Genomic DNA, 63,066 nt, shown 5'->3' with positions numbered 1-63,066 from the left:
AGCGGGAGTGAGGGACCGTCTGCCGAATTGCCGCCGAATAGCTGGACCTGCCGCCCCTCTCCGGAGTGGCCACCCCAAGCACCTGCTTGCCAGGCTGGTGCCTGGAGCTGGCCCTGACTCCCACCCTCCAGAGTATCTTGGCACCCAGCACAAAGCAGGACCCTCTCACCTGTCTCTAGTCTTTCCAGGATGTTTTACCCAAACATGACAGACTGAAGTTATGGTCACAAGCACATTCAGGCAGTTCACTGGCCTGTTAGTTTCCCAACAGGTTTAGTAAAGTTTCATCACCCCCAAACTTCAAACTTAGCTGAACTTTTACCAAAATGCCTAGAGCTGTCACATGACAGAAAAGCAGAAAGGGCCTTGCCCCTTCAGCCATTTCCCGGTGCTCACCAACAGATGCCGGCAGAGCGTTCCCTCTCTGTGGAATTTCTGTCCAACTGGAGTTCTCAAGCAGCTCCAAGCTGCTTTTTACCCTGTTCACCTACAGGTGTCAATAGCGAGCTCCCTACTCTTTAGGCTTCAGGCCACAGGGTTTACATATATATTATATACATAAATTACCAAAAGAAAACATTCCACTGCACACATTTTTCCCACAGGGACAGTATGAGAAAGCAAACAGAATGTGACAGACATTAGTCGTGTCACTTAATGCACCACTGAAAGGCACTCAGATATTACCGTGGTAAGTGTGGCATAAAGAATCTATACAGACTAGAACAGAAAAATGCAGCCAGCCTCACCCTGACAACTCTGCACATCCCTATTTATCCACTCTTATATCTTACCTCCAATTGCTCTGCCAATGATACCATCTGTTTGTGCCTTTCAGCTCAAAGTTATTGTTGATTTCTTCCATGCTGTTCTACACGACTGAAACACCCTCCCTGAACCAGACCATAAAGCCATTAACACTATTCGCTTCCCAATCCTTCCTTAAGACCCTCTTCTGTCATATCACCTGTGAGACATTACCAGCTCATAACAACTAGGCTGATGGCCAGTAGGGATTGCCAAAATCTATTTCCTGACTGAGCGAAGCATGGTCTTATGTGCAACTCGATGGCATTTCTCTGTTTGTCTGAATTGAAATTTCTTTTGGATGCCACATCTGATCAATTCCAAGGAATATTCCAGCATCAATGGACAGTGATTTTATTGTGAACATAGCACAATGGGTATGTGATCTTGACTGGCGCTACTGTAATATAAATAGACAATACCTGCAGGTTGTTGAATCCAGAAACACAGCTTTGGCGCATGCCTTAACTACTCTGCATTAACTCCGCAAATTCAGCTGTTTTAGAAGACTTCGAGTTGCATGCAAAAGCAACAGATTCCTTCAGACTGCCTGGTTCTGCCAGTCTTTCACTTGTGCATGCTATCATAGGGGAAGATAAACAATTTCCTACATGAAAAAGTAAAGGTCATACAAGCTGTTTGGTCCAGAACCAGTCAAAGCTAATCTGTTTCATTTTCGCTCCTGATGATGATATTATAGTGTAGGTATAAGATGTACAAGATAAGGACTAAGGAACCATTTTGCAAGAACCTATGCATGTGAGTCACTTTTCCCTTGTGCGTAGTCCCAGTCCGATGGGACTGCACACATGTATAGTTATCATGCATATCAGTGAGGGCAGGCTGGGGCCTAAGATGGGTGAATCTCATAGAGTCAGACGTTTTGTGCATTTTGTGAATTATTTTCCAGAGTTCACAAGACAAATACTCTGACCTTGCAAGCCTTTTGCCTGCCATTCAAACACATGTTTTTTTGTTTAAGGATGATTAATATATTTTTAATGTTTTTTCTATCTTAAGGGAAGCCTGTGGTATATATTAGAGGCAGTAGAAACATCCCCCTACCCAAGCTGAGCTGGCGCAAGTGGGCGGCCTGTATATGATTGTTTTTAATTGTTTTTTTTTTCCTTAGAACTTCGCTGTCTCTCCCCACTGTTTTCCTACAGTGTCTCTTTGTATTTGTCTCTCTGTCCTCTTTTGGCTTTATTTTTCACCTATGCTTTCACTGGAATATTTTCTCACACCTCATCGTTGCTCCTCTTATTCCCCACAGTAAGTTCTAAGTAGAATTTGAACCGAACGACCTTTGAGTTTGAGTCAAAGTTTCAAAATCATGATGTTCAAGTAAGTCTGAACTTGGCCAGCAAGGCCCTAAACCTGAAAACACTAAAACACATGCTTAACTTTGCTCCCATGAGTAGTACCATTGAAATCAATAGGACTATACACAGCAGTAAAGTTAAGCACATGCATAAGTGTTTGCAGGATTAGGGCCTTGGTTTCTCCTCTCCCTAGTAGAGACACTTCTCAAAATGACAGACTGAACAAAAGGCGATGGCTGCAAGTGGATGTGGTCTGGAAAAAACAGAGGAAATGTCTACCAGCAAAAATTCCAATATGAAAAAAATATGTTTATCTGAATGCATATTACTTGGTAAACATGCTTAGGCTAGTGAAGGTATCAGGTATAGTAGGAATGGCTAAATTATCATGAGGTCGAAGTCAGAGGTCAAAGCCAAGAATAACCTCCTCTTCCATTGACACATGGTACAACCTTTAACTTCTAGTAAAAGAATCAAATAAATAGTATTCCAGGAGGCATTGACATTCATTCATTCATACCCTCACCATTTCCAAATTATAGATAAGACATGGGAATAATTAACTGTATTTTACTTTACATTCTCTGCATTTGCTGCTCTGAAATGCACTAATACAGAAAGAGAGCCTCCAAGCACTGTGCCCCTGTTTAATGCTCATCTGACAGTGTAGAGCTTTTGTTTTCAATAAAAGTTTATTTTAGTAAATGTTCTGCTATTCAAAAAGGAGGGGCCGAGTTTCAAGGCCAGATCATTTAAAAAGAAGCACACTACCCCAACTGGGTAGAGGAAAGGCAGATTACCTCCTACCAGCACATTTTAGAGCAGCTCAGTGGGGGAAGAAGGAGTCAAAGGAAGGATGTAGTGAATTTCCAGATGGGAAGGTAAAGGGAAAAAATACATGTCATCAGAAGAATACATTCTAAATGAATCCAAATTCTAATATGGAGATATGTGTAAAGTAGTCTATAGAGAAAAAGAGATTCTGTACTATCCTTGAAAATATATACAGTAGTATAGAAATATGATTGAGGTATACACTCTGTATTATTTATTTCCATATATAATATTTCTCTTTTATGCATCTATATTACCTATTTCTATATCTCTATTATATGTTCTTGAAAAGGATACAAGCACACATATACAGAATATGAAACATATTGCTACATCTGAATTATATATATATTAATACATACAAACATTTTTCTTCTGTTTGATATTAAAAACCTCTTCAGAAACAAAAAATGGTTGCTTGGGTCACATTTGACAAACATTACAATTTATATTAATATACACGTGCCTTTGATGGCTCTGTTTAAAATATTTTTACGTGTAGGTTACTTTTTTAAAATGCATTCAGGCATAAATAGTTCACAATAAAATGCAAATGAGATCTAACAGAATGAGAGGGAAAAGAATCAAGTAATGTTGACTGACACATAATATTAGGCTTTGTTAATGTTATACTCATTACCTTAGCAAATATTTTACAGGAAGTGTAGTAAATCCACCACAGATGTGATAAAAATTAAAACCTCTTTTAAAGTAAGACTATCTATTTAAAATAACCAAAAAGCATATGCAACATGGCACCATAATCTCGCTAATAGCTGATGAAACAATAGTTAACATTAAACTAAAGTGTTTTGTTAAGATTATACAAATGTTAATCTAGAGGAAACATGCAAAATCAACATTTTCTCTTCCTGTCTAAGGTATATAATAAAATTTCATTAGTTTTTTTTAAAATGGAGGTCCATTCACCATAGCACCATGTCATCTACCACATTAACACACAAAACCACTTGCAGTAGAAGATATGAGAGAATGTAAGGTCTGGATTTCCCTTAGACATCAGCTTGAATTTAGAACAAAGTTCTTAATATTCAAAGTATCTGCACAAGAATTAAGATCACATTGGGTGGAATCCTGGCCCACTGAAGTCAATGGCAAAACTCCTATTGACCTCAATGAGGGCAAGCTTTCACCCATTGTATTTTTTAAGCTTGGATTCTCTTTGCATGTAATACGATGAAATACTGATATTAGGAATACACATCGGTCATTCTGTTATGAGGTATATAACTCCTATGTACAGATAAATGTACACCCCACAACTGGCTGGCAAATTTATAATAGCTATATGCATGTTAAATCAGTACTTACAGAATTTAGCTTGACAGTGTGTGATACAATCTGGTATATTTAAACGAGGGCTTAAAAATATGAATGAAAACTAAAACAACGAGTCCAGTGGCACCTTAAAGACTAACAGATTTATTTGGGCATAAGCTTTCGTGGGTAAAAAAACCTCACTTCTTTTACCCATGAAAGCTTATCCCTAAATAAATCTGTTAGTCTTTAAGGTGCCACTGGACGCCTTGTTGTTTTTGTGGATACAAACTAACACGGCTACCCCCCGATGAATGAAAACTAAGGCGTTAGCATGATAATGTATTGTATGTCAAACTATTCCAATGAGTCAGTTGGAAATATTCTACACATCTTTTCACAATTATAATATACTATTTTACCATGCTTCCAAATACTCTAGCCAGTGCTTTTAAGACAGCAAATGAAAAAAATGTTTAGACTAGTGACAAACATCAAAAAGCACATGAAGAACCCAACTGACCAACAGAATCTCCTCTCCATGTCTTTTTGAGAACTAGTTACAACCTGCATATTACACACTAGTCATAAATGTGGCAAACACAGAGTATAAGAAAATAGGTGGCGATGGTAAGGCTTATGGGAAATATAGCCTTAGGCTCTGATCCTGCAGACATTTACACATGTATTTAACTGTATTACCATGAGTAGTCCCATTTAAATCACTGGGTCTACTCACAGCAATAAGTGTTTGCAGAATTGAGGCCTTTTATGTGGTCAGAGGAACTCTCTTCATACTGGAGTGCTATCCCTTGTCTTCCCTATCCTCACCTGTGTGAGCGCTAAGAGTAGGGTTACCAGATAGCAACTGTGAAAAAATGGGACAGGGGGTAATAGGTACCTATATAAGAAAAAGTCAGAAAAAACAGGTCTGTCCCTTTAAAAACGGGACATCTGGTCTCCCTAGCTAAGAATAACAGGAAAGGCTTCCTCAGGAACAAGGCCAGTCTATAGATGGGACTGAGCAAATTGACCTCTACAACTGCCATATATGAGATATTAGCTCAGATCTTTTGTTTGAAGTTTTGACTTTTTAAAAAAAAAAAACTCACTCATTCTTGCTCAACAAAAAGTATGAAAATATTCAGAAAAGAACCAATGCATGTGTGTTACATAACATATCTATATAGAACATTAAATATACTAACACATAACAATGAACGTATATGTGTTAGTATAAAAATTTGATTGGCAAAAACTAACTTTGCTATTCATGAGTAATCTTGGCGTGCCAAATTTATGCCAAGAAAACTTATTTACTACCACACACCAGCATGTTTTATGTCAGATACGTAAAATGTTCATGTGTACGTGTTTTAATAAATAATTGCAGTAAGTACGTAGACATTACGGCCTAAGAAAATTTCCCTGTGGATAGAATACAGAATTTGGTTTATTACATTTGTTTCCCATATATTTTATACATGTTCCTATAACTGAATTACATTATGTCTGAAAGCACTGTATTTAAATGGGAACCTCAGCTTCTGAGACAAATTCTGCACCTATTTACACCCCTAATTCCAATAGTTTTGCACAGATGCAACCAAGAGAAAATTTGTCCTCAAGTAATTCAGAAAAAAACTGGATCAAATTTTACCTTCATGTAAATATTCAATTCCCATTGAAGTTAATGGTAGGTACAGTTTCTAAGGATAAAATTTGACAAATAAAAAGAGCTGGAAACCTATTTGGAATCCATTTCGAGAATTGAAGGGTTTTAAATAAAACTATATATTGAGAAATGAGTTCCAGCCAAAGACATTTCTCTTCCCGAGAAGCAGAAGATGCACGGGGTGGTCATGTTCAGCCCTAAACACAAGAAGCGTTAGAATTTGTATGTCAGGTATTTATCCAAACCTCAACAGCATCTCAGCTTCATCCTCAGCCCAGCATAGGGGAATGCTCTGTTTGTGTAGGGCTGCCATAGCTGCTCCTCTCCAATCCCCCACCACTTGCCAGGGCCTAATATCCAAGGCATTCCAAAAGGAAAGGGGGCATAGCTGGAGCTTCTCTATGCCTCAATAATTACAGGCTGCTGGAATGGCCCCTCAGGTCAATGGGTGTAAGTTAGAGCAGCCACAAGGCTGCTCTGGGTTATGCTGGATGTCCAGCCAGGCCACAGCTGGCCCCAGGATCAGGCAAACACAAAGGTGGCTTGGAGCCGCCTTTGCCCCACTCCAACAGCATCAAGCATATCTTGGCTGTTCTGCTCCTTAGGATTTAGCCTCATGATTGTAAATGCTGCCATGAGTCATACAACCTACATCTGCTAGTAAAACTGATATGATTCTTTTTACATATACTCTTCAGGATTGCACTAAATTTCTTATCGTCCAAAAACCACATCAGTTATAAAAATGAATTTAATCCACACTATAAAAAAACATCAAAACACCCAGGTCAACACACAAGTTTGCCATATAGAGCACTCTGAGGACTCCTAACTAGCATGATAGATAGAAATGTCTATAAAATGTGGACAGCTGGTAATAATATCACAGCATAGATGTCAAGGTCTCTGCTTATTGTGCATTAAACTCCCTCCATTTCAATTTAAAAATGCTTAAACAAACCAGCATAAACTGAGAGCAAACAGCATTTCAGCTATTTACCTATTCACCCTTGGGTAAGAAAAACAATTAAAAGTACTTATAAAAATAAGATTTTAATGTTTGTTCATATAAGAAATACAGAGTACCAGTATTTATTAAAAAGTCCTTTAATTTTAAGATTCTATTTTAGAATGTGTCTTTATAATCTGCCTTCATACGTCTCTATAAAATATTTCTTTATAAACTAAGTTATAGGCAGAAATGGCGGGCCTGATTTTCAGAGGCACTGAGAAAGCACAGCTCCTATTAACTTCAGCTGAATGGCTCAGCACCTCTGAAAATCAGGCCCTGGCAAAATAGAAAAGACAAGTGTGCAAGATGACTGTGGTTATATGCCAAACTATGGCCTAAGCTACACATGTACAGCTCCTGTTGTCTTTGGTGGCCTGATTTTCAGACGTGCTGGGCTCTCTCAGCTCCCTTGACTATAGTTGGTCTCATGGGTGTTCAGTATTTCTGGCAGTCAGGTCCCAGGTGTGACTATCCAAAGGCAGAATGTTGCCCTAATTTTGTACCTGATTTGAGACTGAATGTCTAAACCGCTTTTTGTAAAAATAATGGCTCTCACAAAGATAAACACTGGGTCAAGGGAATTATAGCCTTCCTCTTGCCTTTCCAGGTGCAAGCCAACTACCATTTCAGCAGAAAAATGAACACCATTCACAAGATTCTCAGGGTTTATCTCAAGCCCGGGATGACAGCTACCAAAATGTAGTCAAAGTAACCATCAGCTGCTTCTATATTAGGCGCTTCAAAAAGCAGCATTTCAGTGCAAAAGCATCCATCCATTTAATCTAGGGTGTGTTTTTAACATAAAAGTAGTAGACCAGCTCCTGAGCTGTATTAGAGAGGATTTGTGCTGCTCCCCCAATGCAAAACAGCCCTAAAGCTGGTTTAATTAGCCACAGGAGAAGAGCCATCCAACACAGGGGTATCCTTGAATTCCAAAGCACTACACTAGCAGTTCCTATGCCATCTGGCAGCTGGTGGAGGGGTGTAGCCAGAGAAAAGAGAGCATGGCCCTGCCCATTCTACCCCGATCCCTGAGAGTCATAGCCCCTTAGGACCACTGGCACGTGATGCAGGTTTGATCACTTTGTTTTAATCCATGTCAGGAGGCTGGCCCAATGCCGCGCAGGCCTTGGACTGGGGCTTGCAAAAGGCACCTTTGCAACCTTCTCTTCAGCTCCCTTGAGCGCTCCTGGACTGCAGCTGAGGATCTGGTGCAGGATGCCTGCAAAAATTACGACCTGTAGTTGATCATTGGCTCCACTATTAGTAAATTTAAGACTGTGGAACCCAGGGCCGGCTCCAGGCACCAAGCACCCAAGCTGGTGCTTGGGGCGGCACCTGGAGGGGGGTGGCGCGGCGCTCCGGCCGCCGGGGAGAGCGGGGCCACAGCCGGGCTCGCCGCCCTCCCCCCGGCGCGCTGGCCGCCCTCCCCCTCGCGCCCTCCCCCCGGCCGCCGGGGGGAGAGTGGCGAGCCCCTGCCGGGGCTCGCTGCCCTGCGCTCTAGCCGCCGGGGGGAGAGCGGAGCCCCCGCTGGGGCTCGCCACCCTCCCCCAGGGGCTCCGGCCGCCCCCCCCCGCGGGGGCCGGAGGCTTTTTTGCCTTGGGCGGCAAAAAAGCCAGAGCCGGCCCTGGTGGAACCAATAAGATGAGCTGTCAGCATACTGCTCTAGCTCATGTACATGTCTGTTAATGTGGCCTTCATCTTTTACATACGACATGCTTTGTAGCGTTCGGGGATTTTACACCAACCAAAAGCTCAATTGGCAGCCAATAATCTCAATAATTTCTATAGTGAAAATTAACAAGATGTGAATTTCTGTTTGTGACTGTTGGCCCTATCAATCAAGACTTACAATTTTAGAAACATAGGAACTGCCATATTGGATTAGCCCAATGGTCCATTTATTCCGGTATCCTATCTCTGGCAGTATAGCCTGTAGCAGATGCCTCAGAGGATGATACAATAAATGCTGCAACAGGCAGTTATGGAATAACCTGCCTATAGAGAAAGATTCTTCTGAATCCCCCATCAGTAAGAGGTTGACTTATATCCACAAGCATCAGTGTTTACAGCTCTTCCAAACTTTTGATTTTATTTATGTTTAATATTGTAACCCCAGATATAATTTTGTATGATCTGTATATTGTCTGAATACATTGTACTCAAGGTCCCTACCAGTTCTTTACAGCTGGGTATTGGGAAATATGTATATGAAATCAAATAAATTAATGACTCTATAGGTGAGTGTCAATAAAGGGATGACCAGGCAGTAGCCTAAATCACTTCTGCTAATTAAGGAATTGGAGAGAGGGGAAAGTCAGCCAAACCTGATTTCAAACTGATGATTGACATATCTGAGTGGGCCATTAGAGCAAAAAAAAAAAACCACCCTGACTTTCTGATTAAGTTGGGAGCTGTTTCCCGGAATAGCAATGGACACACAAGTATACACAAGGCTGAGTATGTGAGCTGAACTAATTATGAAAAGACAATTTTAGAAAAGTAGCACAGAAAGCTTACATGATGAGCCAGTCTTTCAGCAGTGAGCCAACCCCACATACATAGTATCCTCAGCGCCAGTATGGGAAGCAGTTAATTGTTGAAATTTGATGGAACTTCTTTAACATATGATGCTCCATCCCAGCTGCTCCCAACGCCTAGAGTTTTGTTTATTTTTAAACACTGCTACAGAACAGTGGGATGGAAAGGGCTGATATTGTGAAAAACATTGGCCTTTGAAGTCTTGGTTCAAACAAAAGGTATGCAGCCATCTGCTAAAATAAAGTGAACATTGTTTAAAACAGCAGGCCTGATTCTACATAGCCTTGCACTTGTGTAGTTATACACATCTTGCCAAGTCGGTGTAAAACTATTGCCCAATCAGCACTATCCACTCACTTGCTCACACTGGAGTTAGAGTGTAACTATTCTGCACAAGTGTAAGTGACGACATAAGGAACAAGGAAGTGGAGAATCAGGCCCGATACGTTTTCCTAGACAAGGGCATTGAGGCCCCTGGCCTTTTCTCTCTCTTATTTTTGTTTTTAATTGGATGGCCCACTCCTATCTCACCCATCTACAGACACCCCAAGACCAATTTCCTCTCAGAGAGGGGGGAAAACATTTTGCTCAGACCAGTTTTCTGCCCGTCTGTTAAAGAACATGCTGGAATCCTGTCAATTCCAAATCATGCAATTAGCTTGAAGCTAGGAAAGTCTCCTCTCAGTGAAGCTGTCCCAGTTACCACATAAATATATACAAAAAAATCGCATACAGCTCAAAGATCAAATCCTTTCTAATGGTGTAGTTTTAGAAGGGAGATATAACCAGCAGCCACAACATGGCATGTGATTTGAATATCATCTGACCAGAAACATGTGATGCGAGATAATATTCAGAAGGACTCAACACTTTCAGACATCTCTAGCTTGGAAAACAAACACAAACCTCCCTACCCCTGCAATGCTATAAAAATGCTTCAGGGTGTGTTGGGATGTTCTCCTATCTTTTCCCATGCTCAGGACGAAGGCTAAATAATCCTCAGATTCCTCATACCAGAGCGAGAGGTTCAATATAGTTTTAAAAAATATTTTATGACATCTTAAAATATCCCCTTTTATCTTTTCTTCTCCCCCTATAGCATTTGTAGCTTATGAGTTGATTTTAAAAAAAACCCTTGGGTGCTACTTTTGGAGTCAAGAGGATGCATATGGTGTGCAGATTTCCCACTGAGTGATGACTTCCATGAGAAGTAATACGTGTAGGTGGCAAGTATTACATTTGAATGCAAAATTCAAATAAGGGCATGAATTTGCAATAAAAAGAAACAAATTTGATGGGAGAAATTTATTCACTGCCTTCAAAAGAAGAGCTTGGTATTGTCCCAAGGCTGCACAAAATGGCAACATGGCAAATCTTTCTCCAACAAAATCTGCATGGAACTTTGTCATAGGACTTTGTCATTATTTGTCATGATCCCGTGTATTGTTCCATGGCAAACATGGAATTGGTTGTATTTTGCCACGTGAACTAAGAACAGACATATTCTCATGCTCAGTTCTAATTAATTCAAAATTAGGGCTCATGCACATCTTTCTCCATCAGCAGAAACACCTTTAGATACAGGTGGTGTAAGTACCTACCCAGATTAAGTTTTATGAGGCCTCTGCTTGCACATTCGGTTCCTTCCCTTAACTGTTTTACCATCACCCATGCCAGAAGCCAAACATTCTATTGTTAAATTACCTCACTTATTTCAGTTCCCATTTTTAAATATGATATACCCCTTTTAAAATGGAATGAAAGTTAAATTGAACAAAAGCATTTTCTTTTCAGCACATAATTGGCATAGTGATGCTATGGCTTTAATTATCTATAGCAGTGGTGTTGAGTTACATTTTCTGGAAGGCCAGATAAGGCAGTGTGCAAATCTTGGGAAGCCAAAGGGCTCTTCGGGTGTTTGCTCTCGCATGAGCCTCTGAGACCAAAAACACCCTATATTCACACCCTACATATTATTGTAATAAACTTTGTGCACAATATGCCTTGTGAAGTATAATTTAAAAATGAGTAACATGCTGATCATTAATATTCTTGTGTAATGTATGTACAAAATGTATATTAAGAATTATGAACATAAACTGAAATTAGGACTACAATGTGTTTAATCAGGCAAGTCGGGGAGGGGCTAAGACAAAGGACAAACTGATGGGTCTAGCCAGGTGTCATCAAAGTTGATTGGCAATCACCTGTCAAGTGGCCATTCTTTAACAAAGAAGCAGGGGCAGGAACAAATCAATTTTCATTTTAGCAAACAACATCATGAAACCTCTTTCACCACGAGACTCCATGGCTCTGTCCTCACAGTAGGAATGAACTTTATCAAGGGGTAACCCTGAGGAAAATGCATTTCAAAGGATGACTGGACTATAAAAAGACTATAAAACACCCCCAAGCCAGCTCTCTCTCATCTAAGAAGACAAAAGAACCAGCCCTTTGACTTTGTGGGGAGCTCTTGACCTGAGAATTTGGTCAGCCCTGTTGCTGAGACCATATGGTAAGGACTTTATCTTGTTAAGTTTTCGCTATCAGAAAGCATGTTATCTTTATTTCTCTTGTAACATTTCTGACTTTAATACCTTATATTTCCATTCACTTAAAACCTCTCTCTTTGTTGTTAAATAAACTTGTTTTATTTTTTATCTGAACCAATCCAGTGCTGGGTTTAAACTAAATTGTTTTGTAGCTCCAGTTAAAGAAGCAAACTGTTGAATATTGACCCTTTACAGGGCAATGGACCTTTAATATCTGAACTGTCCAGAAAAGGGCTAGACAATGCACAACACATGTTCTGGGAAAATTTGGGACTGGGGGTGTGTGTTGAGGGTGACCCTGCAAGTAGTTAACAAGGTAACTGGAAGCCAGAGTTTGACTGTAGTGTTGCTGACGGGCTGCTGGGGTCAGAGTTGCTGGACAAGGACTGCAATTATACACAGACACTCAGGGTGTGACCTGCATGCTGTTAGACTGTTTGTGAGAAGCCCTAGTTGAAACTACAACAGCAAAGCATTATGAGGCACCAAAGGTTGCGGGGCAGGTGATAACACAGCCCATCATTGGGATGGATTGCACCCCAGAATGTAACAGCCTGCTACAGGATAGAGGTCGCTAGCTCTCAAGAGTGGTGTGCCAGATTGTATTTATTAATCTCAAATGACAAGGTTAAGCATGCTGATAGAAAATAGTCCAATGAAATTGTGCAAACACATAATTATACAAATACACTGTACTGCTGTTAAAACACCATGCTATCAAGTCTACAAAAACTACACTATGAACTTAAAATTTGAAGTGACATACACAAGAAATGAATGGACATCTGCTTTTCCTTTCTTATGGCCTGATATTTTGACATTCACTTGCACTGCCCAGCATCCTCCATCAGATCTGCCTCTAGCCCCTCCCCATCTGCCCAGTCCCCCAGTTCTACCGGCTAATCCTCCCATCTACCCCACCACTCAGCTCCCAGCCCACCATCAGCTGTGGTGGGCTCATCTCTGCTCCTTCTGGGGTTCTTCACCCCTCGCCTCCTTCCAAGGCTGGGTGTTACAGGGAGGGAAGGGGGAGGAGCCATCCCTGCTCACAGGAGGGGTGGGAGGAAAGAGGTAGTGAAGCCACCCTGAGATATAAGCCGCCCTGCAAGACTAGACTAGGCTCCTGAAGCCAAAGGGAGAGAGAGCCCTGCTGCTTCCTGAGCAGTTCTGATTGGCTGTTGCTTCCCATGAGGCATGAACAAACGGCTGATGGCCCTCCTGGCTGGTTCTGGCCAAGTAGCTGAAGAATAATACTGTACATTATGTCTGTTTTAGGGGGGGCTCAAAACCAAGACCCTAGGCTGTAGCTTCTAAAGCCTCTGCATTAATCCAGCCCTAGGACTCCTGATGATTCTGGGATGCCATGTTAGATAGCAGGCTCTTGAAGCTGGCCAGCCATCGTTCATTAGTGCATTATATTACCATGCTGGGGTGCACAGAGCAGGCACTTGCCCCAGCTTGTTTTTATTTTATTTTGGGGTTTTTTTTGGCCTGGACCATGAGTACCCCTGATCATCAGCACTAGAGAAGCAGTTGCATTATTTTGTAATATAGTGAGGACCATCAGTGTTCTCAACAGTGCACAGTACACTGATGAAACCTCTCCCCTTCTCTAAGGAGTTTAGGGCCCAACCATGGAGAAAAATGTACTGGGTTGGGGCGATCATGTTAGAACATGGTAATTTCCCAAATATATTATAACATGGTTTGCTCCTGTGTACACCATGTTACTGAATAGTGTTACAGCCCTGTTCTTTAAAGAAAATTTTGACAGGCCGTTCACTAGACTGACAGCACAGTAAACAGTATGAGAGGTGGCCACCAGAGAGTGGGAGGTCCAGTCTCAAACTGGAACAGATCTTTTTATAAAATGTTAATAACTTAATAATGAAAACTTCCAGGAAAGAAGTGTGTTTTAAGAAAGGATTTGAACACAGAGAAGGTGGTTGCCTGTTGCACAGGGGGTGACATGATCGCATGCCCAAAAACATAAGTGAGAGAAGGATACAAAGTTAAGTAGTCTTGGGAGGCAGGAAAAGAGTAAGAAGTCGTGTAGAAAAAATGATACGTGCAGAATGGAAACCACACACTGTACTATCCAGGGATCAAAACCCATTAGTATCTCATGCAATTAAGAAAATTGTTTTTCCCCATCAGATCTAAGACATATAACATAGGAGAAAAATGGTTTTTCACTTGGCCTATCATCAAAGTATTTTCGGAAGTCAAGGATATCCATACATCCCCACCCTAAACTGAGACTTTTGTGTAGAGGGAAAAATTACATTTTCTCCTAATTGGCTATTTCTACAGATTAAAATTAGAGTAGGTGGGAGGAGGGTTATATAGATGCCAGATCTTCCCATTCCATCTTAAATTGGAATTGAGCCAGGACACTACCCTTATGAAAAATACCATGGGATCCTTTAGTGGTCTCATCCAAAAGATGGCACCTCATGAAGGTCAGCTCTGTGCTGAAGTACTCATTGAGTATTGACTCAGAGAAGTCACCTACCTACTCGATCACACCTGAACGTTCTCTGGTAGTCTTCCAAGCAAGTACTGAATAGACCCAACCCCACTTAGCTTACAAGAGCTGATAGATTCTGACTCAGTGGGGGATGGTTGCAGACTTGAAAGACACACTGCTTAAAAGGCTGTCTCATGTTTCAGTTGACCATGTGTTTTCTCTTAGTAGCCTGAGAGTTCAAATACTCTGTATAACAAAAGTCAGATTGAAAAGGTATTGTGCATAAAATAATTCTTATCCAGGTTGGCACAAACTTTTTTCCTTTTTCAAAACAATATAAAAATTGATTGTGTGGTGTTAATTCTAATTTGTACCTATAATGGAGCTACTTTATATTAAAATGTTGGCACTATTGTGTCCTGTTAAATGCAATAAAGCTTGTAAAACATGCAGTCTTGGTTTAAAAAATATGATCTGCAACAGCACTTACCTTATAATGAATGATACCATTAAACTTTAGAAATAAGTTTTTTGAATCATCAAGCAAAATTTGAAAATATAAGATATTAAAAAGGAAACATCACTGAAAAGGTGGCTCCCACTTAAAATTAAATCCCAGCAAATCAGCAATTTGTACAATACATTCTAACTATAACACATTGCTATAGTAAATTGATGTGAAATGAAAGTCAACATGATCCTGAGTGAACATTAATAATTTCCCATGCCAAATGTTCAAAAATCATGAGTTGGGCCCCCAAAAATCACGAGATAGGGCTTAAAATAATAAGATAAACATGGGAGGTTCTTTTTATTTGCCTCTCTTAAAGGATTTAAGGTTCATGTGTTGAAGCATTTCTCCATAGTCATGAGGGCTAGAAACTTACTTTCACTTTAAATGAAAGCTGAGCTTCTCAGCCAGTAATCTGACTCCAGGAGCTGGTGATCTAAGAACAACAAATATCAGGAGGCTCACTATAAAACACTGAAGCTAGCATATTGGAGCATATTAATCTGTGTTGTAACTATTGATTTAAGTGGAGGGACAAAGCGAGTAAGATAATATATGGTATTTGACCAACTTCTGTTGATGAAAAGGAGAAGCTTTCGAGCTTGGGTCTTCAACACAGCAACAACAAAACTGCAAACAACAAAGGCAATTTCAATGGAGTTAATTAATGGACCAAAGTCATCTGTAGTGTATCTGTCAACTTCTTTTTTAATTTACTATTGTAGTAGTGTTAAGAGCTGCTCAGACAGAAAGTCATTAGCAGTGCAACAACAACATTATTGAATCAACATATTTATGAACAATACTAATATACCAGTTGATGACAATCTTTCCATATACTAACTTTTTACATATACATATATATAGAAATACTTCTTTTAATACAGAATTCTAGATGTAACTATTTATGCCAGGTCTGAATTTAGCCCACAAACTTGTTTTCCAATCCTTATGCTATTTATATTTAACTGTCTTCTGAGAAAGAACACGTTATTTCTATTCCTGATCTTGCACTTTTTACATATACCTCATTCCTGCTGAAGTCAATGCTATTATATCTGCTTAAGAACTGTAGGATCAGGCTCATAACAACAACAGACAACTGAAAAATAGCACCAATACCAAACTCAAGAGAAAGGTCCATCTCTTAGTAAACAAATGTGTGACCCATCCCATCAGAGCCATCCCAAATCACATAGCTCCATTGACTTTGCTACACCAGTTTCAAGTCACTGAGTATATGACCCACAAGGCTCAATATAAATACTTTCAGTAGAGACACATCATGTATTTGAGCCAGCAGCAGCCAGAAAAAAAAATCTCCTCTTGCCATAATGTCTTCACTGCAGAGTTGACTTAGTTTCTTTCTTGGGTGTTACTGCTAAACCTCCTCCCATCCTCACACAAAACCCTCTCACCCAAGTTTCATGATGCTTCACGCCCAGGCTAGCTGACCCAGATGGGGTAGAGGCTAGAGCTCAGATGCCACTTTCACTTGAGCTGGTAACCTGCCCACTTTGTAGTGAGGATATAGGGTAAACCAGTTCAGTGCTGGTAGTCCTCCAGTGGCTAAATGTTCTCCCATAATCATGGGGGGGAACATAAAGCAGCAGCTTACTGCAGTACACAGAACTATGGGATATGCCCTTAGAAGTCCTACCAAGACACAGTTAACATTGCAGTGAGGACATACCTTTAGAATAGTATACTCCTTGGGGGTGCCTGATACAAGAGACAAAAGTGTGGACTATTCCTGACTGCATTTTTCTCTCTCCTACAGTAAATTTCCTTTCATGTAAGTAATAAAAGTGGCCATGAGAATGATTTTCCTTTATTAAAGTAGAAAGGTCTTTCTACTATATGTAAGATGAACTTGGTATCTAAGTATAACGTTATGTATACCTTCCAAACCACAAAGAATAGGCTTTAGATGTCACCAGATTAGCAATAGTGAAGCTTTTCTCCCTTTTAGGAAATCTGCAGGACTCATGTTTTAATTCTGATTTCTAAATTACTTTAGAAAATTATGTATTCAGAGTTGCTATAATTAAACAAACATAGGTATTTTTGTAATACCTTAAATTAAGTAAAATTAATACCTTAAATCTCATAACTAACCACTGTATGTTTCATTGCTAACTATATAAACATTAAATTGATTAGAGTGGCCTTGTGTCTATTGGTTTAGAGCCAGGGTACTGGGAATCAGGACTCATTCTAATCTTGTTTCTGTCACTGATTCATTGTATGCAGATGGGCAAGACATTTAGGGTGAATCCTGGACCCACTGAAGTCTGATTGATTTCAATATGGCCAGGTAATTTTTCTGCACATTTTATCCATATATAAAATATGCATGATGATAATGATCTACCTACTAGTTGCTTTGTGAAGCCTATTTAACGTTTGCAAAGCAGGTTGAGCTCCTCAGATGAATATCATTATACAACTGCAAAATATAATCAAGATCTACAGTAGTTGCATAATCTAAATCTCACAACTTTTCATAACATGGGCAAAACTCTTCTGTTAGCAGCATTTCTACCATCCACCACTCTTGTACCCTGATCCTGCAAACATTTACATATGTGCTTAACTTAACAAATAAGAATAGTCTCATTAAACTCATGAGGCTACTTATGTGGTTAAGTGTGTGTAGGATTGGGGCCTAAATTATTACTGTTTGAAAATCTATAGAGAAGATGCCAGCAACGTCCCTTAGGCTCCTTTAATACTTTTTTATTAGCATCTGCAGAACTCAGAGCAAAATATTTTATATTAGAAGATTGTTCTGCTAAACAAGACAGTAGCATCAAGATATCTAAGGCATTAAATAGACCAAATCTGAAATAGTTGTACCAGAGCACTCAAGACATAACCAAATGGTACAAGGGAAACCTCTATAAGACATAAAACCAATTCAACGTATTCCATTATTTTGCTCATTCACAAGTGTCTCCAGTAGGACACTGTGACATCCCTACACTTCAGCGAAAAGCCAAAGGGGTTAGCTAATACGTGCAGTCAATGGTCTATTAGCAGCTTTGATTCCCAAGTCCTGCTGCAACTGAAGAGGGTATCAAGGCAACAATAATGATAAAGTAAAATCATAAGCAATCACTGAAAATGACATATTGCTTTCTTCTTCCAGATCTATCCAATGTTATGTTTAGCATTGGGACAGTTTAGAATTCTCATAAGACCAAAAAACCCACACACAAACAACATTTGAACAGTGGTTATATTGCACTTGAGTAACCCAATAATCATGCTTCAAGGGAGAAAAATGATTTCCTGTCAGAACTGCAGACTGAAACTGCCAAGACAGTCTCTCCAAAACTGCAAGCGTATTGCCATTCACCCATTAGTGTTGTGATGAAGAGAGACTCTCAACTCACTAAGCCAGCATATAAGCCATTGCCAGGCCATCACTAAAAGAGGGCGGGAAAGCAAACGGGACTAGAAGGGGAGGTGGATTGAATTCTGGTAAGCACTTCGGTTTCAAAAACTGAATTTATAGAAGTCTGTGGTGTAGATGGAAATATAACTACACTATGGTTTACACTTTAACATTTCTTGTAGAACACTGGCAGTGTTTCGTATTATTCATCAGGCCATTTATTAACAATTTACCAGATATCGCTCGCGAACGTCACCAGTTCTGATGCTGTATGTTAGTGGAAATATCATGTGTAATGGTATGTCTGCATTAGAAGGTCATCTGTCTACTAATGGGCATGTGTTTGGGGGCAAAAGATCAGGCAGCAAGTGCATGAATCTCCCGTGGCTAACTGCACCTCCCCACCCCCCGATTACAGTCTGTTAACTTTATTAAAGTCTGCCCCCTTTTAAAGATCACCACCTTTTAAAATTAATAAAATGATAGGTAAGTTTGCTTGACAGGTGAAATTTTTCCAAGCTCATTGAAATGCATTTCCCCATCTGTAGCAGGGACCATGCTCCCAGACATGGGGGAGTTACACGTCTTTTCCTTTTTAGACCACCAACAATAGGAGGAGACAAAAAATAAAACCCACACAATTGCATTTCCTGCTTGTGCTGACTTTAACCTTCTTGGCCTATTCTCATCCTCTTTTGTTATAGTTCCACTTGCTGAGCCTGAGGCAAGATCACTACCCAGAAATGGGTGACTGGTTTGTCACAACATTATCTCATGCATAGCTGAGATTCCCAAAATGGAGTAATGGCAATAAATGTGTCCATTCTTTTCACATTTGAGGCCGTAGCAGGATACAGCATCATCATTAATATCTTATCCAATGTATTATTTCAACCTCCCAGTGGGAAATGGGCTGCAAATACACTTATCTATCTCTACAAGCAACATGTACTATGTAATGAAAACCAAATCTAAAGTAGATTGAATTTTTTCATATGGTCCTAGAAGCCCAAAATTTATCAAGAAATGAGACCCACAGTAGGAGCTGAAGCTAATTGTGAATTCTGACACAACTTCCCTAATAATGATTAATGACCAAGGGGGGAAAAATGTGGCTACATGAGTAAATGCCAATGTAAACTGACACTAAGACATAAAGCTATTTTAAATATTTTCCTTTCTAATTAACTATTTCATTCTACTGTATAAAACTCAATATAAAAATGGACTGCATCTATTGTCTATCATGAAAACAGCAGGCAGCAAGTTAGTTAAAAGAAATTAATTTGAATGCCACAAGTAAAGAAACAGCAGTTTCTTCCCTTTCTAAGCCAGACATAGAAATAAAGGGCTTCGCTCTCTTCTCACACAAGTGTAACTCGGGACTAACACACTGAAGCCAAGGGAGATACACTGGGTGTAAACAAGAGGCAGAATTATAGCTCCCAGTTTTGCACCTGGAATTCACTGTGGGTGAAAGTAACGCTGGGCCAGCACCTGACCAATGCACCACATAAGTCTGATTAATGAGCACTGCACGAGTGCTCTAGAAAAGAGAAATCTGTATAGATGAAGATAGTTAATAAGTAGGGCTACGATTATGTCACGGAGGCCACAGAAGACATTTTCTGCCCTGGGACTGGAGCTCCCAGCCAGTGCACCCCCCCTACCCCGCAGCTCCCAGCCCCCACCAGCTGCGGCAGGGGGCTGGCAGACCTTGCTGCTGTCCAGCTGCTGCGGGGGATACCCCGCAGCTGTCCAGTTGCAGCAGGGGGACTCCCCTCAACTGTCCTGCTGCGGCGGACGGACTCCCCACAGCGGCCCAGCTATGGCCAGAGGCTGGGGGACCTTGCAGCTCCCAGCTGCCTTAGGGTCAAGGAGATCCCGCAACAGCCCAGCCCCAAGGGCAGGGGGACTCCAGAGCACCTACGCATCTCAGTGGTGGGGGACCCGGGAGCCCCAGCAGCAGTGGATGCTGAACCCGCCTACCCATTTTCTCAGGGATATTTTTAGTAAAAGTCAGGGACAGGTCATGGGCTTCCGTGAATTTTTGTTTATTTCCTGTGACCTGTCCCTGACTTTTACTAAAAATATCCATGGCAAAAATTAGCCTTATTAATAAGTAATGTGCCAGTAGATGGCACAGAAAATATTCAGCATTGTTCATAGGTTTTCTAGAACCAGTTAAAGTGGTTCTTGTGCACTCCACATGGCTTCCAGCATGCAGCTCTTTATATCATTGGTACATAGCCCTGGCCTGCAGCCCAGAGATGCATTGCACAATCCAGGTGCAAAAAATTGGGTTAATTGTTAACACTTAGCTGTCTAGCTATCTACTTCCCAGGTGAAAATGAGAGAGTTAGTTTCCAAATGTTCATTTCTACCCAGAGCCAACTGCGGGTGCAAAATTAGAGGCTGGTTTTATCAGCGAGGTCTCATGCTGTTTATTACTCCTCAAAGTGGGACAATGATTGATATTCAAATTATATTCCCAGTTCATGAACTGTGCGAAGCTATTGGGTGGTGAACATATGACAACACTGCAGGAAAGGGAGCCCCCAAATCAGTGATGGCAAGTCAACTATTCCTTTGGCAGGGGAGGGTGGGAACTCCAATCTCTGCCCAACCCAACAGGGACCTCATTCTGGTTTCCCTTTATCCCTCCCTCCTTCCCCAGGGACTGAGAGTATCCCTCAGTCAGGGCATCTGCCCCCATCTTACCACACAGCGCATGGGCTGGTGCTGCCAGTAGAGTTCTCGGTTAACTCCCCTGCACACTGATATACAGGAGCAGATTCCCCATGCATGACAACTCCACTTGGCTCAGACACCCCTCCATTTTGACCGAGAGGCAGCCAGGCCAAATTTCAGTGGTGTTGCGACCCCATGCACCAGGTTGCAATGCTACTCATTGAAATTTGGCCCAGCCAACCCTCCATATATATGGAGAGGTGGCTGGGTCACACTTCAGAGGTGTTGTGACAATGCAGCTGTAGTAGCCAGGGCCGGCTCCAGAGTTTTTGCCACCCCAAGCAGCAAAAATAAAATAAAAATATTAAAAAGGCGCGATCGCGATCTGCGGCAGCTCTACCACCACCGCCTCATTCTTCAGCAGCAATTTGGCGGCAGGTCCTTAGCTCTGAGACGGAGTGAGGGACCCGCTGCCGAATTGCCGCCGAAGAGCCGGACGTGCCACCCCTCTCCGTTGGTCGCTCCAAGCACCTGCTTGATGAGCTGGTGCCTGGAGCCAGCCCTGGTAGTAGCTATACTGATTTAGTACAGGACCACTTTGAGCAAGTGCAAAAACTTTTTGGGGGTGGGGGCATTATTGGCACCACTGCTCCAAATATGTCCATGATTGGTAACTTTTATTGTGCATTATATCCAGATACTTCTTTGCAGTGGAGTGGTCACAGATAGTTGTCGTCTGACGGAAATCTTTGCAGAAGTAGACATTTTAATACATATTGTGCAATTGTTTGGGAGAAGTAAATTTGACTCCCCCACAGTGCAGGTATTCAGTGATGGCCAGACTAGGAAAGTGCTGTGGACCCATAATTTCTATTGACACCAGTGGAAGTTGAAGCGGGTTAGCCCTAAGCAGAATATATCCAGCAGCACCTTGCAGAATTAAGGCCTACATGGGAATTCTTTAAACAAAGAAATAGTCACCAAACTTGATGCAGAACAGTTAGGTTGGGTCTGGCCCATTAGAGTAATCAGGCATCTCTCCTGAAAACATTTCTAGCTACCTAGAGCATGTATAAAAGGCTCCCCTTAGTACCATGTTGTCAGATAATACAAATAGCGTGCTTTCCTCAAGGAACTGATGAAGACTATGCCAAAACTATTATAACAACTAGTCTTCAATGATGTTTAAAATTGCAGAATATGTCCTCATAACAGGGCATGTAAAACAAAAGGAACGAGTAAAACAAATAAGCTATTTTACCAAAGCCCTCTTCCTACTGGACACAAATATAGGTATAAAGTGATAACACCATCAACACACTTTAGCCAGAACCCAGAGCAATGGTATAACTTCTCAGAAATCCTTCCTCCTCCACATACCTTCCACCAAGGGATTTGATGTTGAGTCATTCTCCCATCAGGCCCTGAGACTAGTTGAGGCCCACTTCTGTAGTATCTTCTTGCTGGAAAGGTAATTCTGTCAAGTCCTGATTTCTATAATGACCACACGGCACTTTTAAGTGGGGGGGGGAAGGGGGTATTTGGCTGGCTGGCCAAATGAGGGGAATAGTGCTTTATGGCTTGGGTGGGGAATGAAAACTGCTGCAAAAGGGTCAGCATGGTCACTGACTCATCCCCTGGGAATGCAGGGTTCAAAAGGGGCAGCTCTGCACCTGAAGCCTCCCTTCTACATGGAGCAGGCTGAGGCCCCCTTACCACCATATTGGCTTGGGTCCAGTTGGGTTTTTTTCACCTGCCTCACAGTGGGTTTCAGAAAGGGCTCTGTTCATGCATGGCATAACGGGCAGTAGGCCATATGTCGCAACTCATTATGTAAGTGTACGGAGGATGTCCACTACAGGTACTCCATAGGAAAGGTATACAGTGACCAGATAAATGGCTTGGAAAAGGACTTAAAAAGAGGTGTTCGTTAAAGGAAGGAACGGGGGGCAGTTGGAGATTCCTATGATTGGTATGGCAGGGAGCCAACTCCCCATTCTTATAGTCCACCTTAACCCTCCTACGAAGGGGTTGATGGTAAAGTCCTGGCAATGGATTTGCTGGAGGGACCTGGATGGAAAAAGAGGGAGAACTGATAAAAGCCCCCTGGGTAATTATGGAATAAACATGGGGTTACCTGCACTGTATACTTTTATCTGCCAAGTAGTCCCGGACATCTAATAATAAAGTTGTGGCCTGATTAAACCCATATCAAATGTCTCCTGTCCCTCTTTCGCTATAGCCAGACAAACCTTCACAACAGGGAATCTAGGGATAGGAGTAGAGAGAGGGCTCCCATCAGAGAGATGAAAATTTAAAAAACTAAATAAAAGTGATCATTCTGAAGCTTTTCACAAGGAAATCTCACCTTACTGTAGGGCAAGAAAAAAACAATAGTTCTCCCTCCACTCTGGTTACCGGCAGGGATGGGGCAGGGAGACACTTATATTTTAAAACATTTGCAGAGTTTGAGAAAAACGGTTTCTGTTTAACTGTAGCTGGTTTAGAACTGCCTTAGGCCTGGAGAAACACATTTTTGGACTGCTCTTAAAGAACAGCTTGAGCTTTGAAGTTTGGGTGTGTTTTTTCTTTCTTTTTCCCCCTCTAAGATTAAATGTTAAATTAATAAACATCAATAATGACAAATCTGCATGAGGTCTGCACACATTTTTAACAACTCATTAGCTAAAAACTTATTAGCATTGACAAAATGTATAATTTTGTTTCTTATTCTAACATTGTGCTAGATTCTGCATTTCAAATCCTGTGAATTATTTTGCATGATGTTTTTGTGGTAATGAAGCGTGCTCGAGCAACATTGCATACTTTCAGCTGTCCCCTGAAACTTCATGAAAATAAGATTGATGTGTGATAAGGTTATTGCAGGGTTATCTAATGAATCTTTACAAATGTGAGCCTCATATGTTAGTATCAGAACAATATATTCACCTTTACTTTCCTCATTACATATTTGGAAGCAATAATATGTCTTGTTCTGCTCATAGCTGATTGATTAAGCATTTTTCAGTAAAAATGTAACTCAACAGTGAATGATCATTAGCTGTTGATAAAAAAAAATTATAGTGCCTTGGAGCATCCTCTGAATTTTTGCCCATTCTTTCCAACTGAGGAGTTTTAACGTTTTAGTAATCCACAGTTGCTATCGGTGGGTTGGACCCAATTCACCTTTCATTAGCTGTCTGAAATGAAATTACTATTGGTTTACACCAGATTAAAGTGAAAAAAATAGGCCCACTGTTCCAGCAGCTACAAAAGTTTAACATGATCCATCCTAGTTGTACCGGAACATTCCTACAGTAAAATGGTATCTGAAGTAGGATTTTTGATTATTTTATCCTTGTATAATCCTATTTTGGAATCACTCACTCAAAATTGGCCCAGCTGTTCCCTCCATGAAGGGGGCCAGGTCAAACCAGAGCAGTGCTGTGACCCCAAGGGCTGTTACAATGCTTAGAGTGAGGAGCTGAACCCAGCTAGCCCCTTCGGACTGGAGCCACTGTTATGGGGTCAGTGCAGGGCGGGCTCGGTCTGCAACTTCTCCACTCTCTCCCCCTGCACAGCCCCCAACCTGGGGTGGGGGGGGTAGGACCCATTCCAATTTAGCCACTGCAAATGTTGGGAGGTAGAAACTAGTAGCATCTATGTGCCAAATCCTGAAGACCTCATTCAGTTCCTACAGAAGCAAAACTCCTATTGAAATCCATTCAAGTTTTTCTGCCTACATAAGGAGTAAGTAGGAAATGAGGGCCACATTCTGCTCTCACTTTATCATTGGCTTCAGTGGAGTTACTTTGGATTTACCCTGATGTAACAGAGAATTCAATCTTGGCTCTAGACTGCATGATTTGACCCAGGAGTAGAATAATTTGCATAAGAGGAGAGGGGCATGCAAAGGTGACACTGCTGGATCAAAACATGAGTCTACCAAAGCATGGATCATGCTCTCTAACTCCCAGGCCCCACTGTGCCATTCCAAAGCTCCTGTCTCACAAGGAGCCCCCCAAAATGGCCTGGTTACAGGATCCAAAGGAGGAGTGAAAAAACTTTCACTTGACACTCCTCATGCCATACACAGCGCTACTGGCAGCTACCCAGGCCAGAATTTTGCTTGGAGTTTTTGTTGTAGATGGTCATTGAGACGGCCTCTTACGTGTACCAGAGAGCTCAGGGCAAAGACTAAGACACCTTTTGTGATGCAAATCAAAATTAATTTATGATGTATATAAACAATAAAGAAAGAATTAACTTCACCCCATTTTTAGGTGTCAACATAGCATCATGAAGACTGAGGTTTGTAGGAATTCATAAGTAACCATCTTTCTGCAAAATGCATATAACCATCCAGGAACCACTCAAAGCCTATCATCATTAGCATTTGTCTAGTCTTATGTATTTAAATCAGACAGCTCTGCAGATTATTAGGAATATATTGTCTTTGACAGAAGTAACCAGTTGTCTGTTTGAGAGCAACAGGGACACTAATTCTTAAGAAAAGTATATTTGTCTGCCACATCTTGCATTGTTTATCTTCTTTATAGTGGCTTTTATCAGGCCTGTTTTTTGGTTATGGTTATACTTCCAGTTCATTAACTTCTCAGACTTGATTTACTTTCAGACTCTTTACCCATCAATGTACGATGTAAGAATATGAAAAGTAGTAATGGGGGAATTATTCTTTCCCTCTAAAAAGCAGAGCTGCAGAACTATACGTCTTCTCTGTTTTCCATGAATTTATAGGCAATTTTGACTGAGACAATTCCTTGCTTGGCATACTAAGTCACTATATTTGCATAACATAATTTGGACTCTACTTACCCACTGTCTTTATTCACTAGTTCTTATCTTCTCAAATCAGGGTCATCTCTCACTTGCTCAGTTTTATAGCCTGTAGCTTGGACAGTAAATTACAGTACTACTGAACGCTCCCTCCTTACTCCCAAGTAGTGGTCAGTTCAAATTTGCTCAAGCATTACTCTTTACTTTTGCAAGGCTGCCAATTTACAAAGTAAAGAGACATTGGAGGATTCCTAAAAAATGTTTGCTTACCAAGCAGGATCTCTGCTGAGATCAGTAGTTATTGAAAGCAAACCCCACCTTACTTGGGAAAAGAAACTGTGAGAACGTGCCATTCTCTTTAGGAATAAGAAAGGAAAAACTTACCAGGAGGTAGGAGTGCTTACCAGCTGGAAGAGAAGGAGACACAGGAAGTGGCAACCAGTAGCAAAATAGTCACTTCTGAGGAGCAGCTGCTTGGCTCTGCCAACTTTAAAGGGAAAGTCCACAAGACTGTGGTGGGCGGGGGGAAAGGTTCTAGAGGAGGGCAACCCTGCACAGAGGAGAATCATTAGGGACCAGGGAGACAAGAAGACAGGCTACTTTTGCACTGTGTGTACCACAACTATATCACAGGAACAGTCGCCAGTCATCCACACTATTCCTCTCTCATGAAAAGACTGTGAAAAATTATTCTAAATAAAGAAGCCCTTTTGGAATGGGATGCATCTTGTCTGAAACTGTTGAGCAGTGCTATAAACTTTACGCTTCCGTTTGCATATTTTAAAGTCCTTGAAAGTGGATCTGGAATAAATCAGCAATGGGTCAAACTGGTTCAGAAAATGTTTGAGTAACTCTGTCTACAGGAGCCTTCAGGGGTTCTCGATCAGCTGAACATTTTGACTACTGCCGTACAATCACTACTCAAGAAAGCAGAACTGCTGGGAGAGGCAACACCTCATAAAGCAACATTGATTGTAAATGATCCAGTACTTGTTACCTCAGGTCCCAAGTTTTGGCAACAGCATTAGCAGAAGCAACTTCACAACATCACACCACCCAACTTAGTCAAGCCCTAGCCAACATCACTCAAAAACAAAGTTAAGAGTTTTTAGAACGGACACATTGCCTAGATAACCGAACCTAAAATTTTCTCAATTATAAAAAAGAATCTGAAGTTGCATATGAGAAATAACTATTTTAAAAGTGAGAAGCATCATATAATCTTGCCAAACTTCCCCCTATGATAGGCAGGATCGGACATAACTAAGTGGGTGGTTTATGGTGAGGGAGAAATGTCACTATGAAAATACAACCATTCTGTATTATTGCTTCTCAGCTGCAGCCAAAGACTTTTTATAATTTAGTTACCTGTATGTGGTTTACACACACACACACACACACACACTTACTTTAGAGCAATATGGAAAGCCTCCTGCTCCCAACACAGTTAGGATCATGCAGTGCCACTGAAGTCAATAGCATGGGTCTCACTGAGCACAAAGTTTGGCTCAACAGCTATACAAACTGTCAGAGTAGTATAAACAAATGCACACAACCCTCATGTAACAGAAACGTGGATAAAGTGAAATAAATTAGAATTACAGGTTGTAATCACAATTTTTTTAAACTACATCTACCAAGTCACATGCTACCCTCGAGTATGGTTCTATATGGTTCTCCCCTATATTTTCATTTATTAGATTTTTCTTTGTTTTTAAATGCTGTTTCAAGAGAATTAAAGGAAGAGATTACTGAATGCTGGGACCGACCGCAGAGCTGGCTCAACAAAGTAAGTCAAAGTTTGCAGCTTTCAAAGGAGTTCATACATAAGTCATATGTCACTGCTGATACATAAGCCTTCCACTCTTTTTTCCCTGTGCCCAGAGATTATTCCAATTTGCACACACAATATTTTGTTTTAATACAAATAGTACATGACAATGAACAAAAACAGAGATTTAATTTTGTAGCTGGATCCAGTTGTCATTGATTTGTTTTACTAAATAATATCACAATCTAGAAACCTTTTGTTATATTTAAATATTAATAAAGTTTCCAGTCTAGTTTTAAATTCAAAGTGAAATTAATTTGGACTGTTGATAGAAGTGCTGAGAAAAAGAAAGATTTTATTAGATGGTGAAACGTTAGGATCATGTCTCTAAATTTGTTCAGAACTTGGGTTTTAATGCCAGCCTGTGTAACTTTTCCTATAGAAACAGCTTTGGGGTTTTTTGGGGTGTGTGTGTGTTTTTTCTCTTTAAAAAACAGACTATTTTTGTTTGTTTCACTGTTTCATACAAAAATGATCATTGAGAAATAATATGACCCACCCCCAATAAAAAGTTTTGTTTTATAGCGCACTTTTAGGCACTCTCTCTTAAGGAGTCTGAGCTAAAGTCCATTGAAGACATTGAAGTCCACTGGAAAGACTCTACACGCTTTGTATCAAACCCTTGTGTTGCATGTGTATGACATCATAGAACTGAAAGCTTCTCTATAGAGATGGAAACCTTTTGGATTTCCATTTCCATACACTGCCTGCCTCTGTTCCAGTTCACTCCTCTGAGTTTTCTCCCTGTTCCTGGTACACTTCTTGATAAAACCAATGGCTTGAATAATGTTTGGCAAAAGCAGATTGAAAATTGGTATTGGCAACATCACAATAAGAAAAAAGGTGTGAAAAGGTTTCTAAAAATATAGGGGTCCATCTAAAAGATAATAGCACTTTAAAGAATTGAACAGATAAACTTCACTGAAACTTAAAGCAATCTCCCTTGTGTCAGAGGCCATGACTATTTTGAACATGGCTGTTCGGTGCTGCCAATCAATTTTTTTTTTGTTAATTTTCCTGCTATTGGGAAGAGCTTGAACATAATCCAGTCCAAAAAATGCTGACTTTTCTAAATAGGGCCTGTGTTTTTGCAATAAAGAACACTGGTCAATATACAACTAAAGAAAAACTGAACCAGATGTGAGTAATAGGACCACAGAACTTTGCATTTGCCCAGAATCGCTATTTTAAAACACACAGATGTTGGTCTACTGTTTTTGTGGGATAATACATTCTTGGCAGCCAAGAAGGGGTTTCAGTATGTTAGAAGGTTATCCTGGAACGAAAAAAGAAAAAAAAAGAGGGGGTGCTAATTTATCAAGCTCTCCACTGTGGCAAAGATTTCAGAGGCACATTCAGGAAATCAGTTCAGAGGATGCTGGTCTCAGGACAGCTTTGCTTTTTACTTTTGTTTTCCTTTGCTAGTTTACTTCCTTGCTTGTGAAATTTCATTGTGCTCTTTTAAAAAAGGACACTTGCTATGTTTATACATACTCCAAACTTCAGGACAAGAAGTCTGGGCAGAACCGTTGATTTTTAATTGAAACTATAGAAAAATCGGCTTTTTAGACTAAAAATTTAGTCAGACAAAAAACAAAAATCCAGCTACAAGTCCCCAGGTCCTACAAACTCTTATTCCTGCATAAAGCCTTGATTCACACCAGTAGCTCAGTTGAAGCCAGTAGGGCTTCTCAGGTAAGAGCTATTCACGGGATTAAAAGGTTTCCAGGATCAGGCCCCCATGACTCCAAAACTGCTAAAAACAAAACAAACCGCTAAAACACTGAAAGCTACATGCATAACTGTTCAATAATTCAATTCTTTTGGCCACTTGTCAGCTAGGCTCCTAACCACCTACAGAATATTTTGTGGTGCACAGAGTCATAAGGTTTTTTTCCCAAAAAAGTTGTTACATCGGTAAGCGTTCTTAATATAGAAATAAAATTTCAAGCTATACTTTGTGTGTTTGGCATAGGGTCACTTCCTTGTTTTACCACAGAGTAAATTTTTTAAAAGTCAACCTTTTCATTGTTTTAACAAATCCTCCTCTGAAAGATAATTAAAACCACTTCCCAACATACGACCAGAGTTTTATTTTTATAGTCTATCTTCCATTATGGCGTAAAGCCTTTCAAAAAAAATTTTTAAACCAGTGAAATATACAAATCACGCAAGACAGAAATATGTACATTAAATGTACAGAACAAACAGAGGAAATGACATAGAAGATTTACATAATATCTGAATGACAAGTAAAATATTTTACATTAAATAGTATTTTAAAAGCTAGGATCATTAGACTCAGCTCTGCTCACAAACACGAGTCACTAAAAAAGGAACAAGATGTGATTCAGCAAATAAAAAAGGACTATGGTTTTTGTATAATAAAAACCAAAAGTGACATATTCAATGAAGTAGTGCCTTTTTTAATTTTAAGATACTTTGTTTGCAAACATCTGGAAGAGAGGGGTAAATATGTTCTTAATAAATTAAGAGCAATAAAGCATCATTTAAAAAGCTGATAAATGATCAAGATGAACTTAATGCAACAGCTTATAGGCTTGTGAGAAGTTAAGGCTTTAGTATGACTAAGCTAAAGCAGAGGATTTTACTTGTTTGATATTGAATGCCAATTTGTTTAATTTATGGGATGGAAATGATTTGGGGTGAGGTTTCTGAACCAATGACAAATGCTAACTGTGTTTTTGTAAATACACTGTATTGGGGAAAACGCAAGAAGTTGCTGTAGTAGGTACTGATTTCCATCTCAAAAAATTAAAAAAACCTTAAAACAAACGAAGGGCCAAATAGAGTTTGTGCTAGGGAATTTTAAGGTTTCTGTGTCAATGATAATCAATAATGCCCTTGTAGGAAAGTGGAAGAGAGAAGCAGTCTCCAAACCAGTGTGAATTCAAGTGCATGGTATCTGTTCTACCTGTAGCCCAAGAAGCCCCCTTAGGTTAAGAAAAGGCTTATTCTTTGTGATTAAAGTATTCTTAAAAACCTTTGTGTTATGACACCAAGAATGCTAGAATCAGTATAAAAAAAATCCTAAAAGTGATTTGTAAAAGGAAATGGGGGAATAATATGCTCCTAACTGATGAACTGCCTCTGTAACTTTAGCAGTTTTATAAAAATCACTGGCTGTATTGAAATATATATGTACAAAAAGCTCTGAAATATCAGACACCAGCAGACCACAGTTTTCCCGTATATATGTAACTGCTCAAGTATAGTCTGAACAGTTTTAGTGTATACCTGCAATATATTATCTAAAGCACGTGTACTGAAGACATCAGAAGATAAATTTGGCATTGCTGCAATATTTCATTGAACTAAAATAGCCACTTAACATCATTAAGAGATGAAACTATTGTCTCCTCAAGTCAAAGCTTTCCCAAAATCCACAATAAACCGACCATCTCAAGAATGATTGATGGTTAATTATTAATTTCCTTGGATAAGAGGGGTTATTTACTAAGCTGTGTTTTGAAAGTTGGCCAGCTATCACACGACTTCTTTTAAAAAAAGGCATTTCAAATTAGGGGAATTCTGTTTCCTAAAGGGCTTTCCAGAGAGTGGGACAGTGAAACAGCTGCAGTGGTGCAATTTCTATTGGGTCAGACCAGAGCACACTGTTCGGTGAGATTCAGAGGTCACTTGCTCCTGATATTCTTTATCAGTAAGGCATTGCTTGCTAAGATGGAATACTCACACTTCATACATAACTAGATGAAGAGCTGATAGGTCACATCCTGCTTTGATGTACACCTTTAGCGTCAATCAAGGCAGATTTTTTCTTGGTCTTGCTAGCTACTGGACCCAAGACTTTAGGTCCTAAATAGCACAGCTGAACCCTTTAGAAGTCTTATGCGCTCGTACTTTAATTACCTCACATTTAAATTAGCACCTTGCAGTCATGTGATTGACATCATAGTAACTTTGTGCTGAGCCCTCCTGTGGATATACCAACCCTCCTTTTATGGACCCCTGGATATATTGATCAACTTTGTATGTATCTATCAGACTACTTTTGGTCACTGAAGCTAAAATCATCCACAGGTTTGTGGGTTATTGTGTTCATAAGGATCATTCTCAGATCCCAAGCACCTCAGAATTCTTTGCCGGTTGCACATGTACTATGACTCATGGGACTAAGTTAGAATATGTTGGATTTCCCTTCAAACTACACTATTTTTTTTTAAAGTCTTTTTTTTTTGGGGTAAAATAAATATTTTCTTGGGTTCTCCCCCATTGTTGCCAAAAATATAAACCACACACAGTCCTAGGATGGGTGCAGAAAAGGTTCCAGTCACTTCTTTTTGTAACCTTTATAAAAAAAAAAAAAAAAATCATTGGACTCTATAAATAAAGTGGAGATTGTCCTGGGGGTAGCACCCCTGCTGGCAGGCGGAAGAAGCTCCTCCCACCTCATCACCCCCTATTTGCACACAAACTGGTCCACGATCTCTGTGCACTTCTTGCATTTCACATAGCAGCACCAATGGAACTTGCAGTGGCAGCGCTCTGTCTGCACTGTCTTGAACTGGTCATAACCCCGGCCACAGCACATGAGTTCGCAGCCGTCCATGCCCTCTGAGGTCTTATTGCACAGGCGGCCCTGGGTGCCCAGGGAGCCGGTGCTCTCATTGCGCACGCAATAGTCGGGGCTAGGGTCAATGTAGACCAGGTCATGGATGGTGGGCGTGTTGAAGCGGCTGTTCACTTGCACCAACTTGCCCCGGCTGTTGAGTTTCATGGCAGCAGCGCTATCATATTTCTCCTTCAGGGCATCGCCCACTTTGCGGAAATCAGCCAGCTGCAGCCAACAGGTCTTCAGGCTGCAAGAGCCAGACACCCCATGGCACTTACAGGCCACATCAGCCAAGTTATACACAGTCTAAGTGAGAGAAAAGAGGAAGAGGGAAAACAAAGGTGTCAATGTGGTTGTTACATAGCTTGCGCTCACCCCTCCCCCCTCGCTTAACATCCCCATCACCCCTACACACATGGGAAGAGAGCCCCTAACACACCCCTACTTTCCCTCCCCCACCCACACCAAAGGGAGTGAGCTCTCAACCCCCCTCTCACACACCACACACACCCCCCAAGTGTGCACACAAGTCCTCAGTAGAATCATTCATGTTGCATTCAATTTTAGGAATTTGCCCTATTGCAGGGGAAAGGATTTTGCTGTTTCATTGAGAAATTTCAAACAGCCCTTTATTTTATTTTTACTCTCTCAACTAATCTCAGTTTGAGGCTTGTACTGGAGAAAGGAGTTAAGATTTCTTCTATTACAGGCTGTGCGGCAGCTGATTGTCTGCTCTTGGCTCAGCAGTACCCTCCCATCCAAAATACTGCTGTGTAAGAGAGACTGCATCCAGAAGAAACCCCCAAACACCTTTGGGTGGGGGACTGACCTACGCAGCAATATCCGTTTTATAAAGCTTTGGCAGCAAGATCTCAGTCATTTACCCTGTATAAATAGAAATAAGAGTCAGTGTTGACACTGCCCCAAAAATCCTGGGGTCTGACACATTAGGTGGATACTTTATGCAACTTCCACCCAACATTTAAAAAGAGTTTCGATGCTGCCAGATGGCACTGCAAAGAGGAGGCTGGGAAGGGGGAAAAAAACTGCTGGAGTATCTGTAGACAACTGTGAAAGTTATTTTTCTTCTTTCTAGTAGTAAACTGACCTTTCCGTTGCTTTCATATTTCATACCCTCCTCTCACATTTAAATAATATTAATTTTCAATTATCTTTCATCTGTCCTCACCTTCAAACCCAAGAGTAGTCTCCAGCAGACTATTTCTGGCACCACAGGCTCTAGGAAAATAACGACTTTGGCTCTTTGAGTTCATAATATTGTAAAAAAAAAAAAAAAGTACACACCTATTCATTTAAGGCATTTTCAAGATAAATAAGCCACAAAAAACACTTTTCACCACAGAGGAGGGTTTTTTCTAATCATAAGCTTTTCACATCCTCAAAAGGGGTGGGGGAAATTATGTTAACTCTGCAAGAACGTTCCGCTCTGGGGAGTTTGGTGCTTCTCTTCTCCCTCCAAAGCAAATTGGATTGGTTGGAAATATAAACCAATAAAACTCTATTCTGCAGAAAACTCACAGTGAACTGTAGGGTTGTAACTAACAGAACATGGAGGAAGACAAGATATGCTGCTCTCCCACTGATTCTATGGGGTAGGGAACGGAAAACCCAATGGCAGTAATGTTGTCACTCAGGAATACTCATATACACACACTCTCTCTCCCCCTCCCCATACTTAAACCCAACTTCACACGCTTTCCCCCTGCATTTGAAGAAGGCCAAATATTAAAGGTTTTGATTTCTGAGCTCACCAGCAGATTTCACTGGGGACTAAGAAAGGGAAAGAAAATATTTCCTTGAAAAACCAACACGTGCATGAGCTAAGGACCTTCAGAGAAAGTTATCCATGCCACTGTTCTTTATCTCTCTGTCATTAATTAGGTGTGTCCCTTCCCAGGCAGGCTGCTTTGGGCAAGGGGAAGGAGCCACTCAGCCACTTACTCGTCTTCCAGCCTCGTTGTTATGTAGGTTCATCAAAATCCTAGCACTCTCGTAAGAGCCTTTCTGATAAATTCTCTCACGCTCCCGAGCATCCACAAACTCCTTGGCGAAGCGGTAGCCATATTCGATGTTATCCCCACAGCCACCCCACAGCCAGTCCCGGGGTAAATCTTTGGGCCTGGCCGCTCTGCTGCAGCCACAGGAGGAGAGCTCCCCCTCTCGGCAGGCGCGGCTCATTGCATTAACCACCCCGGCAGCGCTGACTGCGTAAGTAAAGGCAGTCTCCCTACTGCCTGCAAGGAAAGAGAAAGCAAGTGTTAAAGGCAAGTCTGCACATGTTCTATGACATTCAGTTCAGGGCATGGGGAAATGCTATATATGAAATTCATGGGGTTTTGAAGTGTGCTTTAGCCTAAGAGGTCTCCATGGAAATATTTTTATTCCTCCCCCCCGCAAAAGCAAACAAATCAATGACAGAAAGTGGAGGTTCAGTTATGAAGAGCAGGAGCTGGATTCTCCTCTCACACTGGTTTTCACCAGGGAACACTGTGGCGCAACAATGGTACAATTGAGAGGAGAATCAGGCCCTAGGAGTATGTTTAGCAATGGGTTCCAACAATAATTGTGTCCAGGGGTTAGAGAGCCTGGCTGCTTCCCATCTTCTCTTTTTAAAGATGCTAAATACAACTTTTAGAAGTCTGTTCCTTAAATTACTACTTCTTGAACATGATTTATCTACTTCACTCATTTATTCCAATTTATTTAAAGTTACAGCATTTCACAAAGCCTGCTGGTGTCAAAGAAAGTGCACACCAGAACGACACTTGTCAATACTCTGCCCTGCACATAAACTGGCCAGCAACTTTGAAGAGGGTTATTTAAAAATAAAGATATAATAACTCAACTAATAGGAAGATTTCATACAGCCAAAGAAGCCACTTCCAATCATTTCTATAAGTTGCAGGGAAGAGCGAGCCTGGGACAGGAGTGTATTAAATGTTTTAGCCAAGGACTGATTCCCTTACATTCAATTTTTTCCAACTTTCATTTTAAGATAAATAAGTTTCATTCAAGGTGATGACAGAAAAAGCTCTTTGTTCATATGTGCTTGTCACAGGATATCCTCACTGGAAGATAAATTCATTAACAGCTTCCTCAACAAGACATCATCCTGATCCATTTTTACCTAGAACCCAGCTACATCCATCTCAGGAATGGCAAGAGTTCTATTTTACAATAAATGTCTTTCATGAAAACAAGGCTAACATTATAGAGCCTTCTGGAAGTTTGCATTTCTTCTTATCAGGAAGTAGGGCCAAAACCGCTACTTTTCATCATAACAGGCTCAAGCCTGAAGTCCTTCTCCAGGAAAGACAACTAAAATGACTGTTGGATCAGGCTAAAACATAATTTGAAGTTGAAAATCAAAGTTAGCTAGCTATTGGTTTAACTGTTAGTTTTCCTTCTATTCTTTAGTCCAAAAATAGAGTTGGTCTAGGTAAACCTTGATTTTACCAAGCTTGCGGGAGAAACATTTTTGTAAAAATCATGGTTTTGTCAGATATGATTTTTGGATAACAGTTCTTTGAGGCAGGGACTGTTTGTACAGGGCCTGCCACCAAAGGCTCACTTCTGATTTAGGCCTGTTGGCACCACTGTATATTATGAACAGTACTCACAGTTAATCTGTATTTAACATAGATCTAACACTATGTTCAGAGCAGCGCTGTTAATGTAACAACTGTTGCCTTTTCAAATAATTTATGTTCTTTAAATGAAAAGAATCAGAGGTCATATACTGGGGAAGACCATTTCTAAAATAGTAGAATCAGAACCACCCTTCCCCTCAGTGCTAGGTCCATTCCAGCAGATACTCACTCATGAGACTACTTGCAAGGGTTATGGGTTACTCCTGAGTATAAAGGTTCACAAGAGTAGTCTATGGGGTTGTAATAATGTTGGTGTTATATGTTTTTGATTTTGCATTTACCATAAATTAACTGGAGGAACTGCTAGAACAGATTTTAAAGCTAAATTCTGGATTGTACTGTAATGCATGTTTTGGATTTATTCTGCAGTCCTTATTCAAGTTAATGGGATGTTTGCCTAGGCAAGGAATGCAGAATTTTTTCTTTTGTCTATGATCTTTTTTTGAAAAATGTATGGTTAGCTCAGGTTTACACATATTAATTATCTTGTGTACTCCATAAAGTTAAAAAAACCTGTGTTTTAAATCTAAGGTCTTGGTGCATTTTTAAGGAATCCTTAAGGAAGAAAGGATGTGATGGAAGAGTATGAAAAGGGGAACATGAGTGAGAGAAAATTGTCCCTAAAAGAGCAAGCTGCATATATTCAACTCCATTTTTTAGTTAAAGCAAAATTTGGCTAATCCACTGAAACGGATGTCAGGGCAGGCAGTTTTAGATTGCACAACCACTATTAATCCAACACATCACCCTATCTCTCATTGACTTTGGCAACATTATTGGAGTCACATTTCCACATGGATAAATTGCTCTGGAATAGTTTTTCCAGAGTATTTAGGCACAAACATGCTTTTCTCCAGCATCCAACATGTCTGTCTTTTCCCACATTTCTTCAACATCCATCTCTATTGTGGCCATTGCAAGAAAACACACCATCTAAACATGTTTGAGTTCCTCTATGTCCTGCATATGTAACATAAAAATAGGACATTGTTCCATGTACATATTACTGGTTAGAGAAGTGCCACAGAAAAATAAATTTAAAGAAACAAAATCTATCTAAATCTGGGCATAAGATACAAAACATTCTCTTTGTCCTGTATTTCAAGAGCATTCAAAACTATCTGCAGACGTGATTAGACTGCACCTCTCTCCCATGCAGTTGTTGAAAAGATCCATTTAGTTTGTTTTATGTTAATATTCCTTTCCTATGTTTAAAATAGGGTCCAAATATGCCTTAGTTCTAGGTCTACTAAGAAACTAAAGGACAGCACAATATATTGCATATAGCAGGATTTTAATAGTCTAATTAAGAAATGATCAACTGAGAGGAAGCTATGGTAACAGAATAAAAGCCCTGTAAATTTAATGTTCAGTAAACCATATATTCAGTTTCTATACTCAATGCTTGGTTTATTGGTACAGCTTTAGATAACTTTGCCTGATAAATCCTGGAAGAAAAAATATAAATGGACATAGTTGATCTGTGGTATTTATTACACTATCAAGTCAGTGCTTTTCTAAAAAGATTCCTCAATGCAGAATTACTTATGTTTCAGTCATTAGCATAAATGACAAAATCCTACAAAACTCTGCAGACTCAGGATCCAGTTATGATCATCTCACACCGGGGAGAATAAGGAGCAACTCTACTGACAATCAAATGATTCTACCAATGGAACACTGGTTTAAGTATAATCAGACTCAGACCTCAGACTTTTTTCTCCTATTCAAGAGGAACAACAGCCTGCCATGTACTTCACATCAAAATGTAAAATAATACAACTATAAAAGAACAATACTTTTCTTGTTCTTAATACACTTTTTAGGATCTTTATGTGTTGGATACACCCCGTTGTATCTGCAGTTACTAAAAGTGGCTTAATTACATGATAAATTGCTACATAGATATTAATTAATACAGTCATATAGTAGTGAAGAGGGCAAAGTTTTTCAACTTGTAATAAACCCTTGGGACCAGATGTGTGACACTTGACAGTGTGAACCTTTCATACTGGAAACACTGGCAACACAGATATGGGCCCAATCCTGCCATCTTAATTCACACCACTGAATCAGCTGAACATAACTGAGTAATAACGGTTGAAGTTTGGGGCCAGAAATTTAAACATTTCTTTACTGGTTTTAGTTGTAACCTCAAGAAGATTAAAGCTGAAAAGTCTCAAGGCTGTTACATTTGTTTTTCATGCTTATCTTGCTTTTTTGGATCTTGCTCAGCTTGAACAATGAGAGGTGAGTTTAGTTTTTAAGTTCTCAATGCTGGGGTTGCAAAAAAAGCCCGGGGAACGTCTATTTGTTTAAAAGACACTGTTCCTCGGATATTTTTAAACTCTGGCACTTTTCTATTCATTTCAGGTTTTATAAAAGCTTTATTTTTACAAAAAGTTAAGTTTAGGGCCAAATGTAATTGACAGTATTCCTTCAAGCTATGCGAGGGCTAAGCAATTTACAAATAAAGTTGTTTTTAATGTAATTTAAACCATTCTTTTTGAAACAGGATAGGAAAGCATTGGAAAAGGATTTAATTTAGATCTCAAATTAAAAAGCTACTGTGCACAAGCTATGAGCTAGAGCAATGTTGAGATTAAGTGCCAGTACAAATGCTATATAAAACACAGAAGACGACAGAAAGTAGATTCCTCTGGCTAGGGATTCAGTAGATAAAGACTGAAAAATTCAGAGGAAAGGTACATCTTTGGGCCTGATCCTGTACCATTGAAATCAATGAGAATTTTGCAATAAACTTCAATGGGAACAGGATCGGGCCCCTAAATTATAAGAACTATTTGTACTATGTGGGTTGCATGGAACAATTGAATTTTAGACGGATTTAACAGGAAAGAGGTTGGGACTCCAGCACACTGGGATAGGCAGATTCCTTTGCAATATCCTTTCCTAACAGCTATGTTATTATATGTAACATAAATTACAAGTACACTTTGTCCTGATAAAAATGATTTTGTATGGATTATAGAGCTGCTTTCTGTTATAAAGCCAACTTTCTTTAAACCATAGAAGGATTTTGCCACACCTGGCAGTAAATGAGAAGGCATTGTTTATAAACACTATGGAGAATGTCAGTTAACTGCTACATAAAATTAATTTATTACACAGCATGAGCAATTTTGGAACCCAGATATTTTTGCCACACACTACTACTTTTTAGTTAGTATTAAACATACCATTATTTTATTTCAGTTTTTTCCTTAAAGTTAGAGTATTTTAATGCCACTTTTTCTTTCCTACTGCATTCTTGTATTCAGATGGTTTTTTGCCTTCACTTTTTTGAGGGGTGGGAGCAAGCAGAAAATCAACTCTGACTAAAAATAGGGTTTTTTTGTCAGCTATAATTACACAGATTAAGGACTTGGCAACAGTGTCTAATACAGAACATTAAGTAAATATTACACACATTCTTAGGCAACAGTTTGATCAGAAAGTTTTTGCTTCCTACCTATCTGCATGACTCTGCCAAAAACAGAGTTGTTGTCCACAGTGCTGCAATTCCATCTTCTGTGTCTGAACTGATACTGGCATTCCTTAATGCCTGTCTTTGCCCCCTCTCCAATATACTGCATGTGGTCCTGATACAAGTGGCAGAGTTTCTTCTGTCCTTGGGAAAGTCCTGCTAGTTGACTACATAGTGGCTGTGCTCCTATTATATATACCTCTGACATCTGAACAGGGTTCATAGGATTCATATGATTCATACCTAAAGACCTGCATAAAGAAAGAATTAGATTAACATTGGGAGGACAAATACAATATTAGAGTATAAATCTACCCACTCCTGTTCTTGTGACCAAGAGGAAAACTTTTGAACAACAATGAAAATCATCCAACTCTTGTTTAAAGGCTGTACAGAAGACAGCTGGCCACATGTATAGAATGATGGCAGCAGGCTTTAGTGACTGTCTTTGCCAAGTCTTCAATGTACCTGAATGCCAGGATTCAAATTTCACCCCATCCCTACAAATTTCTGTGGGCATGGTAAAGTTACAAGAAGTCCCAAGCAACTGTCTGGCCATAGAAGTGCATAAAATAATAACAAAACAACTCCCAAGCATACCACACGATTTAGAATTTTCAACCTCAACTTTCAGTCTTCACAATTATGAGAAAATAAGGAAATCCTTAAGTACCAACTGCTAGATGCTGTTACAGACAACTACTAGCTTCTTCTAACTGATAGAAAAGATACAGAGGCACGTACAGACACTAACCAAAATTAATCATGTTTTCCCAATTCTTAAAAGAGGTCCATATGTACTTTCACATGATTAAAACAGGACTGCTAGTCAGAAAGTGTTCAACTGAGAGAGCAGAGGTTTTGCTTTAAAAAAAAATCCCCAAATAATAGAAACATTAAAAAAATCCAGATATTAACTAGAGTTCCCCCCCCCCCCCCCAACAGCTACAAGAAATATAAACTCAGCTCCTGGGTCTATTTAGAAAGTTGTTTAAATTAAAAAAAAAAATCTGTGGGTAAAATATTTTGTACATGGAATTCAGTGCTTTCCCTTACATTTGTTATTTCAGACCCTGTAGAATGAGATTTTAAGTGACCCATTTAGAAATTTAATTTTGCTACTTTAATGGTGGCGAAAATAAATTTCCTTTGGATTTACAGTTATCTCAGAAATTGAGTATTGCTAAAAATCTCCTATTCATACAGCACTTTCCCTAGGAAGAGATAAGATATATAAAAACCAAACAAATTAAATATATTCTTTTAAATAAAGTCAGTATATTTTAAGATGCTTACCACCAAGAGCTGGCTTCTATTACAACCTGGGCGAAAGAGGAGAAAATGGCCAGAACCACTATGAGGTACTTGGAAGCCATTGCACTGCCAACTGTCCCCAAAGCACCTCCTTGGACTAATATTCCAATGGATGTCTGGAGGAGAAATAAAAGGAACAGATTGTTTATTGTTTCTCAGATCATTTTCAAGCATACAAGTTTAAACAAGGGAGGTATCCTGGGTCCCTTTTAAGTTGACTCTTGACTGACTGCCCTTCTCTCAAGTGAGTTTTTGGTGGCAAAATGCAGGCAATTTCTAGTCCAAATTAGTCCACCCACGCAACCTGACAAGGAAATTTTATTCACTGCGATTCTGCTTATAGGGCTGCCCAGCGACTACAGACATGTCTCAGTGCCGTTGAATCAAAGCACAGTGCCAAACCCAATCTCTTAGAAAAATCCCTTATTCTCAGTCACACACTTTAACAGCAGCAAAAACAAAACAAAACAAAACAAAAACTTACTCCACTTTCATTCTTCTAGGAGCAGTCTACAGGGTGCCCGGACAGGGGAGAAGCAACAAGTGGAGCAAACACATCAAGGGCAAAGTGAAGATGATGCATCAAGTTGCGGGGGTGTTTTGGGAATGGGGAGGGCAGGGAGATTCAGCTGTTACATTAACTCCAAACTAACAATGGATGTTCCCCGGCCCCCAACCCCCACACACAAATGACACCTTTATGGGCCATTTTGGGAGCTGCTTCTAGATGAGAACCAACGAGGCAGTTCGTCCGAGCAAAGCTCATTCCGTTGTCAGGCGACGCGTGTTTCTCCTTCCCAGCTCGAAATGCCTCTCTCACCCGAAGGGGGGGGGTTCGATTCTCCTCATTTGGGAGACAGATATTTGGGCCCTCCAGGGATCCCCAATCTGATTGCGGCCGGAGGTGGGGCGGGGAGCTAAGAAAGGCACCAAGCAGCACGGGATAAGATGCCGGCGTGGGGGGCTCTCCCGCTTGATTTCACCATCCGGAGGGAAACAGGATCGCGTTGCGCCGTCACTACAAGTAGGGCGCATGGGAGCTGGAGGTCGGGGAGGGTTTGCCTCTTCTGCCAGGAGACGAAGCGCCCGTGGGTCGGGATTGTGTCTCCGCCTGCCCCGCGGACCTCATCCCAGCTTCGCCAGCGCGCCGGGACTGGGGAGTGACCACACGGCGCTGGGACTGGGGAGGTGGCGGCGCCGCGACAGGAGTCCATTCAGACCAGCCCCCTGCGGGAAGAGCCGGCAGATCCGCCCCCGGGGCAGAGGGAGCGCGGAGCTGGGACACAGGTTCGCCCGGCAGCAGCCCGGGGAGCGCACTCAGAGCGAGTGACCGGGCGCCCCGCAAGCCCAGTTCCGGCCGGCTCTCAGGAAAGGAGCCAACGATCCACTCCGGGGGGAGAGGCCGCTAACGGGACCCAGGGCCAGGGGAGCCCCCGTTCATCAGCGCCGACACTGGGGGCCCGAGCTCCCAGGGGAGTTGGGCGCTGAGCTCCGCGGCTAGTGGAGCCTGGGAACGGTTTGGTTCAGTGACGGGTGGGTTAGCTGGGGGTGAGGCTGGGACTGACCGGCGCGGAGCACCTGCAGTGCCAGGGGGCTGGCGGGGGCACGCAGCCCGGGAAGGAGCCTTCCCGTCTCCTGGGGCACCCACCGAGGGTGGGCGGAGTGGCGCGCCAGAGGCTCCCTCGGGGCGCGGGTTGCAGGACACTGCGCGCACTTGGAGACTGGATGCAGAGCGGCTGCGCGGGCTGGCGGAGCCCGTCCTGTTCCCGGCCCAGGCGAGGAGAAGAAAGCGGGCCGCTTTCCGGAGCTCAGCGCACTCCGATTGCCGATTGGAATCGCCGGCAGAGGCCTTGCTCCGGATGGGTATTATTAGCCCGGGATCTAATTGCTATTAAACACTCCCAGCTGCCTAATAGGGGGGTTAAGGTTTTCAGAAGGAGCTGAAGTGGGAACGAAGAGGAGAGCCTCATGCCCACAGATTAAGGGAATTTCTTTGTTACAGGAAAACCTTCAACTTTCCCCAACAGTATGAAGGGAGGAGAATCCGGATTGTCAGGCGCAGTCACGCACGGAGTTCGCTAGGGATCAGAATCCCCCCGACTGCTGCCTGCTCAGCATGACGGAGAAAAGCAAGGGCTCCCCTGATGGCTTTAAACACTTTGTGCCGAAGGGTTTCCATTGGATTTATCCAGTTTTTCCTACCTCGCCTGAATAGGCTGAAATAATCCTGAGTTACAAAAGGGCATTGCTCTGAAATCCATAAATCCAGCCCTGTGTTTTTGTTTTGTGTTTAAATAAACTCCCCTTCCACGAGCGCAGCCAACTCTCTGCCTTTACAAGGTTTCAGGGGAGAGCGGCCAATGCGCGCAGCAGAAAAGCCAATGGTAAACGGAAATGTACAAGCAGAAATTGGAGTGAGTTATTACATCCCAAGGTCTCTGCCCGCGCATAAAATATCGATGCCAATTAATAAGTTAAACACTTCCAGTAAATAGGTTACTCGATCGGGCTTTAGTTCATAAGGCAGGACTTGTAAGGAGAGTAATTTAATTTTTTTTAAAGGCAGTTCAACACTTGGGGGCTCCCTATTCATTCTCAAAAACGTTAGTAGTGAATTAAAGGTGCTTTTAATTCTTCCTGAATTTTTTTTTGGGGGGGGCCGTTGGGGAGGCATTTAGAGAGAGAGAAGAATTGTCATAGCAACACACAGGAAATCGATGATAACATAAAAGCTGCCCGGACACACAGCATTCAAGGGCACAGAAAGCTGGGATTAGTGTACAGCCCCATGCCCATGCCTGCGTGTGATGAGCTTTGTTACATCCACACTCTCTCTGTCACTTGGGATGCAGGGCTGTAGCACTAGGGACTTTAGATCCGCTTGCTATCTCTTCCTAGGTGTAAATGGGTTCCACCACCCACTTCGCGTTTCACACCAAGCAAGTCACTCAGTGCACTAAATACTGTACTAAGGTTTTAAAAATATGACAAAGAAAATATGTAAATTTAGAACTCGGATTGGCCTCTCCTAAATTACAAGAATTAAATCTGGGGAAATTAATGTGTGTATAAGTGACAGTTGCGGAGGGCACCGTAATGATTAAAGTCAAATGTGCTTTTTAGCAGCAGCTTAGAAAATCGTAAAATGATTTATGCACCATAAGCTAACTTCGCAAGATTGGCACTGGACTCAGACACCCGAAATAGGGGTTTGGACGAATTTGGATATTTCGATGCCCAGAAAGGGATACAAACTGAAACCTAATTAATTGATCGGCTCCTACTGACAGCAACTAATTAGACATTGCTCCAACTCAGTTACTAGTCACTTGTCTTCGCAAGCATCTGTAGCGCAGATGTGAAACGAGCGGGTGTGTATATCATTTCGGGTAGAAATGGAACTTTGTGGGGACAATGCGGGCGGTTATAAGAGGATTCAGCCCGTGGGCAGCAGTACACCCAGGAAACCGAAGTTGATCCTTACTGCCAGTGACACCCTCCCGAGCGTTTCTGCAGCAGGGAGATTAAGCGTCACAACTGCAAATTTTTGACAAGTCAACTGGTTCATGGAATCAAGAGCCCAGGCTCTGCATAGCCAGCAAAAGCAGCCAGTCCTCCGGCGTATAACGGGCCAGGCTCGCATGGGGGAGTGCGCACCTACAGGAGAACCACTGTGAGCAGAGCCAGGCCTTAGACGACTCTTAGAGGGGCGCTCAGAAAGGAGTTACAATCAAAACCCCGCAGAGCCAGAAAAATCCCAAAGAGTAAACATCTGGGGCAAGGTCAAGAAGGGAGTAGCAGCTCCCCCCTCCTGTAACAGTTCTCACTCCGAAGGGTCTCACGCACAATGGCCCTAGTGCAAGCAGCGCTGTCCCGTAGGTGTGTTGTTAAGGCTGGGTTTCAGGAATAAAAGAGAGGGAGGGTGTAAAAGGAAGGTTAGGACGCTGGAAACATTTTCTTCTGGCTCAAAACCCTCCGGCCTGTACTCCGACTGCGCGGCTGGGGAGTGTTTACATGGGGCGGTTATTACACTTTGCTGGTCAGACACTAGGTCATTCACACACAGCCCGGAACGATGTCGGAAGAGTGGAGTCAGGCGGGTTTTGTTAGGTGGAGTGGAACGAAGCGGGCCTCGCCTGGACCGGGCGGCACCCGTTCGGGGAGTCATACAGCCCTTCTCCCGACAGGGGGCAGCCTCAGCCGCCAGAACCCCCGCCAGGACTGACGCCTGGTTCGGCGAGGAGCTCCATCGCTAACTTTTTTTTTTTTTTTTTAATTTTAACCATTTATTAGGACTCCAGTCTGAGAAGTAAGCCCGAGAAAGAGAGAAGAGACACCTGCGATCGGTGAAGTTACGGTCAGTCTCCGCTGCTGCAGTCACTTCAGTATCACGCAGCTAACAAGTTGCCATCACCAAACTCCTGGAAGTACCAACTATCAGCCCCAAAGTCTTACACACCAGTTGAACTTTGTAAGGCGCTTTGTGGGGCAGGAGGGAGAGAAGGGGACTGAGCAGTATGCTCTTCGGTAAGATGAAAATGGACTCTTACAGATTCAGCACAGCCCTGGAATCGCCTGTGATCCTGTTTTTACACAGGGTGTCTGGAAAGCCTGTTCAGGCATCTGGTTTTATGGTAGCTTTTATGTGAGCACTGCCTTTGGTAAGTAGGCACCCAGAGAGCCATTCGGCGCTAGTGGGTTGTAAAATGCAGACACGATTGCTGTATACTGATTTGCTCTGTGGTTTCAAAGCAAACGATTTACAAAAGCGATGCCACCCCTTTTCCCTCCAGTGGTTTTCAATAAAAAGGGGTACGTGTATTGAAAGATTGTAGGGTTCAAGTTTATAGAAAAAGCCACTTACTCTGACTCAGACACCAATGTATACAGTTAATTCATGGAGAAAGGTTTTTTCCCTAGATTTTTTTAAAGTACATTCCAGTACTTTACATTGACAAAGTTGAATGAACTTAGAAAAGATTCGTTTCTCAGAGAAACTGAACTTTCCGTGACCCTCCGAGTGTAACTAATTTAGCATGCAATTGACAATTAAAAACAAACAAACTAACTAACAGACTTTCCAACATGGTGTCCTTAGAGCATCAAAGGGGCACCGAAAAACCTCGTTTCTCCTTTGCAGACCCCAGCAGCAGAATCCTTTACAGATGCCAAGTGACAATCTCCAAAATTTAGAATAAAACTAAAAGGGGGAAGGGGAAAAAAAGCCAGGTTCTAAACTGGCCTTGAGCCAGAGTTCCTTAAAGGTACAGGCCTCCATTACTGCCTGCTCTCACTCCTCCATGGCTATTCTCCCCAGAAATGAAGTCCGGAAAGAGGTCTTTAAAACTTCAGCTACTAGAGGCTGCAAGAAAGATGCACAGCGTTGGAGAGCTGAATTAAAACAAGAGTCTTAAAGACTCTTCGCTTACTTTAAAAGAAACTGGTTCACGATAGGCAGGGGGCAATTTGGCCGTAAGAAGTGGGGTATTTTAGACCCACAGATCTCCAGCAGGACTAGATGAGTGAAAAAGCTTAGAGTTTGGGAAGAGGGGGGAGACAGAGGGTCGCCAAGGCTGTCTGTGTGGGGGGTAGGGGGAGAACCCCACACATCTCACTACCAAAATCCATGTAAATTCTCCACCCCCCGGACTCACACAAGCGAGCTCAGCGTCTTAACAAGCAGCCCCTCATCCCAGCCTAGGACTCACCTCCATTGCAAGGGGAATCGCCGAGCGAGAGCAGCCAAGTAATCCAAGGGGGGACCGGGGGAGAAAGGGCGAGGAGGCGGCGAGAGTAAATCCGGGATCACAGGAGCTATGCGGTATCCTCCAAAGCAGCGGGCGGCGGCGGCTGCCAGGGGCCAGGAAGGGAGCGAGCCCGGAGAGGGGGAGCGCTGGGGCCCGGCGAGCTGACACCAGGCAGACGCAGACCTCTGTCCGGCGCGGGCGCTCCCAGTGCGGAGCAGGGCACCAGGGCAGGCTCCTTTCCAAGGTCCATCAGCAATCGCAGTAATTAGGGCTTTCCAGCGAAACACGCGCGCGCGCGGCGCCCCGTGGGCGTGATCGTGCGGAAACACTTGGGACACAAATACAATCTTCACGAGCTGCTGCAGCGAAAGCGCCCTGGGCTACGATCCTTTCCACCAGCCCAGCCCAGGTGGTGCAGCCGCCGCCGGAGCTGGGCTCGCCGCTCCCTCCCCAGCAGCCCCCCGAGGAGCTCGCTTCCTAGCTCGCTGGCTCGCTCTCGGCCGGCGCGGCCCCTGCCGAAACTCCGTGCGGGAGAGGGGCGTGAATGGAAGCGCAGGAATCCCCCCCGCACCCCTAAAGGCTGGGCGCCGCGCAGCTGGGTGTCCGGGGCTGCAGAGCCATCCGCGGGCTGCGTCCCTCCATTTTAAACCCAGGGGGAAGCCGGACTTGACTCTTCGGCGCAACTGGGGAGGGGGATGCGCGTCTTAGAGGGGGCGGCTTTTCCTGCAGCCCAGACGGGGACTCGGGCAAGAGGAGCTGGGGGAAGAAGGGGGGGGAGAAGGTCCCGGGCTCAGGGGTTGTAACTCTCCCAATCCATTGCAGGGCAAAGCCCCTCAGCGCCGGGCACAAGTTACACACAGGCGGGACCCGGAGCGGTGGCAAAGCGCTGGAGCGGCCGCGGCGTTTCCTTCCTGCGCCTCTCGGCTGGGTCCCCGCGCGCCGCAGACAGCCCGCTCCCCCCCTCCCCTAGGTCTCTATCGCTCGCGGCTCTCCTCGTCGCCCTGCCTCTGAACAGTGCACGGAAAAGTTATACGGCCAACGGCGGCCGAAAAACTTTAGGAGGTGCGCATGCGCCTTGCGCCGACCTATGGCAAACCAGACTGGGTTTTAAAGCTGTACCACAGACAGGACCCCAACGCAAACCTCTGCAATACAGAGATGCTCCACAGGACCTCCCCCACCCACCACCCTTCAAACTATTCGCAGTCAGTTGCATCCTTCGTAGGAAGGAGACGCATTCCTATAGATTACTTGCTGCCTGCTTTAGCTAGAGCCTCATTCATCATTGCAGGCAAGCTGCGCGGAAACTCCAATTAGACCAGCTTCCCCTAGGCTCGCTCGGAGAGCACCAGTTATGTGATTAAACCTTGTCTACATGCCCCCCCCCCCAAAGGAAACCGACCCTCAGTGAGACGTGATTATATGCGATAGTATAGACACAAAGACACGAGCCATACCCTGGGTAGTACAACTTTATATATAATTCCCCATGTGTACATTATCTCCATACATAAATACATACACTATATATCTTACGAGAAAGCTTCGCGCGTGCGTACAAATATATATACTTCATGTTTGTTGAATTTCTCATTTGACAAGTGATTTCTTGCATGCCCAAGGTTGTAGATGTGCTTCCACGTACCCTTGACAAATGCTGGGTTACTAAGCAGGCTTGATTATTTGATTTCCCCTCTTCTCCAGTGTTTATTTCCGCTGTAAATTTGGCAGGTTGTTGTCAAAACTGTTTAAGTTAAATAACGCAGGACCTAATGAAAGCCAAAGTCGAGGACAGTTTCCTGAAACCTTTGTACTTCACAATGGTTTCTCCACTCCAGTCCTCAGCCAAAGATTTTATTGAGTTTCTCGCATCTCACATGCACCCAAGTGAGGAAGTAGCAGCATTCCCTGAGCCATTTCATAATTCCGTATTATTTCCCTTTTATTCCTCTATAACTGCAGGTCCACTGGGGGGTGGGGGAAGGGGAGTCTATCAAAGCAGCGATGGGAAATCCAAACAGTGCGGAGAAAACAGCCTCAATATCAATAAATGCATTCACTCTTTCAAAGTCATTCCAGTGCAAATAAAATCCCTTCGGGAGTCCAACGGGGGAAACAACACATCTCGGTCTGATTCCACTACTGCGGTACACACTCTTTCAGGGCCAGACAGTCTCTCTCTCTCTCTCTCTCACACACACACACACACATATAAAATACCCCCCCCCCCAAGTAAGTGTGTATGCACACACAAACAGAGGTAAGTACAACTTTCCTTTGCGCGCACATACACACAGGTAAGTACAACTTTCCTTTGCGCGCGCGCGCGCACACACATACACGCACACACAGGTAAGTACAACTGTCCTTTGCTCTTTGACAACAGAATTTTCTTAGCACAGTTGAACAGCCTAAACAATGCAAACCATTTTCATTAAGACCAGAAAGAAGTGACTCTTCTGGGGGTAACTGTTTGTGCCAGGTCACAGTGTAAACATCGCTTTTTTTTTATTCCTTTCCTTCTCAGTTATTAACCATTTCTGTAAACAACCCTTCAGTTTGTCCAATCATTTCAAAACCTTTATGGCTCGTGTTGAGTTGTTTCTGTTGACAGCAGACATTCTATAGGATCAAAGTCGTTTGTAAAGCCCGTTTATTTCATACTTACTTTGGAAGATAGTGGCAAGGGAGTAGTGAAGATTTGTTTTGTAAACTTGCTGAATCTCCCTGTTCAACTTTTAGAACCCAAATACCAGATTGCAAATACTACAGGCTGCAATGAAAATTTCAGGATGCTGTCAGACACATAACCACGGATGCATGTGTAATGTACATAAGAACTGTACCAAACCTCATTCTGAGATGAAAGTTTATAGAGAGGCCTTATTTGCACTTGCCCCTGATTGAATGATCAAACGGACACTGTGTAAAACAGGACTGTAAAAAAAGCACAGATCCTTTATTCCGATAGATTTAGGTTTAAGGGACAATAAAGTACTTCAGATTACTGCTAACCACCTTGAATCTTATCTAAGCACCTGAAGCAGAGAGCGGTCTGTTATCAACACAATTTATTGTTCTTCTTGTTAGCTGTTCCTGTTATTTAGCAAACCTCGCCCTGGTTTTAGGTAGATCTTCAAAACCTTCAGTGGATGTGTAATCAGTTATTTGCAAGGATAGTCCGTGATAATCAATATCTAACAGAAAAGTGAGGAGTTCAAAGAATGTATCTATTCTCATCAGGCACAAGAGAACAGTCACTCCTCCCTTTTATCAATAGCAAGGACTAAACCTCAACAAATGAAGTAAAAGAGCCAAGTCCCCAGCTGGGGATATGCACCTAAGTGGGCACAGTACACAGCTTCCGACGCAATGAAATAGCAGCTCTTTTAAAAAATCAAACTTTTGTCGAGGCATTTTGATCTCTCTTTCAAACACAAACACACACACACCACTACAGGCGTAGTACCCGTGTAATACATTAATACGTTGATTTTATACTATTGAGTGAAAATACTTCATATATATTCTATGGTAAATAAATCACGCCTCACAACTTGAGATTTGGTTCCTTCAGCAGAAACTGTGATATGGAATTTATATATTACATGGATCACCAAACTTCCAATTCCAGGCGGGGGAGAAAATAAGGGGGTTTGGTTCGTTCCCTTTAGGAAGGCCAACCTTAGTTTTATGCCTAGTAAATAATATTTTATTGCCTTTGGTTTACTGTGGCATTTCTATTATCCCCTCCAGGAGTCTGCAAACTGCTTGGGTTAAAGGTCATTTCTCAAATCACTAGAATTAGTGAAGAATAGCAGAAAACTGTAAAAGGGGGAGGGGATGCGCAGTCAAACAAGCAGGATCGCCTGAAATGAACTAATAAAGAGCCCCGAGCTCTCCCGTTTGTATTTCAGAGTGATGTTTATCATCATGTAATTGAATAATGTTATCGGACAGAGGAAAACGCCTAGCGCAGGACGATCAATAGAGAAAGGCAAGCACGCAGCCGTATTAGCAGCAGTTTGGCAATAATCAAAGCAAACACGGAATCAGTTTCGTTGCTGGAATTCTTGGGGGGGGAGGCCAAAATCATATTTCTGAACAGGGAATTTATAAATTTCAGGCAAGTTTTCAAGTCATGGGGCATAGGAGTGGAAATAAGAGGCAGCAAGCCAAACATCCTGCAAGTCTTTAAGAATTTTAATTTCTTCTAGCTATTTAAAACAGCTGGGTGAGGCAAAGGGGCGGGAGAGAGAAGTATCAACAACATTATAGCCTCTCATGCTTCCTAAGCTTTTGTTTTCCAGTTTTAGTGGCAACAGAGATCTTAAGTTACTAGAGCCTTCATTCCTGTATGTCTTCCTGCTAACAATTACAGTGTTTTCATCAGAAAAAAATGCTAATTATAATTTATATTCAGAGAAAAACTATGGCTAAATATCCCAAATAGGCAAGTCCAGACACAGCAGTTATTGACTGCTTTTTTTCCAGTGCTTTAGTTCTTTTTAGGGCTGCTATAGAGCCTGTAATATGATTAAATATTTTTAACATGGAAAACACATTATTTCTTATCTTACAGATACACTTACATACTTTACTGCGCAGTGTAATTCATGTTAGCAGAATACCGGATACATTTGTGTGTTCATTTCAACATGAAACTCCATATGATTTATATTCTGACACCTTGGCCAGTGGCCATACACCAAAAGCAAGATCCATTCAGAGGTTGATAGAGATATCTCGCCTCCATCTACAAACTGTTTGGGGGAACAGGCAGGTGTTTTCTAGACGAGAAGGCAAGATTTTCTAAATTGCTCACACTTAAATATATATTATTAATGCATATTGAATATTATTTTAACTTGTGTGTATGTGTAATCACACAGGCCTCATCCTGCAAATACTTGCATATGCACTTAACTTTTACTGTCCTGCAGAGTCCCAGGAGCATATGTGTTTGCAGGATTGGGGGCCATAACTGGTCGTGGGAATGGCCATGTGATAAAAAAGCATTTATCATGTTACTTTGAGCTCTTCACCTGCACTCTCAGGGAGGCAGTGTAGCCTAGTAGATAGATCACTGAACTGCAATTCAGGAGAGGGCTGGGTTCTAGTCCCACCTTTGCCACTGACCTTGGGCAAGTCAATTTCCCACTCTCAGCCTCAGTTTCCCCATCTGCAAAATGGGGGTAATGATACTGACCTCCTTTGAAAAGCGCTTTGAGATCTACTGATGAAAGGTGTGATAAAATAGCTTCACCTGCACTCTGCTCACTAATTCATCTGCCCCAGGGACTACTTCTAACATTTCAAACTCCTAAGCACTTTCAAATAGCTGAAATTAAAAAAAAGCAAACAAACAAAACTTCTCCAAGAATATTTCCTTCCCATACCCCTATATGTGGAATTTCTCTCCTCTACCAATCATCCATCTCTACCCCACCCCCTAATAAAACTGAAAACTTGCCCTGAGGTAGAGAGGTTAGACTGTGTTGCCAACTCTCATGATTTTATCTCAAGTTTTGCAATAATTGGAGTTTGTCCTAAAGTCCCAGCTGCATGAAAGTTCAGCTTTCACTTTTTAAAAAGTAACTTTCTAGTCCTCACAACTGCAGAGTGAACTTTGAAAAGGAAAAGCAAATGCATCCTAAAACTTCAGAAACTAGAAGGCAAAGGAAGAGAATCCAACAGATAAGACAATGTAATATATTTTAAGTCAATCTCCTGATTTTTAAGCCAATCTCACGATTTTTTTTGTCAGGAAGGGGGCTTGATTCATGATTTTTGAACATCTAGGGTTGGCAATACTGGATACAGAAGGGGAAATATTGAGTCCTGGTTTAGAGACACATTTATATCTTATTTATATTTATGATTGTAATAAGGTCACACAACTACTCAGTTTTGGTATGTGCACATATTAATGGACCTGTTAAATGTATAACAATTTAAAAAAGATTGTGTGTGTATGTTGAATTAACTCATTTCTTGAATTGGGTCCCTCTAAGCTGTATAGACAGAATGCACAGGACCTGGTTCTCAGGGGTGGAGATGAACAGCTGAACTGCAATGAATGCTGGTCAGTGAAAAGATGTGCACAAGTGGCTTAAAGCTCAATTTTTATTCCACGGGGAAGGACACAACCCAGAATAGGAAAGGGGTAAATTAAAGAATATTTAGATAAGTTAGATGTTTTCCAGTCCGCAGGGCCTGATGAAATTCATCCTAGGGTACTTAAGGAACTAGCTGAAGCAATCTCGGAACCATTAGTAATTATCTTCCTGAACTCATGGAGGATGAGTGAGGCCACAGACAAGTGGAAAAGGGCAAACATAGTATCTATCTTTAAAAAGAGAAACAAAGACAACCTGGGGAATTATACTCAGACCAGTCAGCCTAATTTCAATACCGGGAAAGATACTGGAACACATTATTAAGTAATCAATTGGTAAGTACTTGGAGGATAATAGGGTTATCAGGAATAACTGGCATGGATTTGCCAAGAACAAATCATTCCAAACCAACCTAATTTTCTTCTTTGACGGGGTTACTGGCCTAGTGGATGGGGGGAAGCAGTAGACGTGATACATCTTGATTTTAGTAATGCTTTTGATACAATCCCACATGACATTCTCAAAAGCAAACTAGGGAAATGTGGTCTAGATAGAATTACTATAAAGGGGGGAGATGCATAACTGGCTGAAAGGCCACACCAAAATAATAGTTATCAATAGTTTGCTGCCAAACTGGGTCCCACAGGGGTCAGTCTTGGGTCCAGTATTACTTAATATTTTTATTAATGATTTGGATAATGGAGTAGAGAGTATGCTTATAAAATATGCAGATGACACCAAGCTACGAGGGGTCGCAAGCAGTTAGGGAACAGAATTAGAATGCAAAACAACCTTGACAAATAGGAGAATTGGTCTGAATTCAACAAGATGAAATTCAGTGACGACAAATACAAAGCAAAGTACTGTACTTAGAAAGGAAAAATCAAATGCACAAATACAAAATGGGGAATAACTGGCTAGGTGGTAGTACTGCTGAAAAGAATCTGGGGGTTATAGTGGATCACAAATTGAATATGAGCCAACAATGTGATGCAGTTATGAAAAAGCCTACTATGTCATAGGTAAGAACTGGGAGATAACTGTCCCACTCTACTCTGCACTGGTGTGGCCTCAGCTGGAGTATTGTGTCCAGTTCTGGGTAGCACACTCTAGGAAAGATGTGGACAAACTGGAGAGAGGCCAGAGGATAGCAACAAAAATGATAAAAGGTTTAGAAACACTGACCTATGAGAAAGACTAAAAAACTGGTCATGTTTAGTCTTGAGAAAAGAAAAACTGAGAGGGGACTCTGATAAGAGTCTTCCATTATGCTAAGAATTGTTATAAAGAGGATGGTGATCAATTGTTCTTTATTTCTACTGAAGGTAGGGCAAGAAGGAATGGGCTTAATTTGCAGCAAGTGAGATTTAGGTTAAATATTAGGAAAAAGTTTTTTACTATAAGAATAGTCAAGCTCTGGAACAGGTTTCCAAGGGAGTTGTGGAATCCCCGTCATTGGAGGTTTTTAACAACAGATTAGACAAATACCATTCAGGGATGGATAGGAATACTTGGGCCTGCCTCAGTGCAGGGGCTAGACTAGATGATCTCTTGAAGTCCCTTCCAACAGTGCATTTCTCTGATTCTCTGACTCTGTTGCAGCTGTCTGTAGAGTTGCTCTCCCTGTGCTTCATCAGAGCAGCCTGAAGGTTTCTCTAACTTGTGCGAGGGGACAAAAATCCAGCTGAGGATTGGCAGGGTGTGATTATAGCATCAGAAATGAGAGGGGCAGAGTGGGAGCCCCTGTGCTACTTGTATACCATTTGAGGATCAACCTTACACCGGGGGTGGGGGGGGGCGGGAATCTCTCTTGTCTGGGTAAAGAGGCATTAAGACCAAATTACACTGTCAGTGCTTTATAAACTGGCTGCCCCAACTCAGAGATTCTGACCCATAGTTTGGAAGTGTGATATTAGATTGCAAGCTCTTTGGAGCAGGGACTATAATTTTGTTCTGTGTTTGTATCCACGGAGCACAATGGGGTCCTGGTTATTGTCTGGGGCTCCTATGCAATACAATAATACAAATAATAATAATAATAATAATAATAATAGTATGAAAAATATTTTTGCTTCCAGGGCTGCTCTGCGATAAGATCTGCTTCTCAGTGCTGTTTAGACACAATGGGAGGTTACCGCTAACCTACGAAAAATATTTATCATATGGTATTTCACATCATGCTATCTGATTGGCTGGCCAAAGGGTGCAGCAGAAGCCCATTGGCTTCCACACATCTGAGAGGAGGGCATATAAGCCCTTTCCTCCTAGCTGTGCATCATTGCACACCCAGAACAGCACTGTATGAGTTATTGCTGAATAGTTACTGCAGAGCAGGGCATTGACACAAACTATATCAAACTATTAAAGGAAGCAAATTCTGACTGCACTACAGATATAACTTTATTTGATACCCCCCTTCGCATCCCAGTTAAGAAAGGTATTAAACAAAGAAATTTGATTTCACCGAAACTCTTCACAGCCTGCCTTGAAATGGTAATGAGGCAGATGAATTGGAAGAGTGGACTCAACATCAATGGAGACCAGTTAAACCATCTCAGATTCGCGGATGATATTGTGTTGATCGCCGAAAATACTATCGAACTACAGAAAGTGCTGTGAGAACTCAAACACAAAAAGCAGCCAAGTCAGACTGAAAATTAACTGCTCCAAAATGAAATGTATGTGGTCTGATACATTGGCAAAAGCCCAAATAACAGTCAAGGGAGAATAAATAGAAGAAGTCAAGCAATATGGCTATTTGGGACAAGAAATTAACATGCACCATGATCAGGAAGGTGAACTCTCGCGAATAAAGAAAGCAGGTTGGTGCACATTCAATTCTATCTAGAATGTCCTCCAAGGAAAAATCAACAAGGCAACATGCGCCAGCCTCTTCAGCCCAACAGTACTGCCAGCAATGTTGTACTGCAGCGAAACATGGGCACCGACAAAGACAGAGGAGCAGCAACTGTCTGTCACGGAGAGAGCGATGGAAAGAAGAATTCTGGGAATTTCAATCCGCAACCAAGTCCCCAATGAAGTGATCAGACAGCAGAGTGGAGTGCAGGACGTCATTGTTGAGAGCAGGCATAGTAAAATGCGATGGGCCGGGCATATAGCAAGGCTCACTGACAATCGATGGACTGCAGCTGTCCCCGAGTGGTACCCACAGGAACTGAAATGACCTCTTGGCCGACCTCCAAAGAGATGGGAAGATTTTATCATGAAAAGACATGACTGCACATGGAGAAGGAAGGCCAGAATATGAAAAGAATGGAAGATGTGTTGTGGATCGGCACAATCTATAGGAGGGCTGATGGACCGATCGATCAAGGTGTCCAAGTTACTGGAGGAGTTTAGTTAACAAAGTTGCAGTCTAGTTAAAGCACATGCCTTGCATGTTGTATATTTTCCTGCATGTCTGGGACAATTCCAGGTCACCTGTGAGCACCATTGTCAGATTGAAAATTTCTCTCGATACTTCCAGATGGGGCTTGGTAACAAACTTGGTGAGGGCTGTTGGGGTAAGACAACTGTCCAGTCAGTCACCCTGGTGTTTACTAGATATCGAAGTCCAGTTCCTGTGTGCATGAGGGAGGAAAACCATCACGCTGGGTTCTGGTGTGTAGCTATTGTAATCTCAGATCCACTAAGGTTAGGCCTCCATTCTCCACTATACTCCAAAGCAAAGTAGCTTCTTTCTGTAGCAGCGACAGGCACTCACCTTTACCCAATGTGCTCCTTCAGACTACTGTTGTAACCACCCAAGCACAGGCCACTGGTATCGATCATCTGTACAACCTTTCTTCCAGCTGAGCATTCTTCTGTAGCAACGCTTAGTTCAAAACCTAGTAGCCACAGTGTAGTCACTGTCAGCAAAACAGCCCAGCAAAGTAATAGCTACAATCACAGACACTCACCTGTCTGATAATAATTGCTCTGTTGTAGTTAATTATAACTGTCTTTATTGTGGGTTGCCAATTTAGCAACATTCATTAACTTAACCAGCTCTCCCTCTAGCTAGTTTTTGTGATCCTCACACAGCACTTCCTTTCTGAACTCCAAGGGGTCATATGGTAGCATGTCCAGATTACATTATGATTGCCAATAATACCTATGGGGTGAAATCTTAGCCTTGATAGAGTCAGTAGCAAAACTCTCCTTGACTTAAGTAGGGCCAGGATTTCACCCATAATGAACATCATTTTTTTCCGATGGGCAACATTTATAAATGAATTAAGATACTGTTGAATGCCATCACCTAATGTGTTATCTAGTTTTGAAGGCAACTGTTGCTTTCTTGAGTTGACCTGAGGAGGACAAAGAGAGATAGGAGGAAAATAGGGAAAGGTGAATAGCAAAGGTTGGGTTATCTATTATCTCACAATCCTGCTACTCTACAAAAACTTCACAATCCCATCTATAAATAGTAAGATGTTCACAGGGCAGCAGAAGAGGGAGAAGGGGAGAAAGAGGAGGAATAATAAAGAGAGGGAGAACAGAAGAGTAGGTAGAGAAGGAGTTCTGTCTCCATCAACCTATTTATTTTTCCCATGTACAGAGAGCCTATACAATAGTGTGATGCAAAGGTTTCACTGACACAAGTTTGGGATGGTTGTGTTACTCATAAGCGGCCAAGGCATGAGTGAGTTCTCCAGGCAATCCCAAAGGAATGCTAGTAGAGCCTTTATCGCAAACTACACAGTCAAGTCTCAAGGAAATTACCACCAAGTGTTAAAATATTTTATTTGCCTATTCTTTGTATCCTTCCTCTTGCTTAGACAGGTGCCTTGACTACTATAAGTCCCACTGTACAGGTCACAATGGATGAAAAAAGATTAGAAGACATTAAAAAATCTCTACAAATTACTTAACATAGCTTTTCTATACATAAAATTGTAACCAACTTAATGTCTGATACTTCAGTACCTTCCACTGCTGTGAGTGCCACTGGACAGCTGGGACTCTCCCCTTTGAAATACTAGACCTTAAACTTGTCGTTGATGCAGGACTGAATATTGTCAGTCTTGCACCTGATACCAGAGTAGTTTTGGGGGAGGGGAGAAATTCACATTTAAAATATAATTTGAACATTGACTTGTGTATTATTTTGTCATGACCTTGTGAGTGTATAATCATTGTTGGAACTCTGCGTGGGATGGGGAGAGTGATGTTGACTTCACAGATTAGGGAGCACAGAGCTGAATATGGCCCATGATCTCTGTAAATGATCATATATTTGGGTTTTGGATAAGAAATCACCTATCCATAAATGAATCATCTAAAAGATGCTGTCCAATCTAAGATTGCTTAAGCTTTACTCAGTTGAATTAATGAAGCATGTAACAATCTATCATTTTCACATACTGTATTACTTTTAAAAATATATTTACATTTAAAATTCTTTGCTGCATTTGTCTGGATGGGATTTTTAAAACCAATCCAAAGTGAAATTAGATTTTTCAAAATATTTGTTTTAAAAAAAACAAACTTCCTATAAATGTGGTATTCATTTTAACTAGATCTCCTGTATTTAATCATAAATGTTAACATTGTCTTTGTCATGTAATTGCACCATTGTACTATGAATCTGAACGGAAAAAAAGCAAATGTTCCTTGCATCTTAATTCTTGTGGTGCAAATAGGATATGCATAATATCAAATCTATCTCTTCAATCATCATCTTTTTGGTAACATATGGGTTACGTAAGAGGCTTTGGTTATGCAGAGAGGAAGAAAGTTACCAAAACATAAAGATCAGATTTTTAAAATTGAGAGACTTCCTAGTCTACAGATGGTTGAACTGCATAAAAGTACTAGGCTATCATACATCAAGACATCAAGCATGATTGGTTTCATCTGTTTTACCCAAATCAAATAATTATTTACCTTATATTTCAGGCAACATCTTTGCTTTTAAATAAACTATGTTCTTATCAGAATGGGATAAAATGTCATGATCTGATAGGTTATTATAAAAATTCCTTTTTAGTACACTATATTTAGGCTTAGCAGAATTTGATTTTTTTATCATTTTGACACATCATTGATGCTTATTTTAAGCATTTCTTTATTTTTATCGCTTAACATTTTCACAGTTGCACAAAATTATGGGGTGGTCAGACAATTATTTAGTGACAATAGAAGCTGAGATTCAAAAAGTTAATGCTTTATAATTAAGGCTGCTTGTCTGTCATGGAGGTCATGGAAAGTCTTGGATTCCATGACTTTCTGTGACCTCCGTGACTTCTGCAGCCGGTGCGGCTGGCTCAGGGGCTGCCTAAGCTGGGCAGCCCCTGGGCCAGCAACAGCAGCAGTTTGGGTGTGGGAGGGGGCTCAGGGCTGGGGCAGGGTGTTGGGGTGCAGGGCAGCGCTAAAAGGGGAGGAGAGAGCTCCCTGGCTCCCACTGGCATGTCCATGCAGCTCCTAGGCAGAGAGGCCAGGAGGCTCCGCGCACAGCCCGCACCCACAAGTGCTGCCCCCGCAGATTCCATTAGGGTGACCAGATGTCCTGATTTTATAGGGACAGTCCCAATATTCAGGGCTTTTTCTTATATAGGTGCCTATTACACCCCCACCCCTATCCCGATTTTTCACACTTGCTATCTGGTCACCCTAGATCCCATTGGCTGTGGTTCCTGGCCAATGGGAGCTGCAGAACCAGTGCTTGTGGCAGGTGCAGCACATGGAGCCCCCCTGGCCGCCCCTCCCCCTAGGAGCTTCAGGGACATGCCGGTCAGAGCTGGGTAGGGAGCCTGCCAGCCCCACCAACCCTCCCTCCCCCAGCACCAGTGGGGGTCCTGGGCTGTGCACCGCCACCCGCCACCTCTTCCCCCCACTGCCAGTGGGGGTTCCAAGCCATGCACCGCCGTCTGCCTCCTCCCAGCACCAGCGGGGGTCCCAGGCCACCCCTGTCCAGCACCCATGGCCCTCGCGGCCCAAATTTTATTTAGGGGTAGATAATAAAAGTCATGGACTGGTCACGGGCCATCATTAAAACATAAATCATCAACATCACATATCAAAATAAACAAAGTAAATATCCTTAAATCAAACTCTAATAAGTTTTCAAACAGTGTTTATCTAACTTTGTCTACTTGTAAATTTGAGTTATCATTGGAAATATTTTTTCATCAGTTTGTATGTGTGTACAGTGAAATCAATGTTTATCAACATTTACTGATAAAAATTGAATCCTTCCAGGCCCAGGAATATTTTTAGACAATTTCTCCTTAGTAATAGGAGTTTAATAAATATGCAAGGCCAAATGTGTCACAATTAGTATTTTTAAAAAGTAGAGAGCTGAGAGGGAAAAGTAATCTTCATACCTAAATGATTAGAAAACTGAACCCTTTGAAGAACTGGTACTTCAGAATCACCTCTTTTCAAATTCCATGATACACTTGGTAGCTGGAACCCTAATAATTAGGACCTAATGATTCTGTCACGAACATTGAACAGGGTTCCATATTAGGGCCCAGTCCTTCAAGGTACTGAGCATCCTCAATTCCCATTGCATTCAGTGGAAGTAGTATGTTCACTAACCACTTCACAGGGTAGGGCTTCTAGATCTGTTTTGAAAGGTGTGTTTAATTACAAAATCAGTCTTAATTTAGGTACCTCCTGGAGCCCACTGTCATATGCTGCAATAGAGGAGCAATACAGAGGAGCCTAAAGGAGCAAAAGATCTTCATGGTTCTTCTGGAGAAAGCTTGTAAAAAACGGATATGGCATCTTCAAGTGAGGGAATTTTAAGTGAGAATTGGAAAATGGATAGAAAGTTATGAAAGGATGAAAAATGTCATTCCTTTATGCCTAAGTAGCTACAGTGTAAACCACCATGCTGACGAGTACCATGGCTTCTGTAATAATGCAACAGATTTTAAACTGGATCCTTCTATGTGGGGTACATGGTCTGAACAAATGTAGACAAGGATTATCATGAAAGTTATCGGTATCATCATGGGCACTCTTGTAATCCTACACAAGTTACGTGCGGTTTTAGCCTCCAATCCTGCAAATCTGTATATATGTGAGTAATTTTACCTATACAAGTAGTCCAATTGGGCCCTTGGTATGTAGCCAAAAAATATGCTTTTTAGGGGCAAAATTCTCAGACCTATACTCATTTGAGAAGCACCTTAATTTTATGAATAGGGCCATTGCTTTCAGTAGGATTACCCATGGAGTTAAGATGCCACTCTCAGCAACTCAGAATCTGTCCTTAAAATTCATATAATTTATTTGAATGGCACAGACCAGAATAACACCTCTTACAACCAATTGAACTGTAAGCTAAATAATTTTAGCATACTAAACTGTTTCAGAATAGGATAACATATATGTTAGAACTAGTTAAAATTTTTCAACAGAACAGTTTTCTGTCAGAAAATGTTTTCAAATCAAAATGTTTCATGGGAACGTGTTGATTTGAAATTTTAAATTTTTGACAGAAATTTCAAAACAATTTGAAATCAAAATAGAGTATTTATCAACTTTCTTGTTTGTAATGATTTTCTTGTTTTGTTCTGATTGTTTTGTTTCAACTTTTATTTTATTTAACTTTTCCCTATATTACAATACTATAATATTTAATATTTTAAATTATATTATAATGTTTTGACATTATCAACACAATATTTAATAAGGTTGCTTTGATGTTTCTGACCTGAAATATTTCAAAATTTCTGCTTTTCCTATGAGTTTGTGATGGGAAAAAAAAATCTGAAATATTGGACTTTTCCACAGGACAGAAATTCCATTTTCAGACCAGCTCTTTAAGTATATTTTAGTTCCAGATGGAGGAAAGACAATAAAGAATCTCAATTACCTCCACCAGGAATCAGTGTTACCTATCTTTGAAGAATGATCAAGAATTCCTGCTCAATATTCAAGACCTTAGAAGAAACTTCCACTGAAGCCCTGTTTGTCACTGTTTTTCTAAGCAAGAGCACATTTTTTATCATCATGAGCTGGTCGGGTCTTTTCCTGTATTTTTCAAGCACCAATGTTTTATTAACCAAACTCCTTGCTTTAGACTTGAGCTCATGTTCTCTGAGGAAGTACAAGTGGTAATTATGCAAGTCTTTCCTTCCCTGTCATAGGCAACATTCTCTGGGGAGATTTACAACCTTCACCTTTCAGATATGGGGACTAGTTGTTTAACTAGAGTAAGAATAATTCTGACATTGTAAATAGTATCAGAATTGGAACAGCTCCTCCAGGAACTAGTCATTTGGAAGGACCTGGGACTTTATTCTTGTATTGTGTTTTTTTTTTTGGTGTGTGTGTGTAACACATTGGTTCTACAGTGATTCCTGAGACAGGAATTAATTGGATGTTGTTTAGTTTCAGAAGCCAGACACTTTATATGTGATTTGTTTTACCTAACTGCATTAGTAAGAATCAAACTAACTTTCAGTCAGACCTAAGAAATACTATACAATAACCCTGCACAAATTCTTATAATTTGGAGAGATTTTAATAAGAGATTATATTCTTTCACAGCAATGGAGTACTGATCTCCAAAAATGCAATCAGCAAACCTATAAACAGACATTCTGTAAGTTAACTTCCATATGAAGTCCTAATGTGGTGGTTTCATTTTGTAGCCAAAGAGTTCAACATTTGGGATACTCAGTCTGTCTCAATTCCCTATGGGCCAAATTCTGACTAATGTGGGGGAAATGGTATTGCCCTTCCCCCTCATTCCTCTAAACATATATGAGCCAAACGCAGTAGCAGGGCCTGAAGTCAGAGGGAGTCTTTCTATTGACAATAGTGTGCTCTGGATTAGGCCCCTAATGCATATGATTGACAACAGTCCTGTGCACAACTCCTGGCTTCACATATTCTATTTGAGCCAAGAGTAGGGCTAAAACATGGGAGCGGGGTGTGTGTGTGTGCGCGCGAAGGCTATGCAAAAGGCTTGGTTCAGACAGGTATTGTTTATACAGGTATAATATTTCTAATAACCAGGTGCCTCTGTCCCATGCATCAACTTTGTCACTTTTCAGTGAGGTCATAATAAAGACCTTTTTTCATACCAGATACAGATTTGTTCAGTGCTTTTATGTCCCATGGTTGTGCTCACACCTAGACAGAATTTGGCCACCTATGTTAAAAAATACACAAATGCCCCTTATAAAAAATTAAATTAAATGTAAACTCCAGAAATAAACTGCATTGGGGAGCCAAATCTTCAGACGTCAGCACCTAAGTTAGAGCTAGTGATTCTTCCTTCATGTGCTTGCACCATCAATTTGGTGTCTGAAATGGAAAAACACTTAAGTACCCATAGCAAGTATTTCAGTGGACAAGTGCAGAATTACTCTCAGGGTATTTTTCTACAATCTCAATCTTTTACTGTGTGTGTGTGTGTGTGTGTGTGTGTGTGTGTGTGTGTGTGTGTGT

At 41.6% G+C, this 63,066-nt stretch overlaps 1 protein-coding gene across 2 annotated transcripts; it reads right to left on the bottom strand.

The window, feature by feature from the left end:
* Window positions 1-30,079: 30,079 nt before the first annotated feature.
* Window positions 30,080-46,944, bottom strand: WNT5A (Wnt family member 5A). 2 transcript variants are annotated; one of them, XM_024221083.3, is made up of 5 exons: window positions 46,496-46,944; window positions 40,770-40,903; window positions 39,459-39,724; window positions 34,278-34,570; window positions 30,080-32,621 (listed from the first exon to the last, which is right to left on the bottom strand). In XM_024221083.3, exons 1-5 carry the CDS (start codon window positions 46,499-46,501, stop codon window positions 32,163-32,165), a joined length of 1,158 nt encoding a protein of 385 aa, XP_024076851.2. In that variant the 5' UTR covers window positions 46,502-46,944; the 3' UTR covers window positions 30,080-32,162. The 2 variants fall into 2 exon arrangements, with proteins under 2 accessions (XP_024076851.2, XP_029767042.1); XM_029911182.1 differs by lacking the exon at window positions 46,496-46,944 and adding an exon at window positions 41,272-41,341.
* Between the last annotated feature and the right edge of the window lie 16,122 nt (window positions 46,945-63,066).

Source organism: Terrapene carolina, unplaced genomic scaffold (genome assembly GCF_002925995.2).
Source record: "Terrapene carolina triunguis isolate 2854851 unplaced genomic scaffold, T_m_triunguis-2.0 Scaffold89, whole genome shotgun sequence".
In the NCBI taxonomy this organism is placed as follows: domain Eukaryota; kingdom Metazoa; phylum Chordata; order Testudines; family Emydidae; genus Terrapene; species Terrapene triunguis.
Note: the sequence above shows the minus strand (reverse complement) of the source record. Positions and strands in the feature narration are given on the sequence as shown.

Bases quoted from the DNA above. Each gene is read 5' to 3' on its own strand.
- WNT5A (XM_024221083.3), bottom strand. The intron at 34,571-39,458 runs GTAGGAAGCAAA...CTTTCCTTGCAG, and splicing joins TGGCAGAGTCATGCAGATAG to GCAGTAGGGAGACTGCCTTT. The intron at 32,622-34,277 runs GTAAGTGGCTGA...TCTCTCACTTAG, and splicing joins ACAACGAGGCTGGAAGACGA to ACTGTGTATAACTTGGCTGA.